The sequence below is a fragment of the Benincasa hispida genome, chromosome 10 (genome assembly GCF_027475165.1).
Source record: "Benincasa hispida cultivar pf3 chromosome 10, pf3_genome.v1.1, whole genome shotgun sequence".
NCBI classification, from domain to species: Eukaryota; Viridiplantae; Streptophyta; class Magnoliopsida; order Cucurbitales; family Cucurbitaceae; genus Benincasa; species Benincasa hispida.
In genome coordinates, this window is record NC_143487.1 from 15290799 (window position 1) to 15357630 (window position 66832).

Below are 66832 nucleotides of genomic sequence, written 5' to 3' on the forward strand. Positions count from 1 at the left end.
CATCCATTGAACCACACGAATATCGTAAACTTGAAAAAACCTAAACTTTGTCAGTATAGTTGCATTTTAGGAGGAATGTGTCGAGAAAGATTTATTTTTGAGGATGGAACCTAGCTCCAAACCCCTTGAACTCTACATCATCTTAGCTTTGATTGGTGGATTATAATGTGGTAATGATTAAACAAATATCTAACGTTAGAGATTAGAGTACACCATTACATACCTTAAGTTAAAAAATGGAAAATAATAATAATAATAATCCAACACTCAAAGTTAGAAACTTATTGCCATATTGATAACAATCCAAATCACGACCCTTGACACCATTAATCACTAGTGTTAGAAGCTTTTTTTTTTTGTTGTAAAAAAACCAACACTGTATTTTTAATAAAATTTTAAATCATTCCTGCTAATTAAAAACTAAATACCAACAACAAATCTCCTCTGAATAAGCTATGTGGATTTTGCTAAATTTGTGGGATATACATCAAGTGTAATTGTTGGGACCTCGGGAGTTGAAAGAGTAGAATTGGAACTTTACATAGAGAGATGTGCCCTCCACATCAAGTTTTGGTCACAAATCAATGAATTTAAAAGATGGTCATTATTTTAATAGAGGTCCCGTTTTGGCCATTAAATGCAATTTCCCCATTGTTTTTTACGCAAATGCAGTTACTGAACCATATAAAAGAAGAGAAATTGCATAGAATGGCCAAAATGGGCCACTCGATTTGAAAAATGGTTTTTTTTGGATTATTATATATTTAATCCCTTTCAAAATTTATTTTCATAAATTTTCACTCTTTTGATATTTTCATATATAAGATTTATTGGAGTTTTTGGACTAAAATACCCTTAAGTGTGGTGAGCGGCTGGAGAGAAAATGTGGAATTGGAAAAAAAATTTCTAAGATTTCATTCCGTGGAGAGAGAAAATGCATTTAATGAATTTTTTTTTTTCTATTTATGTTGATTTCATGCATAACTTATTGGTTTATCTAGATTCATGGTTATTTTAAATATACCGTAGAACATTTTGTTAGATATTTAAAAATATCATAACCAATATATGTAATATACTATAATATATAAACTAGAGCTTTATATCATGGTATATAAATCACATATTGGATTAATGCTCGACATAAATCACAGTACATATCGTAAATTTCATTTACATCACATTATATATATCACTGAAATAGTATAACATGAAATCTAAAACAAACTCCCATTTATATCAAATAAATGAATATGAGCTATAAAAAAAAAAAAAAAATACATATATCGAATATATATATATATATATACCTATATATGAGGATTTTGAGAGATAAGTTGAAAAATATGAAAAGTTGAAGATATTTGAAAAATATTATGATTTAATATATTTGGACTAAAAAAGTGTGCCTCATTTAAAACCCTTCTCTTTCCTATTTTAAAAAATGTATAATTAATTTACTGTTGGAGACTAAATGGTAATTTGACTCTAATTTCATTATAATTTTTTAAGGAAGTTAAAGACATTATTGTAAATAAGGAAAAATTTGAACATTATGAAATATAATTTCATGGGTAGAAAGCTCTTTTTTTCCCTATTTTAACCCCTCCCCCACAATCCAAGGCTTATAAGGAGAATCCAACCCTTGGGATATTTTGCTGCGATTTAGTTTTTAATTATTGATCCAAAAACCCATAAAGAAACTCGTTTTTCTAGGGATTCTCTACTTAATCTAAACTTTTAGTATCATCGAATTAGTATCTCATATTTAGATAAATATTCCTTTTGTAACCTTAAACTTTAAAACGGTAGTTCTCATACCAAATATCATTAAAACTCATTATAACATGAGTATAATATAAACTTTGATAAATTAGGGAGAAACTAAGTTTTTTTTTTTAATGTGTCTTTGGAAAGATTAGTACTTTTTAATTTGTGCATGGATGAAATTTATTAGGTGCAAGATTTAATTTTATTGCAATGAATTGAGTTTATGATTATTTTTTGGGTTAAAAATAGGATCAAATTTGATAAAGTTGAACGTCAATTTCAATTTGATATAGCATTAACAAACTTAGGGAACAAAAATCATTTTGGTTCATTTTCAAAATATCCATATAAAAATATACGTTTTTCGATGTTTAAAAAAAGCTTGGGTTCCTATAATTTATCATGGCTAATCAGCAACTTAATAATACAAAATTACTTAATATGACAAATTAATAATTTAAATTAGTCAAGGACAGCATATAGTCAAAGATAATATAATAAACAATAACAACTTTACTAATAATGAAGGTAGATCATAGAAATTTCCTAAAAAAAGGAAAAAAAAAATTAATCATAGATATTTCCCTAAAAAAGAAAAGATTAATCGTAGCACAAATTTGACGTAAATAGATCGACAATTTGGCCCCCTTCTTTTCTTTGGAAAAGGACAATTCAACAATTTACCATAGTTCCATATATACGACAATGCTTTCACTTACGTACTTGAGGAAAAAAGAAACAATACTTCAATTATTTCACTCACATAGCTATTCATTATCCAATTCATTTGGTCAAACACGTCAACTAGCATTCGATATATTTTTCTGTTCGAATTCCACTCAATAAACTTTTGTCAAGCGCATACCTACAACCATAGTATTAATTTTTTGTGTGGTATAACAATATTTTCATCAATATTTTCATGTTTTTATAAGTTCTACATCGACATGAAGAATAAATCAATATTTTCATTATATTATAGACAAATCCATAAAACATCCATAAAACATGATAATCAAGTAACAAAATACCACTAATGTAAGTTTAATATAAATACCATAACATTAAATTTTAATTGATATATTGATATTTTAATCGATATTTTTATTATATTGTAGAAAAATTCACAAAATATAATAATTAAGCAACAAAATATCACTAATGTAAATATAAATTATCGATCTTTTCATAAAATATTAAGACGTCAATATTTTCATCAACATCAACATTTTAAGATGTTAGTGTTGGCTCCGATTGAAGCAGGGAATCCCCTATTAAACCGGGGACGGAGAGGAACCCTCCCTACTCCGCCCAACTCCATTGTCAACCTTAATTGATGTTGAGTTTTTAAAAATTATAAATGTTTATAAATGTATTTATTCATTATTTTCTTATATATATATATTTTTTAGAAATATATGTCGAAATCAAAATTTTATTAATATTTCCTTTAAATTCGATATTGTCGTTGAACTCTACATTTTAACCATTATAACCCAAATGTGGAAAATAAAATACAAAAGAGAGGGAAAAAAAAACACGTAAATTTATATATTCATTATCTCATTATTTTCCTTTTTTTTTTTTTTTCTATTCATAAATTAACAATTTTGTAAAAAGAAGATTAAAAAAAAATAACAATTACAATTTGCCATCTGAAAATGGCGCCCACAGAGGGTAAGAATATACTTAAAGAGAGAGAGAAAAGAAAGAGGAAGCTTACAGTTCCAAGAGAGGCCATTGGAATTAGGATGAATATTCCCACACGTGCCAAACAAAAATCCCGTCATTCATCATCAGCCACGACGCCCGCCATTGCACTCCAATTGCCAAACTTGGCATTTTTATCTTTTCCGTTTATTTATTTATCTTTTTTTTTTCGGGGAGGGATTTTAAAAATTTTCTAAACACGTTTCGTCAGCACCACTGCTCCAGAGAAAATTGGCATATTTAGCAGCGTAAAATGGGTTACCAGACTCCGCAGAAATGGCTTCCAGAAATGACTCCTCGGCTGCCCACAAATCCTTTCTGACTTTCCACAAGAAAGTCGCGTATTTGTTAAACGCATCTGCATCCGCCGGTTTCACTGCCACTGCCTTCTTGAAGTATTCCTCCGCTCTGTTGATTTTTATTACACGTTAATAATTAATAGTAATGCCGCACATCCATAATATGAATAATTGGTTTTGTTTAAATTCACGCCATTTTCTATTCATATTAATTTTTTAATTACTAAATTTAAGATTCATTAAAAATGCATAACTAAAATTAAATAGTTCTAAAACTATATACGAAAATGACAAGTTAATAAAAAAAACTTTTTTCCCCTTGCTTTCTGACTTGTAGCAATGTAAATTTTCATCAATTAGTTTATATACCTGCACCGATTGGTTAATTATTTGGTTTTTTTATTTTTGAAAACTAAATTTAACATGCAGACATGCATAAGAAGAATTTACCGAGACAAATATTAAAAACTAAAAAATAGGAAAAAAAAGAAGAATTGATTAGGAGTTTAAGGCCCGATTAAAATTAATTATAAAATAGTTAAAATAGCTTCAAAATGTACTTGAAGGACATATTTGAGAGTAATAATAAAATTATTAAAATCATTTTTGCCATTATATATAACCAAACATGACAAAAATGCACTTAATTGTTAACCATTTATTATTATTATATATAAAATCGAACCCAAATATGCACTTAATTGATAAACAATAATATTTCTGGAACCCAACCCTTAATTGATTATTTTAGAATTCTATTGTTAAAATTGTTTGGGGATTTTGAATTCTAAAATTGAACCCAAACATGAACTTAATTGATAAATATTGATTTGAATGTGACAAAAGTGATTTTAATAATTTAAAAATCAATAAAAAACATGCATTTAGTATTTATTTAAATCTAAATGGGGAAAACTATAATAATAGTAATAATAATAGTAATAATAATAATAATAATAATAAAAGAGACTAAATTAAAAAACAACCTAACCTACCTAAATTTGTAAGTTTGGAGCTGAAAGTGTTTTCTACATATATATATATATATATTTCCAGATAGATAAGAAGGGAATTTAGAATTTTCACCTGTCGTAATCATGGGCCACGAGGCAGAGAAATTGAGCGTAATTGGTAAGGAGAAGTGGATTATTAGGGTCTTGGGATAATCCCGTTTGGTAAAGAAGCTCTGTTCTGAAATACTCCGTGTAGTTATCCGATTCAATATTTGCCATCACCGGCGAAACGAATCTCCTTATCGCGTCTTCATCGATTGCTTCGTTTCTCATTTCCGATTGCATTTGCAAAGCTTCTTTGAGAATTGAATTCCACAGAGAAAGCTCTTCTTCTCTGATGATTTCCCCTGATATCGACGATTCTTCTTCTGCTGAAGTTCCAATTGAGGATAATTGTGAAGTCCCGTCTGGCATGACGGTGGGATAATTGTTTGAACGATTGAATTCATCGCCGTCTGTTCCACTGGCAATCGGTCGGACCTTTCCGCCGCCGCCTCCATTACCGCCGATGGAATTTGTTTTCCCAGACACTGAAAACGTCTTGATTGCAGAAGAATCGAATCTCTGTGGCTTTTGGTTCTGGATTTGAACTGATTCCTCAACCGTCTGAGTTAGAGAAGGAGAAGGCGAGGAAGAAGCAGCAATGGCGGAGTTGTTTCCCATGGAATACACTGTGAAATTCGCTAAGAGAATCATCACATACACCATAAGAGTTGGAGTGTGTGAGAAAACTTGCTGGAATAACCATACAAACGAAGCGTGCATTTCCTTTTCAACTCGATTCAGAATGCTTTGTAAATCTTCGTAAAAGAGAATCTCTCTCAATTTTAAGGAATAGCTATGAAGCTCTCTAATCATGAAAACCATGGAGGAGAATGCCTTCTTAACTGAACAATAAGCGGATTCTCTTGCTTCTCTGATTCCGTCGTGCCATTGCATTTTCCTCTTCAAAATTCGAAGAGATAACGGAAGGTCAACACTATTTGCTTTCCGCTCTATATCGTCTGGCATTATCTCGGTTTCTTGTGTCCATTCCGGAGGTTCTTGGTAGAATTCTGGCCATGGAGATTCTGTTGAAACGAGTTGAGGCGGTGTGATTTGGATCTGGTTTTGTACAGAACATTCAACAGTATTGAATTCACGATCAACACTGGAATCGGAAACGGAATCCGAACTCTCGGCGTTGAAATGGCTGGTGTTTTCTCCGGAAATTTGAAACCTAAGCGCCAAATCCTGAATCTGCTTGGAGAATTCTTCATCTGAGAAACCGTCCTCCAGATTAGCACTACACGCTCTTCTGATCGTCCGAATTCTTGGCTTATAATCGCAGCAAGAGCGAGACCTTTGAAACTTCGCGAGCTGGATTCCGAATAGACCTGTTCGACCAAGCGTATAAACACACCGCCCGCCTCCATCGTCACGGTTTCGCCGCGTCGTCGACGAAGGAGATGAAACTATGGAAGCTAGGGTTTGCGAATAACAAGAAGAATGATGAACAATAGGCTGCGACCATTGTAAACACGTCGTAGCAACTTTCACTCCCATTTCGATTTCCAATTACGAACAAATACAACCAAACGTTCATAAAATGAATTCAAATCATCATCTGCATACAAAATCAACAAAACAGAGAGATTCTTCCGTGAAATCTCTCAAACCAAGCGAAAACACCGATTACAACTATATCGAACTCGCAGAATCTTCAACTTTACCTGAAACAACAAAAATCCAAAAGATCAGTACAAATTCAACTGAAAGATACTGCCTCCCCCAAATCGAAATATCTTCCAATAAAATCGAAAGGAAAAAAAAAAAACACATACACGACTACTCATTTATCTATAAAACCGATCGATTACTCAAGAAATTAGCAGAAAATCGTAGAAAGCTGAAATGAACGAACCAAAACAAAACAGCAGCGAAGATTTCCGGCGGATAATCTCGAAAGAATCAGGGCCGTAGCTTCTTCAACCTTTATCAGTTACGAAGAGGCGTCCGCAGAGATATCTTTATATATGAATGAACTCTATTATGCACTTTTTAAAATTGAAAAATTGGAAAAAACATAAAATAAAAAATAAAAAAATAAAAAAATCTCACGCTAGAAGCCGAGTAAAGAAGTTGACATCAGGATCACGCGGTGTGAATAGAGGGACTTTTAACGGTGGAGAGAGGGACGGGTAGTATCGGTAACCGGTCAGTTTCTACTGGAAAAAGGGCGTAATGAGAGGTTGGCTTATAAAATGTGGGCCCGTGTCTTTAGCCACTTTGAAAGGGTTCCAAGAAATGGCCTTACCATCACTATTTTTGTCAGCCCAAAGCGGCTAGTTTCACGGGTGATCTGGATCTGATGTGGCCGCTCCTAATGTGCCACGTGTGTCCTTCCATTAATATCGCCGGCCTGTAAAACCGTGACACCACCGACTTCTTTCTCGATTTCCTCACACGTGTCGGTCTATTATTATTTTCTCCTACTTTTTTTTTCTTTTTTGGGATTTTGTTTTCCAATCGAAACATTATCGCTCTATCGATTGCGATTTCTTGATTTCAAAATTAATTTCATGATTTATTGTCACATGTATTAAAAAAAATCTAGAACTCGAAAAACTCATCAAATCAAACCAATTAATACCATTTGAGTTCAGTTACTAATTCATTCAAGAGCTGTTTAGGACTGTATGACATCGGAAGTTTTGATATCTGGAGAATTCTGATGTCTGAAAATTCTGATCGAATACGAACAATCGAGTGTGTTCAAGCACCGGAAAGATATACGATACAGATACACGGAATAAAATGACGTTACGAAACACATTTCGAAAATTGGCCCACAAACAATTAAAATCGATGAGATAGAATAATAGATCTCCAAAAACTGAAATGATATAGGATGTGGTGATATATCATCTCATGTTGACTCCTAAACAGTCCCTTATATAAGCTAAACTTATTTAGTCAAATCAATCTTCAAAATCATTTAAAATAATTCAAATTAATTTAAACTTTTATCTTATGAATTTTTTTTAAATGATCTACTGTTTAGTGACTTCTAAAAATATTTTTTTTAGTATTTTAGAAAGAAACATTTTATAATATAAATTAAAATTTAATTGTTGATCTTAATTTGATATAGGAAGATAATTAAATAAATTTTTTACATATTATTTTACTTATTTTTATAACAAGATTTTAAACAAGTGATCTGATTAACTTTAACCAATGTTTCATGGTTGGATTAAGCCAGTTGAATTCATTATCTTATAAGAGTTATTTTAGTTAAATAAATTTACACTTTAAATAATTAGGTTAGGCCTATAAAATGCTTCAACCCAACTCATAAAAAATCCCTACTAGAGAGATTTAAAATGATGTTTTGATGTAAAAATGACTAAAAAAGTTAAAGAACAAAATTGAATCAAACTCAATTTAACATTTTAAAATATCAATAAATCTAGATCCAAAATCTAAGAACCAACATTGACATTAAGTTCAAAATTTAAAAATAAAAGTCTAACATTTTAAAATATCAATAAAACTAGATCCAAAATCTTAGGACAAAAAGTTGTTTTGGTTAAAATATCATTTTTGTCTAGGTATTTTGGGAATTGTTAAGTTTTACCCTATATACTTTTAAATGTTAAATTTGTAGTCCTCAACCTTAAATCACCGATTGAGTTACAAACTTAAACTCATGCGTGATGAAAAATTCAATATTATTCCAGCTAACACTCATACTCAAATATATATATATATATCAAATTTAGTATTTTTATTGAAATTAGTTAAATAATAAAAAAATATGATATATGAATATGCATTCAAAATTAATGAGAAAAATATTAAAAATGATAAGTTTTTTTTTATAAAAAAAATCTAAATTTAAGATTTATCGAAAATACATTCATTAAAATGAGATATTTAAAAATATTTTGCACCAAAATATAAATTAGATATTTAAAAGTATTTTGCACCAAGATGATATTTTTAACAGATTATTTATAACCAAACAATAGGGCGGTTTGGACTTCGCACGAGCTCGTGACCAGGTGCGGCCAAAATTGAGGATAAAAACGATTTGACTTTATTCACTTTATTATTATTTTTATATATTAAAAAAAAACTGTTTTCACGTAAAAGGTAGTCGTTGAGTAGTCCTTCAGCAGGGTATTAATTCTGTGGCCACATTTCAAAAAACAAAATAAATAAAAATAAAAATCTTATGTACGAGAATATTATTATTCGTGAGTTTTGACAATATTAGATGGTTCGTCTATTTATTAGTCGAGCTTAAATTCGTGCAAATTTTTATATTATGAAAATTAGTAGGTGAAATAACGAAAACCGAATAAGCAATTTGAACACTACACTTTTTTCTATATTTTCAGAATATTTTATTTTTTCGATGATGCTTTATGCAATTACTTCAGCTAGTTTAGTGATAAATGTGTCTCCCAACCCCATTAGACCCTAATATAAATCCCATACAATTTATTTTTCAGATTTTTCTTCCTTTAACAGACTTTCGATTTCCAAATGACTATTCTTCATTTTTACATTACCTTTAGTTTTTTGTTTTTTGTTTTTTTTTTTTCATTAATAAAGCTTCAACTTCAATAAATCTTCAATTTTTTAATTTCTCATTCAACTTTTTCTTTGACTTCTTCTTCGATTTCTTCTCCTAGTTTGTGAGATAAGTTTTTTAATTTATTTTTCTTTTTCTTTTTTTGTTTCTTATTTTATTTGTATATATTTGATTTCCATGTTTTAAACTATTATTGAATTGTAAAGTTTCTCCATCAATAAAATTTATGCATCCACTGCTAATCGTATAATAAGTTAGTTTATTATAGATTTAGTTGTCTTCTATTTTTTTTTCCAAGACTCTTTGTTCATCATTGAACAAGTTTTTTTATTTTTTTATTTTTTTATTTTTTTTTTAAAAAAAAGCATTTTATGAGCCGTTGTGTTTCCTATTCTCGTTGTGAATAATTTAAAAAGGAAAAAAACCATTTATTTGTAATATATTAGACAAGTGTAGGTTGTATGATCAGTGATGTAGAATATTATTTAAAAATAATTACAACTGAAAAGTAATTGTAATATTGATAATAATGACTGTGGAGACACTTATTTCCCCAATCAACTTATTCTGTTGGGTGGCACCTCATTCATTGAACATTACCATTTGAGTTGCATTCATTTCAAGATGGGATGCGATCAATGTTTTAGTAGCGATGACAATTTGTAATGGCTTTCATAATCTGCTCACCCCCGTCAATTTGTTCACATTTTCCTGGCTCGATATCGATATAAAAAGTGAAACGATATTTCTATTAAGTTGTTGAAAAATATACGAAACATAAAAACCAAGCATCAAAATGCCACACATGTTTACTTATTTAAAAATAATAAAATATTTATTTTATAATTTAAATTTATTATTTTATTTTTATAACTCTCTCATAAATATCCATCAAGATCGACATTTTATCGATATTTCTATCGAAATTTTCATAAAATTAAGACCTCGATACTTTCATTGATATAAATATTTTAAACTTTAGTTGACACCTTCTCTTGTGGATAAGGCTTTGGAAGAGCAAATTTATTATCTTATCTAAACTTTTTATTTTGAGTGGTTTCTTACATTTGTCTTGATATTATCATGTAATGGGTCGTTATAAGGTTTGTTTTTTTAAAATATTGTATAATTGAAAAGAACAATACTTAGGGGCATTTTAAGGTGTACCAATCTCTATGCAACTCATTCTCGTCACATACACAAATATTTCAAAAAAAAAAAAAAGAATAATTTATTATATGACAATTTATAATTGAACAATTTGATAGAATGCATAGAGGTAGATATTACATGAATGCGCACAAGTATTTTATGAGTTGAAATTAATTACATCATCGTTTCATTAATTCGTATAGGTGGCAATATCGTAAATATGAGGTGTACTCCTTCATATAGGAAAATGTCTCTTTCACAGTGATTTTGCCACCCTCAAAATGCGACTATATTTTAAGTGTTAAAGCTTTCTAGAGTCAAATTTTATTTATTTATTATCAAAAGAAATATCTTTTGAAATGCATAATTTAAAATTAAAACTATAATTATAACAATGAGAGTAAAAAGTTCTAAATATCCGACTTAATTAGCAGTCAATTATCATCGAATTATGTTTATTAAAGTGATTATGATTTTTCTAGTATAGTGGAGATAGAAAAATTACACAATTTGGGGGAAATTTTATTGAGTCTAATTTTAGTCATCTTTTAATTTATATATCAATTAATTTATAATTTCATTTAAAAATAACTTCAGAGTGAGCTAAATAGTTGGGTGTATGAGATATTTATTTTGTGGTGAGTGCTTCTCATCTTTTTAATATTAGCGGATTTTTTTTTTTTGCATAGTTCGAACTACGTAAAAATTTAATATTTTTCTTCTTTCCCTATTTATATTTGCTACCGTCATAATTTAGATATATAATTTATTTTTTCTGAAATTAGAGCAATATATATAATTACGAACTTTAAAATTGTTGAGTAATAAGTGGAACATGTGGGGAATATGTTATTTTATTTTCTCTTTTACTTTAAATTAAATCATTTTAAATAAAGAGCAAGAAAGAAAATCTTGCCAATGTCAAATCATACATGTTTTCCTTAAAAAAAAAAAAATACATATATCGGAGGTAAACGAATCGAACTACTTAAGCACGTCTTTTGGAGAAAATTTTCAGTACTACAGTAGTGAAAAATTTTCCTATCCTCCTCATTTATCGAGTGCAATATCAATGTGCTTTCAGAAATAAAATGGAATCGACCTATGTGAAATCTTCTAATATTTATTGTATAAATAAAAAGAGTATAATATTTTTACGGTATTAGAAAAGTTTTCCGTCTTTTACTATGTGTTATTTTGTAAGGACACGAACACGCGGCCACCATTGGCTCACCATACATATTACATATCCATGGCAAAGGCCACAACGTCAGTTAGTAATAACATTTTTTAAAAAAGTAATAATAAAATAAAATAAATCAGAAAAATGCAAAGGGAAAGATCCAAAATGTAGGCCTTTCTTTCATTCGTTTTAAGTGAGATTCCATTCGATTAAACGCCAAAAACCACTTTTATTTTACTAATATTCTTATTTTTAAGTGGAAAAAATGAAAATCACTTTATTGACCATACTCATACACGCTATATTAGCTTTCATTTTATTACGTTGATTGAGGCGATCCTTCAACTCCAATCAACCACTCTCACTATTCAATCAATCATTTTGCCAATTAATTTACTGACTAACTTTTAAAAGAAAAATATATAAAATTATAGGAAAATTATTTTAAATGATAAAAATACTAAAAATAGAAGGACACAAATAGTCTATCGATACTTATTGCGGTTTATCACAAATAGACGATGATATTTTGCTATTATTTGTAAATATTCTGGTTAATTTTCCTATGTCTGAAAACAACCTTATATTATAATATTTTGTAAATATTACAATTCTTTTGATAAAAGTAGGGTAGATAATTGAGTCTCCTACCGCGTGATTGATAGATAAGGTCTATGTCAGTCTTATTCTAACACTAATAAACTTTACTTGAATTTAAATTTGTCTCAGTATATATGAAACACGTGCCTTCAACCAAAATGATAAGAGTTTCAAATTTCTTCATCTCGAGTTATTGTTGAACTTAAAGGAAAATTTGTTTCTACATCCCTATTAGGTAAAGTTTATACTTAAGATTTCTTTAATTAAAAATGATAATTATGGGATTTTGTTGTTTGAAAATCATTGTATGATCCTCATATTTATTATCTTCTCCACCTTCCTAAAGTTAATTATATAACACAATACTTTAAAGAGACGGGTTTAGGACAATAAACAAAGTTGTTTAATGCGAGAATTGTTAAATTGTAGAGTTCATACTAAAAAGTTGATAAATCGTGATATTGATATTTTTAAAATCGTGGGACCCACAGACTTCATATGTCCATAGCATGGAGTTGATAACTCACTCCTCTAACTCCTATTCCCTTTAATGCTAAAGTTTTTTCCCTTAATTTGTAGTTGAAAAAAAAAATTCTCACTTCTATAATCTCCATCCTAGTTTAACCTTAGAAACAACGAAGAAATTATGTACATGATAGTTGAGAAAAAGGTAGAGACCCTAGTCTATAAATATATCCGCAAGCCTTGATCTGTAAATAAGTATCTAAAGTTTATCACGTGACAACCTAGCCATGCTATATATGAAGTTCATATTGCGTTTAAGGTCTATGTTGGAAATGTCTGGTTATATATATATACTTGTTTATTAGATTATGTAAAGGCAAAACGACAGGTTACATATATTATATCGACAGTGGATGTTATAAGAGGATTGACATTTACTGTTTTCACATCTCTTTCAAAATTAATAAAGTAGTTTAGGAAGGAGTGCGAGAATACTCTTCTTTCGAATTAGATTTGGCAATAGAGTAGATTTGAGATGAAGAGCAAGAGGGAAGGACAAAAGGGGAGACAAGGACATTAGAAAGAAAGCAAGAAGAAGAAAAAAAAAGGGAATCGATAGAATGGAAATGGTTGACACTCAATTGTTGGGATTAGGCATTCACAAGAAATAGACAAAGGGGAAGAAGAAGAGGAGAATGTGAAAGGCAAAATAAAAGCAATTATGAACATTGGCCACATGGCCCCTCTAATCCGACAGAGACTCTCGGACGCCTATGCCACGCCAATCTCCTTATCTCCTCATCCATTCCATTTCTCTTTCCACCTTTTCCTTCTCCATCTCTATTTTTTTTTCCTCCCAAATTTCTCCACACAAATCACTTTTTTTTCTTCATGATTTATTTGTTTAAAGGGTCATTTTAGTCTTTTAAATTTATACTTTCAACTCTTTATTCACATTGGTTTCGGTACTTAATAAATGTTAATTTTGATTGTTAGACTTTTAAAAAGTGTATTTTAGTTCGTTCATCTTCAAGGCACCAAAATTATCGTTTTTAAAAAGTTGAAAGTGGGAGAACTAAAACGAACATTTTGAAAATACATAAATCAAAATTAACTAAAGTCAAATTTACATGAATTTGAGTAATATTTAAACCTTAAAAAAATATAATTAAAGTGCGAGTTCTTCAAAATTGCTATAATATCAAACCGAGTATAATTTAATGTATAAGATACAAATTATCACTTTTAGTTTGATCCCTCGTCGTACAATGCTGAACTGAAAAAAACATAATGGAAGATACTTTAATTTGAGTAATAAGAGTCGGGTACACTAATTGCCTCTTTAATAAAGGACTTTAGGCAAATAGTATCTTTGAACGATGATAGCTCCAATTGTTGAATAAATGTCTTATAAATTATTCTCTTATAATAAAGTAGTTAGATTATCTCTTTAATGGATCGTATGAAGTAAGGGGTGGAGTTGTAAATTTCATAGAGTTACAAGGTTTGACAATTTGTGAACTTCTAACCTCACAGTGTAATGAGTTAATAGAATATAAAATTGATGTTTTTTAGTGTGGGATCCACAAATTTCTTGGGTGTTATGTGTACCCCAAATAAATGTCTTATAAATTATTCCTCTCTTGTGTAATCCATAAAACAACCAATAACGATGTGTCATGTAACAATTTCTTTTATAAAAAACAATAAATTATCTTTATTTTATTTTAAAGTTCATTAGGTGGATGTGTTGGGGATATTTTGGTCAAAAAAATATATAAGAAAAATATCTAAGCCAAGGGTTTGGGTCGTTTTCTAACAAATTGGAGGAGTTGCCATCATCGTGGAGAGTGGGGTGTGCCGTATGCCCACCCGAAGCGACAAGCTCTGTATCATCTCCCAACCGCTTTACGCCAATCGTTTGGTATGTGATAAAAGTAAAGAATTGAGTTGAGTTAATAATTATTATCTGGAGAGTTAAATTGCATGTGTTTGTTGTACAGAGTTAAGTTGAGTTGGAGAATCTAATGCAGTCTTTTGGTGAATGAGATTAGTTATATTTTTTTCTGTTTGTTATTGATTTTATTCTTTTATTTTTTTTAGTTTTATGCTTTGTTATTGTTGATTAATTTTCAAATATACACGTATTTTCTCAAATCATTTAGGACATAAACTGGACAATATCAATTTTTTTTCTCAATTTGTAGAACATAATAGATTATTTTTCATATATTCTTTTCAAAAACTGTAATAATTCTAATTCTCTTCAATCGGTAGAACATACCAACAAAATATATTTCATATTGCTGCTCAATTAATTGGTATATTGTATATTGTATGTATATATATTTAAGGTATATATATTTCATATTGAATGTTTGTATGTTTGTATGTATATATATAAAAAAAAAATCACAAAATATATGTTTTTTTCGATACTTATAATATTAGTTATATTTACAAACACAAAAAGTACATGTTTTCAAGTATGCAAACGTTATCATTCTTTTTGACATGACAGAACTATAAACAAAATATAGGGGTGTGGCCAGTCTACGTGTTTCTTCCTAGTAGACGGAGGCAGTACCTATTTCATGCGTGTTCTGGTATTGCAATTAAGCAATCTGTCTTCTGAATGTCTGTGACAACAAGGTCAATAAGAGTGACCTGATCATCCTCATCCAGGCCATCAATGTTGTATATGACATTTACTACTTCCTTCCGACGCCCAAACTCCAACTCATACTTCTCCTTTTGCCAAGATGCAAATTTCAACACGATCTCATGGATGTTAGTTGAAAGTAAGTAGCAGCCATGTTGGTAGTAAAAGTAGCAGCCACGTTGGTAGTAAAGTCAAGTAAATAAAAATAACATATTTTCATAAAAAAATAAAAATAAAAAAACAATGAGGATCTCGCTCATGAGGATTTTCATAAGCAAGATCCTCATTTCTAGCGAGATTTCCTTCTAGAGCGAGATCCTCATCACAAAATTAGCGAGATTCAGCCCACATTTCTAGCGAGATTTCCTTCTAGAGCGAGATCCTCATCACAAAATTAGCGAGATTCAACCCACATTTCTAGCGAGATTTCCTTCCAGGAGAGCGAGATCCTCATCACAAATTTAGTGAGATTCAGTCCACATTTCTAGCGAGATTTCCTTCCAGAGCGAGATCCTCATCACAAAATTAGCGAGATTCAACCCACATTTCTAGCGAAATTTCCTTATAGAGCGAGATCCTCTCATCACAAAATTAGCGAAATTTACTTCTAGAGCGAGATCCTCATAACAAAATTAGCGAGATATCACTTATCCAGGGTTGAGGTTTCGACTTATGTACAACTCTTATACATATTGTTTCAAAGTTTTTCTTTGTTTGTCGAGTTCTCAATGTTTGACCTCTACATTAATCCAATCCTCAACCTCGACTTCTAGCAAAACAACAATATTTCTCTAATATAAAAGGTCTAATATTTCTCTAATATAATAAGTTTTGAAAACAACCATATTAATATAAAAGGTCCTAGTTTTGAGGGGATAAGAAATGAGAGTTTTGAGTAGTAAAAAATGTACCATAGGTTTTCTTTACGGGTTTAACAAACATGGGTAATAAATACCCACTCAATTCAACTCATACCCATTTATCAAACACCCCCTTACTATTTTTTAAGAAAATATTAATTTACACTCTAAACTTTCGTTGTTATATGATTTACTTCTTAAATTAATAATTGTATCGATTTAAACCTTAAATTTTAAAAGTCATATCAATTTAAATCCAAACTAATAACTGTATCAATTTAAATATAGGATTTTTATAATTGTACCAATTTAAACTCTGAACTTTAATAATTGCATCAACTTAAAACCTTCATTATGTTTTATTTTGATATAAAAGAACTAGTGAAAGCGTATGTGAAAATGTGGATCGTTTCCAAAATTTATTTTAAATGAATCATTCAATTTATGGAAAAAAAAATATGCAATCAACATAAAATTTACAACATGCTTTAAAATAATAAAAAGAAACTTGGGGTTTGAGAAACCTTACCCTTGAAGAACCTTTATTCACGAAATTCTTTCTCCAAAACTTGTCACGTACAATCTCACGAATGTTACCTTTGTATTCTCTGGGATGAGAATCACATGAGTATTGTGAGCTTTATCTATTTTGGTAGAGAGGAAATATTTTGAGAGGAGTAGATAGTGTGTGAATTTTTCAGATAACTTTTTTTTTTTTTTTTTTTTTTTTTTTTTTTTTTTTTTGTGAAGTACAAAAGAGTATCCCAAAACCACTCATGTATCACGATAGAAAGATGAGCGGTTTTAGCAGGCGGGAGTTAGAAAATAACTCTCCCTATTTTAAATTTAAAAAATTTAAAATAAAATTAAATAAATTAAAACTAATTTCAATTTATTGAATATATATAATTATACATTAACCAACTTAAAATATAATATATACTTACTATATGTTATATCAAATATAACATATAACATATAGTTTAATATTGTATTATATACAATATAACATATGGTATTAATTCTCTCATCAATAGTATTTGATATAAATCATATTTATATTAAATCCAATTATATGAATCAAATTCATATAATAAATATTTGAATTATGTTCAGATATTTATTTCCTCTCGTATAAATTGTATATTATAGTATATCAAATATAATATAATAATTATATCATATATAATTAAGTTAAATTAATTATATCACATATAATTAATTATCTAAATTAATTTGAACAATCAAAATAATCCAAAATTGATTCTCATTAAATACCCCGTTGAGCTACAGAGAAGACCTCTTAGATCTATAGCTTGAAGTTCTAATAATACTTGAATAATTAATCAAACTCTTTAATTAATTTACTCAACATCCATTAGCTGTCGGACACTTCATTAAAGATCAACAACTATATTCTTCGCACTACATATATATTTATGTGTCTATTGTATATAACTAATCAACAGTGCTCCTTCACATATTGCTCGTAAGTACAACTAGGTCAAAAATATCGTTTTGCCCCTATAGTTACATTTAACTCGTGAAGTACCACTGGTCCCTCTAATGAACGATCAATTATAGTCCAACAATGACCAAACTCCTTTCATGCCAGGAAATGGTGTGACGCCACATTGGTCAAGCCCCATAATCAACTTTTAAGGGACCAATTTATCTACTTTCCCCTACCTAGTGAAAGAGTGAATTCCGCATTGTGTAGTTGTGTTCTCAGCTCCCCAATTAAACGAATCCCCAAAATGGTAGGCTTGTTGAGCCTGTGATGATCGTCGAGGTGACAGTTGGAGTTGAATGATGACGATCGTAGGAGGTGGCGATCAGAGTTGGTTGGTGACGGTCGGAGTTAGTCGGTGGAAGTTGCCGGAGGTGGTGCCAAAGTTGGTTGGTGGCGTTTTCGGAGGTGGTCAAAGTTGGCTGCGATGGTCATCGAAAGTGGTGTCTAGAAGTTGGTCGATGTACTTCTTAGATTAAACGAAAAAAAAAGGAGGGGTAATCCACAGGTTTGAATGGTAAGAAAAGATATAGGATGTCAAGGCTTCTTAAATCCATGACCCAAACACTTTAGGATGTCTAACCCATGTAATTCTAATCTTTGAAACACACATCCATAAATTATTTTTTATCAAAGTTCGATGACTAAATTATTATAAATTTGAAAGTATAAAAACTAAATTGTTAATGATTAAAGTTTAAAAATTAAATTATTATTTTAAAAGTTTAGACAGACTCAAAAGTAATTTTTAACTTAAAAAGAATAAGACTTAAACGGACCCAACCGACCGGAGACGCGCTTAATATGGGTCGAGAGAGCGAACAATTTGATGGGTCGGATATTTGGACTCTGGCCCAAGAATCACTAGGTCTGAAAAAGGCTATCCGGTATTGAGTCGCTCTGCAAAGCCGTTTAAAACTCTTCACCAGCGGGAAAATCACTGCACATCTCTCAGTTTCCCGCTAAAAACACAACTACTTTCTTCTCTCAAAGAATCTTCCCAATTCTACAATATACAAACCCTAGATCGATCTGCATACCGATCCATAACCGTGGAAGATCAAAACAATGCCAGCCATCACTCGAGCAAATCACTGTAAGATCGAGAGTGGAACGACTTTGAACGATGTTATGGTTGCGAGAGTGACCGATGGAGGTGCTGTAATGGAAACTACTCCGAAGCGAAAACTGAGATCCAGTGATGCGCACAGGCAACAAAGCCCTGTCTCTGCGCCGGTGAATTGGAAATCGCCTCGCTGGCGCCTTAATTCGAGTCCTAAAAGCCCTCCACAGGTAAATTTGATACGATCGTTTTAGAACAGTCTGCATTTTCTCACTGTCTTTAGGTTACTGCTATTCTTTGAGCGGATATGAGATGTAAAATTAATTGGAAGAATTTGAAGTTTCATAGTTTAGTTAGACATTAGAAATCAATTGAAGATCTTCTCGAAATGAATTCATAATTTCTTAGCCTCATATTTGATGAAATGATGTGCGAGTTTGAGACATCTTGTTAGTACAATAATATAGCTTTCTTCTAACCGTATGCAGAGCGATGGGAAAACGTTTAATGATGGCTTTTCTAATTTACATAGTTCACCGATAAGATGCTTGTTAAAGGACCTTATTGTCAAACCAGATTGGAATCCTAAAGGTGAGAATTAGTTTGCGATGGTAGCATGAAGTTGCAGTACACAATTGTTTTTGTCCTGCATTTCAAACAGGTTTTCATCCACTGTTTTTCCATTTTGTTAGACACTGAACATATAAAAACAGCAAAGGAAGCATTGCACGTATCGACAGCTCCAACTACAATCATGTGCCGTGAAGATGAACAAAGTAAAATCTTAAATTTCTGCAAGGCGTGTGTGGAGCAAGAAAAAGCTGGTAGTTTGTATGTTTGCGGGTGTCCAGGAACTGGCAAATCTTTGTCCATGGAAAAAGTCAAAGAGCGTTTGGCTGCTTGGGTGAAAGAGGTAGGCTTTCTCACCGGTCAAGTAAAGCCGTTTTCATTAGATATACTGTTCAAATCTGAGCTAAAAAGTTTGCTCGTTGAAGATTCAATTCATCACACATGCTTCTAATATTCTTCATGCTACCAGTCAGGTCTTCAGCTGCCAGACATTTTGTCCATAAACTGCACTTCGTTAGCCAATACATCCGATATTTTCATTAAGGTATGAATGTAAAAGCTTAAAATATTTCACCCTTAAGTGTCTCATATGCTTATCTTCTAATTTTGATGGTAGATGATGGGTGAAGCCCAACCACAAAAGAAAAGGAATGGCTCTTTAACACCCTTGCAACATCTTCAACGCCTGTACTCCCAGAAGGCAGAGTCATCTTGCATGAAGATGATGTAAAAACTCACTTGCTGCAATTTGAATTTCCTCTCATCATTAACTAACACCATTTTTCTTAAATCAGGTTGATAATAGCTGATGAATTGGATTATTTAATTACAAAAGATAAAGCAGTGCTACATGATCTGTTCATGCTCACAACTTTCCCATTTTCAAGATGTATTTTGATAGGTACTCCACAATGATGCTCAGGATCTCACATTGTTCTTCTTTCATGAATTATAAATTACCAAAGTAGGTTGATCTTCAACGTATTTTGTAGGAATTGCAAATGCTATTGACTTAGCAGATCGCTTTCTTCCGAGACTTCAGGCGTTGAATTGTGAGTTACAAATAGACGTTCAGTTTAGTTTTGGTCCTATTATATTGATCCGTATTTAACAAAAGTATAGTAATTAATTGGATTTCACATGATACTATTACTAATTGTTACTTTTGCCAATTGAATCTTCACAGGCAAACCTCAGCTTGTAACTTATAGGGCATATTCCAAGGAACAGATCCTCAAGATTCTTCAACAAAGGTTTATTGTAAGTTCTATCATTTTATTTTAAAACTCCAAAATTTTATTATCGTTTTTAGAAGTTCAATCAACATTTCTTTACACTTTATTAATATATGCTAAATAATATTCTGCGTAGGGGCTACCTTTCGTTGTCTTTCAGTCGCAAGCACTGGAGCTTTGTGCTAGAGTACGTTCGATAATAATTTTTTTTTTATTAATCGTCTTTTCTAAACCAGCAACTCAGGAAACAGGATCTTGATTTTATTTATTATTATTATTTTCCGTATTTCACTTCTAATTTGCACATCTTTTAAACCTCACATTCTCACATCTATAAAAATTATAATTACATCGATTTTTTGTTCTTAAGAATGATGCTTAAGTTTTTATTAATCGATCTTGCATGAAAAAGTGCCCTCCTGATAATCATGTTGTTTCTAAATTGATCATGCTTGTCTACCAATAATCTTATTTGATTTGCAGTCTACGTTTTACATACTAACTAAAATTTAAGAACAAAATTGTTAGGTGGGCCTGAATCTTGGATTTCATTTATCATTGATCGATGCCTCATCTAATGAAGATAAACTTTCGATTTTCTTACTAGTTCACAATTTGTTTCTTGCTTATTGATCTATATGGAATCTGGATGCAAGTTTGATCTTTCAACTGATGTAAAATACATTGCAGAAAGTTGCAGCCGTGTCTGGAGATATGAGAAAAGCTCTTTGTGTTTGCAGGTTAGTGTGCTTAAGTTTACTACCTTAACTTTGTGAAATACAAACTTCAAGAAAAGAATTTTCAGTGTTCGCAACATAGGTGACATGATATCATTGTACATGGGAATATTTACTTTTTTCATTAGTTGAACAATTGTAGGGGTGGAGGTCAAACCATATTCTCAAATCATTTTCTTTGAGAACGCTTTTTGTTATTGTATTCCCATATGTTTGAGCTTTCACTTTAACACACCTTATGTAGCACCAATATGTAATTAAAATCTTCTTTGAACAGGAATGCCATCGAATTGTTAGAGGGGGAACTCAAAGCATCCCCTAAGGAGCTGAACCATGATGATGCAAGTGATGCTTCAGCACCACCTGAGCTTGTCAAGATACAAGAGTCTCAGATTGTAAGTGCTCGTCATTGCCACGATAAATCTTCCATGTTTCATTTGTCCATTCTAAAATTCCATATTTTTTAAATTCTCGAAAGATTTTCTTACAAATGAAAAGGTGGTGGCATAACGTTTGAAGAAATTGCTTTTATTTAGTCTGATCTACTCGAAATTGAGTGATTCTGTTTTCAATCCATGTTTTTTCAATCTATCCTTTTTTTTTTTTTTTCCATTGGTTCCCATCATACACATAAAGTTGTGAAATTGTTGATCAACGGTTTGTGTGTGAAAATACTTCCTAAATGTTCTACAACTCTTTATTAATGATAATTCTCTTTTAGAATTTACTCTTTTCCCTTACCAAAAAAGCTTACCCTTTCCCCATTGCTTCTCTGCACTGCACGTATTTACTTCTATTATTATTATGTCTTGGGGTTTGAATTGTGGTAATGGTTGTATTATAGGTGAGGTTGGACCATATGGCTGTTGCCTTATCCAAGACTTTTAAATCACTAGCAGTGGAAACCATAAAATCTCTTCCTCAGCATCAACAGGTACAATTCAGAATCTCTAAACCAATAACTGGCCAAGTAATATTACATTAAAAGATTATAGATTTATCATTTTTATTCTTTTTAATATAGAAAAGATGTGATTGCAATGGTTGTTATTTATGAAAATAACCTACAAGGCACAAGTGACTTACAAACGACATGATTTCTCTGGTTCTAACACTAATTAATTGACGTTTCGACTTAAACTAAAGATTAAGTGAAACGTATAAGTCAAAGTAGTCCTCTTCAACTTAGTTTATGGCTTATATATCGTCAATACACGTGATTATTTCAATGTTCTGTAAATGCTATCCTTTTAGACTTATAAATATTGTATCCAGATCATCTTATGCTCTGTTGTGAAACTTGTTCGTGGAGGAAAGAAGGATACAACTATAGGAGAGGTGGGTTCTCCCAATTCTTCTTGAGATAACACTAATTAGTGACAAATAACAATTATTGAACATTGTTTGTTACTGTTACATTGAATGTAGCTAAACAAATCATACATAGACATATGTAAATCAACTCTAATCCCACCGGTGGGGAGTTTGGAACTTTCAAATATGTGCACAGTGCTAAACGACCAGGTAATGACGTATCGACCGTCATTGAATTTGACATTCTTATCTTTTGACGGATTCAATTTTTCAAACCTTTTGACATTGAACTTTGTAGGGGCTTCTCAAACTTGGGCAGTCTCGAGATGATAAAATGAGAAGAGTGTTGTTGAAAGTTGACGAAGCCGACGTCATGTTTGCATTACAGGTACATGCTTGACTCATTTATTTGGGTCTTATTCTTTTCAACTTTATGCTCTACATTAAGTGGTTAAGAGAGAAACTCTTCAATATTTGAATCAGGGAATACGCTTCTTTCGAAATTGCCTACAGTAAATTAGCCGTTCTCCATATTACCGAGTATAGATTGGTGGAGTAAACAGTACACACTACCTTCTTGCTTTTGTCCCACCACTCAAGGTAAATTGAACAATATTTCACTCCCCTGGTGAATTTTTAGACGTTAAAGCCTACTCTGCTAATTAGTCAAAAAGGGATTTAAATTTAAAAATATTTCATTTGACTATTATTATTAGGTTAACATACCCTTTTAATTCTCATTCTTTTTAAGTTTGTTTAATTTTAATCTCTATATACTTTCAATTATCCGTTATACTTTCAATAAATTTTAAATTTAATCCCTAAAGTTAACTTGAAATTGATGAAATAATAATAATATTTTTCATGCAAGAAAATAAAATATGTGAAAATGATTTCAAAATCTATAGTAAACATGTTATAGATAACATTTTTTTTAAAAAAAATTAATAATAAACTATCGGAGACTAAATTTAAGATTTATTAAAAGAATACGGACTAAAATTGGACAATTGAAAGTATATGTAGTAAAATTGAATAAACTTTAAAGTATAGGAACTAAAACAATATTTTAATCTTATTAATTTTTTTTTCAAAGGCTCACTGTATATATATATTTTAATGTCTATTTATCACCACGTTTTATTTTGTTTTAAAAATGAAAAACAACCACACATTTTTTTGAGATTTTAATTTCAACTCTCAATTTCACAAATTTTTTTAATAAAAAAAGAACCACTCCAAAGTCCTAATAGATTTTGTCTGGGTACATTTAGTTAAATTATAGTGTTGATTAAGAAAACACACGTTTCATTTGGAAAGAAAGTCGTTGAATTTGGTAGTCAATAAAATTATATTTTGAATCACTTTTAATTTTACTAGATATCATTTAGAATATTGGAATATAAAAAAAATTATTTTATATTTAATTATTAAATATCAAAAGCTTTCCAACCTCTCAATTTCATACATCTTACTACCGTATCAATGACCCTTTTGAAGTTTATCTTCTTTTTATATTTATATTTTTCTGTTGCAATTTTTAATTTTCTATTGCTATTAAAATGTCATCTTTCAATTTTTAACAACAATGTAAGGTTCTTTTTCTTTTCCCCCTCTAAATTTCCCTCCTGTTAAAATGACACCGTGCGTGCGTGTGGCTATCTATTTTATGTGGTTATCATCAACCAATATGCCTTTTTTTGGGGATATTTTTTAAATAAATTGATATATTTGAAAAGCTTGATCATAGCATCACAATCATTTATAAAATATATTTTTGGATTCATCCCTTATTATTTCTATGGTAGCACTTGTTTTTTCTTTTTTAATAATTTTTTTTAATTTTTTGAAATGCTTCTGTATTTTTTTTTTTCAGGAAAAAAAAGAGATACATTCCAACAGAACAATCTATTACTTTTCCAGCCGGCACAAGAAGTTCCTCACCGGAACTCATACAAAGCACTCAATTATAGCAAATGTTGTATGGTAAAGAATGAGGAAGTTTTCATTGTATTTTTCTTTTTTCATGTTTACGATTATTTTATAAAGTTTAATTTTATAAAGTATATTTTGTTTTATTTAATTTTATTTTTCATATTTACGAAAACCTTGATTTTAATTTGTTTGTTAACTTCTATCCCAAAAAAAAAAAAAAATGGAAATTCAAATGTCAAATATTAATTTTCAATGTAAATGTTGCAATAACGGAAACTAAACATTTAAATGTTAAATTTGAAACTAATTATTTAAATGTTAAATTTTTTTATAATAAATTTAAAGAATTAAATAAACATTTAAAATTTTATGAAAAAAGCAAAATAACAATAGTTAGTTATAAACTTTGTACCCTGAAATTTTCAAATATATATATATATATTTATAAACAACACTACTGCCTTTTAGGTTAAAAACTGTGAATACTTATTTAAACAACACTACTGGACTTTCAAAAATTAGATCAATACTATTTTCTGCCTTTTAGGTTGTTAGTATATGGAGTCATGGATGAATTCTTATTGTATTGATGATGAACTATAGATAAGAGTTGGTCACAATTTTTAACTTTTTTTTATCCCTTGAGAATCTTTTAATGGTTCAATTCAATTTTATTCTTTTTTTAATGCTCTTTTCTATAGTTAGTAAAGGGTGACGTTGTTAAGATACGTACTTGTCAATTTTAGTATAGTTCAATTGATAGTTAGATATATATGTTTGATCAAGAAGTCAAGTGATGAAATAAGTCCAAACCACATGTTAAACATTAATCACAACAACCAAAACAATAAATTCTTTGGTTGATTTTTGGTATTTAATCGAAGGGATGGTGGAGCAAACATGAAAAGATGTGAAATCCTATGTGCAACCAAATATTAAGAGTTTGTGATTAAGGAATGGTGTATCAAACAATTAAAAAATATTAGATGATATATAATTAAATTTGCTTTTATCTATTAGCTTAAATTTTTGAGTCAATTGATGATTTAAGATAGTATTAGAGTAGGTTGGAAGTTTTTGAGTCAATCGGTGATCTAAAAAACGAAGATGAAAGGTGATTTAAGAAAAAGATGAAAGATCAAATCCCATTTTCAAAGTATAATTACTATTAAGTTAGTTCAGTTTAACATATATTTCATATGTTTATACAAAATAAATTTGTTTTAGTTACATTTTTCATAAATAAATGAAAAGTTTGATACATTATGACAAAAGGTAGGAATAAAGATAAATATTTCAAAATTATTACAATGGGACAGATTTGTTAACCTTCTTGAGAAGAATGTATTTGATAAGATAAAATTTAACCTCAAAATTAATTGACAATAAGAAGAGTAATCTATGTAAATCTTATAAAGATTATAGAGTCTTTCCATCTTTTCAACGTATGATTCTCAACCAAAGGAATACGTTCAAATAAAGATAAGTTTACGGGTGGTTGTAGATAAATTCTACGTATGTATTGTCCACCATCATTAAAAGTATCGTGAAATTTAAATGATTTGAAGTCGTATAGATGTGAGAGCTCTATTTATACCAGAAATACCAAATACCAAAGTGAACAAATTTGGGTTTCCATGACACAAGAGTTCATCTTCCACTTCTTCAGTGATCTTCGTTTGCGTTATTGGGTCTCTGAGTTCGTCTTCCTCCAATCGTTAGCACCAACTTCAACTCCTTCAAAAAGTTTGCATCTTTAAGATCTTTTGTTTTAGTTCTTTTTTTCCTTTTTGTTTTTGTTAATTTTTTTAAGTTTAAGATTTTTCTTGATTATGAATTCTTTTTAAGATCTAACTTAAAATCTTTCTATCAACAGAAGTAATATTTTTGTTTTACTCATAAATATCATAGAAGAGAAGTTTTAAAACCCTTTTTTTTGCTCAAATTGAAGAAACTCATTGTGCTTCTTGCAAACAATCATCAAATGGATTGTGATAAAGCTTTAGATGCAAGTTGGGTTTTGATGGCATTTTATTATTATTATTACTTTTTTTTTAAATAATTTCTTTAATACTAATATTGCCTCTGTCTCATTGTCAAAAGCTATTGTTAGATTTTTTTTTAGGGACAAATAGTAATGTAATGTCAATTTTATTTTTTACCCACTTATAATCTCAATGCACATTTTTAGCCCAATGTTTCTTTATTCGTTCTTGTAATTTAGACATTTTGCGAGCTTAAATATACCGTGAGTCGTGAATGAAGGACTGTGAGGTTTAATGTAGACGTGATGATTGATCCAAAGTTTTTAATTTCACAGAATATTATTGACAATTCATAAATCAATGTTATGCATTTTAACAAAAAATTTACAGCATGCTTAATCACAATGCAAATAAGAGAAAATAAAATTTAGATTTATCAATCCTCGAAGTCACAAATCTTCCTGTATTCCCTACCAATTGATCACGAACACTTCAGTCTCATTGGATTACAAATAGAAACAGCAACACCAAAAATGACCACCACCACAAAAGAGCATTCTATATTCTCTAAGGTTGAAAATTACAAGAGAATTATGGGCTTCTCTGATAATTTTTGGAGAGAGGGAAAACTATTTTTGAGAGGAGGATCTTTTTATTCGTGAGAATGCATGACACATTTTTTCACACAGATGTTCTGTGTTTTGGGAGAAGAACTTTCTGAAACCAACTCCCACTCACTATCCTTATTGAAAGAACATAGGGAGGGAGTTATTTTCATAACCCTCTCCTTTAATTTAATTCAAAAATTATAATTGAATAAAATAAATTTAATATATATATATATATATGATAACCAACTTATCATATATTATACTTTAAACTATATGTTATAACGAATATAACACATAACCTATATGTTTATATTATATCAAATACAATATAATCTAGGTTAGAAATCTCTCAACAATATATGAAATTTAATATAAATCAAATTTATATTAATATATTAATCCAATTCATATAATTAATATTTGAATCATTTTCAAATATTTATACCATCTCAAATTAAAATTTATATTATAATATATCAAATACATTATATTAATTATATCACATATAATTAGTTTAAATTGATTATATCATATATAATTAATTGATCCCTCATTTAATTTGAACCATTCAAATTAATCCAAAAAATTAATTCTCAATAATCCCAGTTGAGCTACAGAGGGGACCTTATGGACCTGTAGATTGAAGCTTCAACGATACTTGTATAATTAATTAAATACTTGTATAATTAATTAAACTACTCTAGTTAAATTACTCAACTTCCATTAATTGCCGGTCATTCCACTAAAAATCGACAGTTGTGCTCTTCGTACTTCAGATATATTTATGCGTTCATTAGATATAACTAGTCAATGGTGCAATGAACCTTCACAAATTGCTCGTAAGTACACCTGAGACAAAATTATCGTTTTGTCCCTGTAGTTACATCTAACTCGTTAAGTACCACCGATTCCTCTAATGAACAATTCATAGTCCAACTATGACCAAATCTTTCTCGGGCCAAGAAAGGGTGTAACATCACATTGTTTAAGCCCTGAAATCAATCTTTTAGCAATTTATCTACTTATCGGGAAATAGTGAATTCTATAGCCATGTTCCCAACTCCTCAATCAGACGAATTCCCAAAATGATAGTCATATTGAGTCGGCGAACTAGCCACTCTCACCTATGCAAATCAAAAGATTGTTTTCATAGGCAGGAGTTCACAACTCACTCATGATTCATGTCATATCATTTGTAGTCATCTTGATGAAATGTAATTCTTACTATTAACGATGTTACATAATAAGACTATTCATTTCGTGATCCTGTCTTACACAAACCCTTTTGTATAGAACAACTTTACTCACATGTCTCTACATAAATTATTAGGATTAGATAATTTGTAGACTTTTACAATAATTGTAACATCTACAAAGCGAGCCATATTTGTAGTGTCACTAGGATAAGGTACCCAACCTTATCCATCTACTACAAACTGTTCATGTTATCACTTAAACACAATCCATACTTATGTCTCTACATACATGTTTAAGCTTCAAAAGATCACATTGGATGTTTGTTCTTTGGTTTTGTGGGTTAATGCTACTAAATGTCGAATAAAATACCTCAGATTTTATTAAATAAATAAATTGTTTGTACAGATTACAAACTATAGGACCCACGAGATTTAGGGCATCAACCCCCATTGTAAAGACATTGTTCTTATAATTTATCAATGTGAACTAATCTTAGTCATGTTGATTAGGTTCATATTATGGTTTGTTTAAATTAAATTAGTGTTTTCTATTGATATACATATATATATTAATTTATCTTACCTTCTTCTCTTAAAAAGCAAATCGATTGCCAACTTCCTTTCACTCTATCATTGGTTTTTGATATATCCCACTCTTCCCTTTAATCTCTCTCGTGGTCGCTAAATACACTTGTCTACAAGGGCTTGATATTTATTTTATGCAATATTTGTTTATTTAGTATAATAAGTTTTATTTGAACAATTTTGTTTTTCTCGACTTTGATTTGATTTCTCTACTCTATTTTGGTTTTGTGGCATTTATGGGTAGAGATGTCCACAGGCGAAACGGGGTCGGGGATGCCATTCCCCATCATCGTCTTTGCTCCCCATTTCATTCTCCATCTCCATGAAATTCCCCACAGCGATCGGGATGGGATTCCCCGCGGAGATTTTTTTCCGTTATTTTTTTTTTAAAAAAAAGTTAATTAATTTAAATCACTAATGTGAACAAATTTTAATTAAATAATTAATTTTATCACTAAATTGTTTATTATGGTTAGTTTTATATGATAATTTAAATTTAAAGATAAATTACTCAACTTTTGGTATAAAAAAGTTAATTATTTTTTTTAGTAAAAAGAAATAAATATAAATCAAATTATATACATATATAATCTAAATTTAAACATATTCATTATATTTCCCAATAAATAATCAAATTTGAAATTTAAATGTAATATATAACTATACTAAATAAATATATTAAAATTAATTGGGGTAGGGCGGGGATGGGGAATGCATTCCCCGTCCCCGTTTAGCTCACGAGAAATTTTTTTTCCCATCTCCCTCCCCGCCTAATCGAGGAATTCTACCCTGTTCGGAGCGGGATCCCATGAGACCCGTCCTCTAGAAAAATTGGACATCTCTATTCATGGAACAATAGGTTTTGTTTGTGATTCGAATTAAGAATATAATCATATCTTTGTGAATAGTTATCTACTCACAACCATTGTCTTTTTAGTTTCGAATTGTCCTTGTTCTTGGCTTTTCCACTAATTTTATTTTTGTTGAGATTAAATGTAATTGGATATAGATTTGTTAGAAAGCCGAAGCAAATTTCTTTCTCTTTTCGCTGCATCAAAGTTGTTAAAACAAAAAAGTTAGTTCAAAACAATGAGCTGACTTCTATATATAATTAAATATTTATATTTATGCTTGGGTCTTTTGACTTCTAGATCTAAATGCAAAAACAGAAACTTTGTGTTCTTCCTTCATCTTCATATTTGATGTAAATGCTTAATGGATTTTTCTAACAAGAGCTTAAATGATCTTTTTGCAAAGGGAAGTTCTTTTTTTTTTTTTTTGTAATCTTTTATTTATTTATTTTATTTTTTATTAAGAGAATCCAGATTTTGTTTTATGTATTCAGATTTACTAAGTACAACATATATGTGCTTGTCGGACTCTGTTTTTGAAAACTGTTTTTAGATTCTATATGATCTAAACAATTCAAATTTTGAAATCAACATTTCTTTTGTTTTCATTGTATCTAGATTTTTAATTTTAAATTTTAAAAGGCGGAATTATATTAAATAAAGATAAAACATTTAGAAATATAATATGATATTCTAAACTCAATTTATTTTTTAAGAAAATATAATATGTATTATGTAATGTATTATAAATTATATAATATTACAAAATAAGAATTATATTGATTTTTTTTTAACATAGTTCATATTCATAAATAAATTAATAATAGTTTATTGTAAATTAAATATTAACCGATAACTACAAGTAGTTTTATTATTTATAAATATATAATACCAAACACATTTTAAACAATTCTTTAAATTAGAATCCAGTTTTTTAATCTATTACCAAACTATATCTGAAAAAATGAAATACAACTATGTTTTCATTGAATCTCTTGCTTTTAAATTTATGTTTTCGAATTCTCTACGAAATAAGCCCTTAGTTTTAGGGAAATTTATCTCTCTCTCTCTTTTTTAATTTAATCATCAACTATGCAAACTTTTTTCTCAGGTGTATTTGTAGATTTAGTTTATTCAAACTTTTTTTTGTATTAACTTTAGTTTATTCTTAACCCCTTTCAAACTTTTTCTTTGGTGTTACAGAAGTTTCCCTACATGAGCTCTTATTTGTAGATTTAAACTAGTTTTGAACTCATTTGAATACATTTTGGCCAGAACTAAAGTCCTTTTTGGTAAAGTTTTTATCATCTTTTTAGAAGTTTCTTACCCATTATAATATCCATTGTTTCTACATTCATTTCAACCATAATTTAGAACCTACATTTAATTTTGCTAATGTCTTGCCATTTTTGCTTATTTTCAAGCAATTGTTGTTAGTTTTTGGAGTTTAAATTATTAAAAGAAATCTATTGTACACACTTGTTGAATTATATATTATGCTTAAATAGTTTAAATGACTTCAACATTGTACTTTTTTAGTTGGGAGACGGGAGGTTCAAGAAGTTAGAGTGAGTTATACTTATTACTTTGAGTTACATATTACTAAGGTCTATTGTTGGTGTTGGTTGTTACGAACATTTTACATGGTTTTCATTAATAAAGAGTGATTTAACTACCTTTTAAGAGCAATTTAGGTGATTTTCAGAGTCAAAAGTGAGGCTTAAGCACTTTTTTTCTTTGGAGTGTGAGTGTTACTTAGACACGTCTTAGAAATTACTGTTACAATGACTTTCTAATTTTAGTCATTCAAATTACTGCAACATGGTAAATTCTCTTCTTACATAGTAATAATATAATAGGATGATTATGGAGCATACTTAGGTTCTTAATAAAAGTATTCTTCATTATATCTTCAGGGTTAATGATCGTGAAAATTTCATTCACAATGCAAATGTAGTATGGCTATTCAACTCTTACTCTCTCCTTGTAGTCCGGGATTGATTTAGAGTGTTTGAATTAAAGTTGTAGATTGTTTTATTAGTTTTTGGTGCTCTAGTTTCACTTAGATCATTTCAAACTCTTTCTAAATGTTGAATCTAGTTTATAACTCTTGACGACCCTCTATTATAGTTTGAACTAATTAGTGTCGAATTAAGGTTTAATGTTATATTTTTACTAGGTCTTGCATGAACCCACTGAAGTGGTGAAACTATCAAGCAATTGATTGACGTTTGGTTAGTGATAAAAATTATTGTAATTTAGTTACTCATTGCAATACCTTGTTGTATTTAGTTTTTGGTAAAAACCTTTACCCTGTTTAGTTACTAGTTTGCTTGTATTTGTCCCTTTGAGGACATTCGATAGTTTCCTTGTATATAATTTTTTTTTTTAAAAAAATGTTATCAACTTTATTCCTATTTATGAAAGTTCTTATTCATGTTTGTACCGGTTTTGTGTTAAAACAGGATGATGAAAATCATTTGTGTAATGACAAGGTTCAAAAAAATAACAAACTATCATGACATGTATTTTATTGACAATATAAAAGTGTCATATTTAAGAAATTTTGTGACAATAAAAATGTGTCATTATAGAAACTTTGTTGACATAAAACACTTGTCATGGTTTAGATATTCTTGACAATAAAGTATCATGGTTCAATATTCTTGACAAGAAAAAAGTGTCACTATATATTCTTTTTTGACATTTTATATAATTATCATTAATACCTATAATACTACAAAAAATACTCAATTTTGAATCAATTGATGACAATAATAACATGTCATAGTATACTTGGCAACAAAATTTTATAATTGTCAGTAAATGTACATTGTTGACAATTATTTATAGTCCTTGGAAGATCAATTTTGACACTTTAAAAAAACAAGACCAATTATACATTTTTCAAAAATTATCATTGATGCCCATACCTTTACAGACTATACAATGACTGAAAATAATTGTCGCGAATTTTAAATTTGATAGTTTTTAAATGTCATAGAATCATAGTTTTGTTGTACTGAAAAATTTTAAACACGAAGACAAGAATGAACCAAGCTCCAAATTATACAAAGTCTCTTCGAAACAAACTTGCTATCATTCAATCTATCCCTCAAAACTCTTAAATAATAAGGTTAAATTGCAAGTTAGGTCCTAAATTTTAAAGTTTATGTCCATTTGATTCTAGATTTTAAAACTTAAAAGTATTTAGTAGGTTTTAAACTTTTAATTTTGTATCCCATACATCGTGAACTTTAGGAATTGTTTAATAAGTTCTTATACTTTAATTTCATGTCAAATAAATTTCTAATTTGATTTCATATATAATAAATTGTTGCCTTATATTCGATATAAATATTTTAAAAATTCATGAATCTCACGGACACAAAATTTGAAGTTTAGGATTTCACTAGACCTTAAATTTAATTTTATTTCTAGTAGATTAATAAATTCTTGATATTTTTAAGCAAGAACATGAGATATAAAATTAAATGTTCAAGGACTTGATAAATATTTTTAAATATATTTTTTTTAATGTTATAGATCATTTTCAGACCAAGAGTCACGAGTTTAGGAAGACAAGAAGAGTGTAAGAAACCAGTTATAGGCCAAGAGAGGAAGAAAAAAAGAGGCGTTGGATCAAAAGACCTAACTTGGCCTCCTCGGCCTCGGCAAGGTGAGCCATTTGGCCCAACTAACCTACCTCGACCTTAGCGGGTTGGGTCAAATGACCCAACCTACCTCGATTGAGGACGAGGCAAATTGGGCCATTTGACCCAATTTACCCACCTCAACCTCGACGACGAACTTTTTCCCATCCCAAAGGATTTACTTCTCAAAGGCCAGGGTTCAATTTCCCTTGACTATCCCGAATCGACGTCTCCTAATCCCTTTACCTTTCTTACTCCTCTTTGGATTAGGAATCTAAATCCACCGCACTATAAATAAAGGATCACGGACACACCTAAGTGCTTCTCCCCCATCTCTAGTTTGTTACGACCCTTTGCTAAATACCAACTTAAACATCGGAGGTTCTGTGGCAGGTACCACACCGGTGTTTTCTTTTCTTGTCTTGTCTTATAGGTCATCTTCCTTCTCCAAAATTATAATTTCACTATAAAAAATACGTGAAGGTCAGGTGGGTTTTTCTGTCTAAATTTATCATCAGCGACTATAAATTCATGAATTAAAATTTAATTTAAGTTATTTAACCCAATATTGAACACGTGTTAGGGGAAGAAGAAATTCACTAATCACTACCAAACTTCAACACGCCGTAAGTTGGAAAGAAAACACATGTATCTATTTTTTATGAAAAGGTTGGAAACGAAAACGCTATTTTGTCACTGTCCGTTGGAAACTTAGACGTGTGATATTAAAATTCTTTATTTATTTATTTAAATACTATTCTGGTATGTAATTTTGGCTTAAATTTATTTTGGTTTCGTTACTTTCAAGGTTCCATTAATTCTTTAATTTACAAAAGGTTGAATTTGGTCTTTATATTTTTAACTTTTATTAAATTCTTTCTTCAAATTTAGAGATGTTCAAATGACACGTCAACTCGAATAATCTTGACTATTTAATCTAAGTTATAGGGTTAATTTTATTTTTGGGTTAGATTGAGTTGAATTTTTTCTATTTTTGAATTGAGTTGGATAATAATCTTTTTTTATCTATATATTAAAAAATATTTATTTATTTATTTTAAAATTGATGAATTTGTGAATTTTTTATGTTTTTCTTTTAGTAACGTTTCATTGTTTAAAGTTTGCAATATAGATCATGCATATTTAATATTTGACATTTGAATATTATGAGATTTTTTTTTTTGTTATTAGACATGTATTGTAAATACATTTAAGTATTTTAAATTAATTAAAAAACAATAACCTGATAAGTGATAACTCAATTTGGGTTGGGTTGGAGATCCTGTTCAGGTCTATAGGGTTGTTAACCTAACCAACCTGAATTTTCGGGTTTGTCCAAAAAAAAATCCAACAACCCAACCCAACTTATGTATACCCTTACTTGAAGTTTTAAAAAATGTTCATTTTTATCCTTTAAAAATAAAATAAAAATGAAAATGGAAGGACCAAAATGATCTCTTTTAAAACTATAACAATCAAAATGAACCAAAGTTATAATGACTAAATGAACATATTTAAAGTACGAAGACAACTAAAGTTGAAAATATAAGAACTAAAATGAATCAAAGAAACAAAATAGTATTTATATTTTTATATATATGGTAAAAAGTGTATAAAATATAAAAAATAAATATAATGTAATGTAAATAATAACATGCTAGCTTGTTTAGGAAGATATTTTTTTTGATCGACAGCTTGATTGTAGGTTGGAATGAATTTGTATGTGCTTATTTTCACTCATCCATTATCGGTTCGATGAAGCTTCTCTGCCTTCCAATTCAATCGCCATTACAGTAAAGGTCAGTCTCCTCAGAATGCCTGAGCGATTAGCGTTGTCTGTATTTGCATTTTGATTCTTCTTTTGTAGGTTTTATCTGATAAACTCCATGAATGAATTGGTTCATCTTCATCATTCTGCAATTCATTGTTTTTTCTGATCCGTGTAAACTCAGATTCCTTTCATTTTAGTTGAATCAAAGAAAAAAAATGAAGAGAGAGTGAGGGCATTGTCAAATTCTTTATTCATCTTCAAATGAACTAGAAAATTCTCACTCTAAAACCTTTTCTCTCACTCGAATTCGTTCTCTGTATTCAATGAACTAGAAATTTCCATGTTTAAAGTAATATTATCTATCAATCAGGAAGCTGATTTGATTTCGAGCCACAAGATATGTCGACCACGAAGATATACATAGTGTAAGTCTCTTCCTTACGCTTTCCATTTCTTACTCTTCCTCTTGAATTTTCTGAATCCTCCTTGTTGTTTGTGTTAAATCACTTATCAACCCAAAAGCTTAACATCATAGTTTATGAAAAAATTTAATTATTTCTACACTTTCCCACTTCTCTCACTAGTGGGCTTAAAAGATTTGTAGAAGATGTAAATCAATATGAATTAGAATGAAAATAACGTTACTAGAGTTTGAACATAGAACCTCATGCTTTGATACCATGTTAAATCATCAATCAACCCAAAAACTTAAGCGGATGGGCTATGGTGAATGTTTAGCTATATCCAACACTGTAGCAGTTTGGGTTCCTACTTTTGCTTCCATGGATTCCCCTATTCTATGATTCAAATTTCACTTTGGTTTACTGCTGACATATCAAAGGGTTATAGGTACTATTCTTTACATGGCCATGTTGAGACCATGGCAAGGAAAATTCAACAGGGAGCCAATTCAGTTCTAGGGGTTGAAGCCACTCTATGGCAGGTACTATGACTCTTAGAGGATTAAGGAGTGAAGTTATTTAGTCTGAAGAATTATTTAGTCACGAGGCTCACGAACTCCATGGTTCAAATATGTCCTTCATGAAATAAGAAAAAGCAACATTGTTTTATATCACAAGTGAGTTTGGGATGAATTTTGAATGTAGTGTTCTTAAGTGAAACCAAATGCTTCTTCCATTGATTTTCCAAAATCACTTTCGAGTATATAACCAAATATTGACAATTAAGACTGCAATTTGTTTTGCCGAAATCTTTGGTTAGTTATAAGTTTTTGCCTGACTTGAGACTGACTGGTTTGGAGAAGGTGCCTGAGACATTGTCTGATGCAATAATGAAAAAGATCAAAGCTCCTCCAAAAGCAGATGATGTGCAAGAGATCAGGCCAGAACAACTGTTGGAAGCAGATGGTTTTCTCTTCGGGTTTCCATCACGATTTGGGGTCATGGCTGCTCAGTTCAAGGCGTTCTTTGATGCAACAAGTGAGATATGGCAGTCTCAAGCACTTGCTGGTAAACCTGCTGGAATTTTCTGGAGTACTGGCTTTCATGGTGGTGGTCAGGAGCTTACTGCGTAAGATCTCGTTTCCTGTTAGCTTTCTGTAGTTTTCTTTCATCAGCCTGTGCTTTGGAACAAAGAAATATTCTAATTGTTAAGACAAGTTTGAATCATAGTTTTACATAAGGGCCTCCTGCAGATTTTATTTTGCTAAATCAAGTTTTGGCTAGTTTTTAGTTCCTATACCTATTAGCTTGATTTACCTATAGGAAACCTTGTTTAGAACAGCTAGTAACAGAATGGCCTGTTTTATCAATTGCACTGAAAGATTGGGATAAACTTCTTCTTCTTCTTGGAAGGATAAACTCCATTTCATATCTATCACTGATTGTCTTTTTGCCCATTTCTGATCTGACTGACTTATCCACTTCATATACCTTCACATGGAATTTGATCTTTCTGAAGTCCTGTTGTCTCTATTCTCTTGATAACCAATGACACAAACCAAGAGACAATTGCCCTTTGGTTCTGTTCTACATTTTAAAAAATTAAAGCATCTCTTCTAAGATGTTATTCTTTGATTTGTGTTTGAGAGCTATCATGTATAAATCCTTTTAACCCTATTGGCACCTCTGCAATCTGTACTATCTAATATTTCTCTCTGATAATAAATTGTTCTCTCCCTCTACCCATTGACGTAGCTAATACGGTATTAGTGAACCACGTGAATTTGTGTTGATCTTTATTATTACGTTTTTTCTCGCTTTCTTTATTTGTCGATTTCATATCAGTATATATAATAGGCTAGAATGCTACCATTTCTTATAAAAGAATTTGGATCTTCCCTTGATAACCGTTACGGTTATTATTGTGCATAGATTGACGGCAATAACGCAGCTAGCACATCACGGAATGATATTTGTACCCCTTGGTTACACGTTTGGAAGCAAGATGATGGAGATGAATGAGGTGAAAGGTGGCTCTCCTTATGGTGCAGGAACTTTTGCAGCCGATGGAACTCGACACCCAACAGAGTTGGAGCTTGAACAGGCCTTTTACCAAGGTAAGTATGTTGCTGAATTAACCAAGAAGCTCAAAACTAATGCCACGTTGGAGACTTTCTAAGTGCTTAAAAATGTGTTGTTGAGCACTTAAAAAGTCAATTCAAACATACTCTGACCGTACTTTCTTTTCAACCTGTATTATTCCCCATCCCACATCTCAACTGTATAAATGTTAATGGAAGTGTAAAATTCTCAAAATAAAGATTAATGAAAGTTACTGGAAATGATGTAAATCTATCATATTGTTAATGCAAATGCCTCCTCTATCGTTACCAATTCATGTGATATTTGTAATTATATTGATTGATGAACAGAAATAAGTTGTCAATCGTCATCTTGATTTGGTTTTTTAAAATTAAACTTGTAATATCTGCATGTAAGTTTTAGCTTTATTGCCTTTGTTTATTGTTCCACTAATTTAAAGCACTCTTGAACTTTTAATCAAACTCAAAAATACTAAAATAGGCTTTCACATTTTTTTTTCTTAAAAAATCTGGCTATAATGTTGAAGATGATTTTGAAATTTTGATCAATCAAGAAAGTTTAAAAAATAATCACAAATTTTGTAAATAAATTTGTTATAAATCCCATCCCTCAATAATTTGATTGGATACACAAAAATACAAGTAATTAAAAAAAATGATTTAGTTAGAGTGCTATTTTTATTCAAGATTTTGGAGTTTGTTTAATTTTAGTCCATGCACTTTCAAATATCAAAATTTAGCTCATGTATTTATTGATTCAATAAATGCATGGACTAAAATTGAAAATTAAAAATACTATGTAATAATATTAAACAAAGTTCAAAACATAGAGACCATATTTAAAAACAACCTTTATTATTATTGTGTAAAGTTTCAAAGCGGATGTGTAACGACCCGATCTTTTAATACTCTGATAAGGGTCGTTACTCATAATTACACATTTACATTCAAAATATTTTGACCATTGAGGAAATAAATTTCATTAAAATAATAAACATAGTTTTCCAAAATAAATAACAAATAAGTAAAACCTTTGTTCGGGACCCTAAAATAATGAAGAAGAAAAAAAACTTAGACAAATAAAATTTTGACCAACATTGAGTTTCAAATCAAAACTTTTAAATAGCTTGAAAACGTAAATTAAGCAGAAGCGATTTATATGTCCCATACGGCACGATCACATATCCCTCTCGTCACTCGCCAGTCTGTTCCTGTCATTACCTGAAAAAACATAAATTAAGAAAGATTGAGTATAAAATACTCAGTAAGTGATCCCATTATCGGGATCAGGCTATGCATCAACGAGCAAAGAAAAATAGCTCGTGGCTCATACAGCTACATCGATTTTTGATGATGAAAGGAAAACCAAAAGACGTACTATCTTGTCTTGATACGCATGTCGTCAAACATGAAAATAACATGAATGTGAATCCGTCGACTCACGCATGTCTAGCGGCCCGTAGGCACATCGTCAAACATGAAAATAACATGAACGTAAACCTGTCGGCTCACGCATGTCTAGCGGCCCGTAGGCACACCGTCAAACATGAAACATGAAAAAAAGAAAAAAAGTAACATGAACGTTAATCTGTCGGCTTACGCATGTCTAACGGCCCGTAGGTCCTCCGAAATAAAACATGCGTCAAGACGAGACAGTAAACAGCTCTATTGGTCTATTCATGCATCATATACATAATATCAGTACTTATTAGAAATTCGAACATGCTCATAATACTAACTGTCATGCAACAAGTAAAACATAATGATAAAGTCATGCTTCAAGAGTCCATTAGTTGACTTTATAATTCTAGACTAGGTCGCACACCGATAATAGTACCACTTACCTCAACTTGGTAAAAAAACGCAAAACAAAATCTCCTTAGAACTTCTTTAGCACACTTAAATCAATCTAAAAGTGGTGGCTTGATCCAAGACAAATTCCAAAACTTGATTCAATTAGCCAATCTGATCAAGAATTAAATCCAAAATCAATAACTTAATTTTTCACTATTACTCTCAATCCAAAAGAATAACCATCCAACAACTTACAAAACTTACCGATCTTCACCACTGCAAAACAAAATGGTCTCTAGCTTGATGGTCAATGTCTCAACTTCCAAATCTTGAATCTAACTTTTCCCACACCAAAGAGAGGTTATTAATTTAACCCAAAATAAAATGGGTGAATTTCACCTCCCAAATTATAAGGAAAATAAGTATAACCCAAGTTTTTTCTCAAGATTCCGGCAAAGATCGGGCAATGGCGGTAGATGGCGCATCGACTCGTGGATACTATAGATAGGCAGCGGGTATTGCTATCGAACGACATAAATTATTTAGGCTAGCGGCTGGTAGCAAAGGTCTTGCATGAAGAGGGTTTGCAAGAGTGGGAGAGAAGAAAATCTCTAGTTTTATAGATTTTATTCAGCAGCAATTACGAACAAACCATAACTTCAAACAATGATCCAACCGTTCAAAATGAAACTCCATATGTCAAACACCAATGGTTTAAACTTCAGCAATCGATAATTTTGTGAGAGCTGTCGCTGAAAAACCGAATTGCTTTCTCTTTTTTTTTTTTGTTGCCTCTTTTCACTCCCATTTAATTTCGAAAAAATCTAACTTTTTTTTTTTCAAATTTTTAAAAGATAAATAAAATATTTTATCACAATATCTCCAAAATCTCCAAAGATTCTATTAAATTTATAAATCAATTAACTTTTCAAATTATCTTAATTTATGTTTCAAAAACCAAAATTAAAAGGCATAAAATGCATCAATTTGATACAAATTAAAACCTTCCAAATATTTAAATCAATTAAACCACATGAAATTAATTATTTCTTTAATTTTTTTTTAAGTTGGCCCTAAAATCCAAAATCAAAGGAAACAAAATTCAATATTTTTAAGATAATCAGTTCGAATATCTAATCAATCAAGTTCAATTTAATCAATAAAAGTTTTTCAATTATTTCAATTTAACCCAAATTTTCCAAATGAAAGGGAAATTTAAACTCAATAATTTTAAATAATTAACTTAAATTTTCTGAAATTCAGGATGTTACAGGATGGCCTCGATTGCTCAAATTTGATTTTATAGGATAAGCACTCATTATTATATTATTATTATTCTAATTACTTCCTTTTTCTAAAAATATTGGCCCCCAAGATTAAAAGGATATTGTCCTTTTATAAACTATTTAGGAAAATAGGGTTGTTTTTAAACTATTCGTAAAAATATTGTTGTTTTTTTTTTTTTAATAATTCGAGGGTTAAAAATTCAACCAATGTAGGTCAAATTTTGAACCCTCGACCTTGCCCTTTCTTTTTCTTTTTTTTTTCTTTTTTAATTATTACACATTCCACTTCTTCTTTCTTTCTTCCTTTTTTTTTTAATTTTTCATTTTATAAAAACAATTTCTAAAAATATTTTATTATTTTATTTAAACTCTAAAAAGAATAGATTAAAAAAATGTCTCATAAAAATAAAAAAAAATGTAAATTAAATATCTCATTTATATAAGAATAATTACAAAAAACAATCTGTCCCACAAGGCAGACGTTGTCGATTTCGAGTTAGTTGTCGTCGTTGACTTCGAACTTGAGGTTGCTCGGGTTCTTCTTGATGTTGCTCTGGTACCTCTGCAGGCGCTTCATAATATAAATCTTCATTATGCTCTCCACGACCCCGACCATGTCCATGCACGTATGAAGACGAAGGACCAGCCTCTGAGTCAGAACCAAATGTTGGCATCATCATCATCAGACTAACATAATCAGTTTGACTCTGCGTCTACATCATAAGGGACAACTCTTCCACATTATGTGCAACCTCATCAAACTCATCCTCTTCCCGAACAGGTCCTCTACGTCTAGGAGCTAGTGGAGGAACAATAGGTATATCGTACATATAATGAATTTCTTCCATATAGCTTTGGTTGCTACTACATATAGCAAGAACTTGGCTTGGATCATTCGCAACCTCACAGAGTCTACTGTTATTCGATCTCTATGAATTATAAAACAATTAGACAATATTTAAAATAAATTTAAATTAAAATAATTAGATAATATTCATTCATTTATCAGATGATCCACAACTGCTCTTGGACGAGTGACGTAGCGCCTTATGATATTATTATATCCATGAATATATTATGGAGTGACATTTGTGTCAAACTGTTCAAAAGAAACCCCACTGCAATAAACCTTGCATAATAGTGTCATCGCACTACCAAATGTGCAACTTTTTCAGACCAATCTCCAGTCCTTAGATCAATATCATGCAGTAGGGGTTCAGTATTACAAGGCGATGAGACATCCTGCTGAAAACCAAATTGTCTCATCAGCCTGTCAAAAAGATGTCATTCACCAATGTGAAAACATATGAGAGGACTCATCGTCCGCCATATGTTTTGACCATTCGTACAAAATTATTATGCATATTCGTACAAAAATTAGGCAAATTATGCATAATAATTGTGTACGGCTCCCAAATAACCTGAAACACAAAATATTATATTAGAGAATATTAAAGACAAATACAATAAAAATGTGTATAAAATAATCAATTAGGTTCAGTGTAATGTACCTGTTCAAGTTGAAGCAGATCAAACATGTATCTATACTGGCTGACTACATGTGTGGTTGTCCTAGTCACACAAAATTTGTCTCTCCACCTATTTTTAAATCGATAATTTAGAATTTAAATTAACTAGATCAGTGATATAAAAATTAAATTGAATTAAAACAACATACCGAGAACCATAGGCTCGTCTAACTAACTGAGCGTCATTAACATGTTGTAGCTGTGGAGCCATTGTTGGAAATTGTTCCCAAGCCTATAGTTGCAAAAGTATGAGAGGTCCAACTATGTCTCGAACCTCAGGTCTTGTTTCTTTGCATAGTTGTCTATACAACCATGCCAAGCATGTTCCACCCCACGAATACCGCCCAACATCATGAAGGTTAGCTAACAGTGGCAGGAACATCAAGTGAACAAAATGACTGATTTATCTGAAAACGGACTTCCACCCATCATTTGTAGTATATATGCTCGCGCATATCTTATGACGGTTTCCTCGTCTGCATCATTTGAAATTGTGTTCCTAACCATATTAAACTTAATCTCGATCCTTTAATCTTGTCGGCAGGTGGGGGTCGCACCGAAGTACAATTGACAAACTTCTGACCAGTCATCGTACATCATTCCGGTGACCGGCTCACCGTCAACAGGTAACCCCAACAACACTTCTATGTCTTGTAGAGTGATAGTACATTCTCCAACAGACATATGAAATGTATGCGTCTCGGGCCCTCATCTCTCGACCAAGGTTGTGATCAGACGCCAGTCCAACTGAATAAATCATAATCTGGCAACCCCATAGAATCCAGATGTGCGCAATAGTGGTAGTATTCGAGGGTAGAGCGGGATAGTGCGCTGGAGAACTGCCTCTCGACGTCTGCAAGATATTTCTCCAATAATACGATCTCGCCATACAACAGATGATCGATGAATAGACTGGTCGTACAAAACATCGGGATCAACAGGTCCTGGGTTTAAAGCTATGATCTGAAAGAAAAAAAAAATATTTATTTCTCAATTAAAAAATATTTGTTTCTCAATTAGAAGAATAATGTACAACTTAATTAAAAGAATTATGTACAACTTAATTAAAAGAATAATATACAGCTTTATAATAAAAAAAATTGAATATACAATAAAAGTATTTACACTTAATTAAATAAACATGATAAAATAAGTATTTATTTCTCAATTAAAAGAATAATGTAAAACTTTATTGATTACAATAAAAAAAAAATGAATATACAATAAATTATAATAAAAAAATTGAATATACAATAAAATGAATATATAATAAAAAAAAATACGTCCTAACTGATTACAAAATCCACATCGTTGTGATGAGAATCTCGCTCTAGAAGGAAATCTCGCTAATTTTGTGACGAGAATCTCGCTCTAGATGGAAATCTCGCTAGAAATGTGGATTGAATCTTGTTACTAAGGTGAGCATCGCTAGGAAGACAGTTTGTTAAAGAAATGTTTGATGAGCAAGGATCTCGCTCATAAGGGTAAATTCACTCATGATGAGTATCTCGCTAGCAATGCTAGTAAATGAACTATTTGAGGTATTTTGCTAAGAATCTAAGTAGTTTAACCGGGAATTATGTCCTTTCAGGCTAAGAATAATGTACAACTTAATTAAAAAAATAATGTACAACTTAACTAAAAGAATAATGTACAACTTTATAATAAAAAAATTGAATATACAATAAAAATATCTACACTTAATTAAATAAACATGATAAAAGAAAATTTTATTTTTCAATTAAAAGAATAATGTAAAACTTTATTGATTACAATAAAAAAAATTGAATATACAATAAATTATAATAAAAAAAATTGAATATACAATAAATTATTATAAAAATTTTGAATATATAATAAAAAAATTATGTCCTAACTGATTACAATATCCACATTGTTGTGATGAGGATCTCGCTTTAAAAGTAAGTCTCGCTAATTTTGTGATAAGTGAGATCCTCCTCATGAGCGAGATAAACATTTTTTTAACAAACTGTCTTTCTAGCGATGTTCATCTTACCAGCGAGATTTAGCCCACATGTCCTTCTAGAGCGAGATCCTCATCACAAAATTAGCGAGATTCCACTTGTCGAGGGTTAAAGTTTCGAATTATGTATGTCGAAACTTCAACCTTCGACAACCCTTTATACATATTGTTTCCAAGTTTTTCTTTATTTTTCGAGTTCTCAACATTCGACCTCTACAATAATCGAATCCTCAATCCTCGATCTCTCAAAACAACAATATTTCTCTAATAAATTTCAAAACAACCTTATTTCTCTAATAAGTTTTGAAAACAACCGTATTAATATAAAAGGTTCAACTTCATTTATCTTTATTTTTGAGAACTCCTACTGATTATTATTTTCTTAAAATAAAAGAAATTCACTCTTTAGACAATTCAGAAAAACAAAACGATACAATGCTACAATACAATACAGCCTGGTTTTTGGCTTGAGAGTCGAGTTCGCCTTAAAACGACTCCGTTTAAATTAGTCAACAAGTCAACACTGACAGCTAATTTCCCCAATAAATACATAAAAATGAAAAAAAAATAAATAATAAAAATACATATATAAATACAAAGCAAGAGCCTCCGCTGACAAGATCCCATCCGCAACCACAATCGGGCCTTAGGCTTAACATCCTCTCTTATCTCTCCGATACCGTTGTGGCCGATGAGCTCCGGTAGAATGGAGAGCCTGTGGCGAGCGGCAACCGGCCAAGATCCGAGTCCGGAGGATTACAAGGGCGTCGAATTCTGGACCAGCCCCGAGCGCGCCGGCTGGCTCAACAAGCAGGGTGAATACCTAAGAACCTGGCGTCGCCGTTGGTTCGTTCTGAAACGAGGTAAACTCTTCTGGTTTAAGGACTCTATTGTTACTCGCGCTTCCATTCCACGCGGCGTTATCCCTGTCAATACCTGCCTCACCGTCAAAGGAGCCGAGGATATCCTCCACAAGCCTTGCGCCTTCGAGCTCTCTACCACCGGTTCAGACACTATGTACTTCATCGCTGAGTCGGAGCGCGAAAAGGAGGAGTGGATCAATTCGATCGGCCGCTCGATAGTTCAGAATTCGCGATCGGTTACCGAATCTGAAGTCGTTGATTACGATAACAGGCGATGATTCCGATGTTGAAGACCTTTTCTTCATCTTTCACTTTCTCTATGTACAGAAACGAGGCGAGAATTAGTCTCGGATGGTTGCGAGATGGCTCCGTTTTGTCGAATTGGTACTATCGATCTCTGTTTCCTTCTTTCTGGTTGTTAAAATTATGGCGGTGATGTGAATCGAGCTGAATCTCCTCTACTTCGTTTTCTCCTTGGTTCCAAATCTCTTTCTATCAGGCATATAAACGTCTTTCTTTCTCGGTTTTTCTTCTGTATTTGATCTCCAATGTTGATTAGTAAATTTCGTGCCCTACCGTAGCGTTGAAACTCCGGTTTAGTATACTGATTGATGGCGTTTTTCTCTGTTCCTCACGATTGTAATTTCTCAACTTTTTTTTTCTGAACTGTTTCTCGCAATTCAACCGATATCAGTCTGAAGAAAGCTGTAAATTGATTCGATCTTCCTTACAGTTAGAGGGTACGCTCGCATGGAATTCGAGGATCAATCAAGAAATCATTTGGTATCCTCAGCAGTACTTTTACACTTAGGACACTGTAATTTACGAATTTCTTCTTAACATAATGAATTCTGCTGCTATGGCTTCATCAAATCCTGGGCAGCAGGTCAAGAACTCCGTCGGGCAAGTCGTGATGAAGATGATGAATCGCATTCCACTAGAAATCGATTGTTGTAAATATATAAAATGTGAAAGATGCAATTCGAGAGACCAGATTTGGCCTTGAATTTTGCTCAATTGATCGTGAAAACTGGACTAAATGAATCGACTGCAGAATCTGCAGGCTAAAAGCAAGGTATCAAAAGCCCTAATCTAGCATTAATCTTTTTCTGTTTTTTCCTTTTGTTTTGAAAAAAAACAAGACAAGAACGAAGCAATATCAATTTGGGCGAATGTTAGCTTGAAAATTTACCCTTTTGTTTCAAAAATTCTACTGACCTTTCATAATTTCCTTAGAACTTTTTAAAACTACGTAGAAATTCTTTAGAATTTGACGCGTTGGCTGAGAATGGTGTGGTTCAATCCGTGATGAAGAGGCTAAAAGAATTATTTCAACACTATCTACCACTGAAATTGTCAAATATCGAATCACTAATCTTGGTATCCAGTACCCACTGAATTATTCAATGTCAAATTATAGGCATTAACAGCTTTCAATAGAATTATCTGTTTATGGGTGATTTGCCCCTTACAAACATATGAAATCTAACTTTTTACTTTTACGATTGTAAATAAATGGTCACAAATCATAAAGGTGCTTATAAAAAGATCATTTGTACCAAAAACAAAAAACAAAAAAAAACTTCTCCAATATCCCATCTAGGATCGGTTTTCAATAGCTCATCTCTGATTGTTCTTCAATAATTCGTCATTGAGTGTTGTATTGATTGTTAATTTTTTAGGTAGTATCCAGTTTAAGTGTGGTTTTGAAATCCATATAAAAGATGGGATAATATTAACGTTTCCTTTAAAAGAAATATTGTAACTTATAAAGGAATGTAAATACCTTTTAAACATATGGTGAAATTTTAGGAACCTATCAATTTTACTTAGGTCCCACTTGGGAATCACTTGAACTTGTTTGTTGTAGAAATCGTATCCGTATTCATACTTTTTACATTCATCAAAATTGCATATTATCATAGTAATTATCTGAACACTTCCTCCGTATTCAGTCAGCAATGAATTTTGATTCAACAATTTAAATTAGAAGTTAACAATTAAAAGTTTAATAGCAGATATAGACAATACTATTCATTATTAAATTTTGAGATGGAAGATTTTTTCTAAAAGGAATAAAACGATCAGAAAATAGATTGGGAATCGAAAAATGATTGAGATGGAAGAATAAAATTCTCTCGTTTGTTAGTGAATGGATTCTCAATCTTTTGGCAGACCTTGAAACTATACCTAAAGGATTACCACAAACATTGCATTTGCACCCTCAATGGTTATTATCAATAACATAAAAGAAGAATGTTCTTTCAACTGAAATAATCTATATTCTTAAGCCAAAGATAATACATGATCCTTTACAACCACTCACATGTCACAGCAAGAACTTAACTTTTCTACTCAAAGAGAATTCCAAATCAAAGAGTTATTGCCCATTTTGATGGTACAAACAGTGAGGGGCCAAAAAAGTTCCTATTACAATACAAGGAAACAGACCAGGCCATCAGAAAACCAAAATATGTTCCAAAATAATGTTGAAAACTTGTTCTAGAAAATTAACATGACAGGACTAACCGAGTAACCGTGATGAGCTGCTGTGTCTTCTTTCATTTTATCTACGACGGTCTTCGTTTCTTTCTCTATGGGAATGTGATGAAGAATCTCTACCATGAGAGGATCGGTAGTCTCTTTTCTCATCAGGATTTTCCCTCCTATGTGATTCTGAGTGATGTCTTACCGATATATCTTTTTCCCTTCTACTATCATCATCCCTCCGCTTTGGCCAATACTCGTCATCACCATGCCTTTTTGATCTGTCCTCTTCCCTATTGTAGTCCCTTTTTGAATGCTGTGGCAGTTCATAGTCTTGGTTCCTTCTATATCTATTTTCTTCCTTCATATAGCGGTTGTCTTCTAATTTCGTCTCGTCGTCGTCGTCACGTTTTCTCAACCTCTTCTCTTCTTTCCCATTATCATCATGGTTCCTTTTAAATCTCTTCTCTTCCCTATTATAATAATCATCTCCGGACTTCAGCTCACGACTTCCATCAAGATCATGACGTCTCGATCTCTTTTCATCTTTCCAGTCATGATCCTCTCTCGACTTGAGTTCTAATTCTTTACTATCATCCCAGCCTTTCAGTTTATTTTCCTGTCTCAGCCTCCCACTAGCTTCCCTTGGATGTCTTTCTAAGTCATCACTATTTTTCCTTCCCTTTGCACGCAATTCTCTGTCATGATCTTTTCGATCGTCGAACTTGTCATGCCCCCATTTCGAACTTGCATCTTCTGCCGCCCCCCAGCCTGTGTTCGCAGCTCTCTGAATTTAAAAAAAATAAATAAATAAAAACACTCGTACATCAAATCTCTAAAGTGAAGCTAAAACTCTAATCCAAGCATACTCAAGAAAATATTCGTCTTCATTCTTTTAGTCAGGCATAGGGTAGCTAGGAACATTAAATATAAAAGTTAAACTAGAATCCCGTGAAATGAACGATTTCCCCTGAAAAAATCAACACACTTGATTCCCCTTTCTACTATTTCTGGAGTAAGTTTACACAATAGGAGGTCTCACACATACCTGCTCATCATGGGAGAATTTGCATCCAGCTCCACGGGTACATTCACCCCTTTGAAATGCACGACAAACACCCCGAGCTTCCCTCTTCTTTTGTTCTTCTTCTTCATCTTCCTCTTCCTTCTTTTTATAATTATGCACATGATCAACCCTAATGATTCGACCTAGAATCTGTGCTCCATTCAAATTATCTGAAAGAGACAAATACTATTACTTAGAGATCTGCATTCAGCCCCATAAAATGATAAACAGTTTAGAACGAGGAGATGGAGACAACCTACAGCGAGATTTGTACTTCTCTGATCTTCATATGCAACAAAGGCATAGCCTTTTGATTTTCCTGTACCCTTGTCTCTGATAAGATTAACATCTACGATCTCTCCATACCTGTACATCCAAGTACATTTCATTACTCAGAATGGCAAATGACCCACAAAATAATATGTAACCTTAAAAATGTATTTACATATAAATAAAGAGTGAAAGGGCAATGAAAAATGAGATTATCGATTGGAACGAATGTGATTATACATACATATATATACACACACACCAAGATATCGAAGAGCTCTTCTTGCATTATGCTTAGACCCTGCCCCACTAATCACCCAGAGGCTTTCCCCACTCCATGGCTAGCTCTGGAGAAAAAAAAAAAAACAAGGTTTTGACTCTTGAGTAACTAAGGCCCCGCTCGGTAACCATTTGGTTTTTTATTTTTAATTTTTTAAAATTAAGCCTAAAACATCCCATCCACCTCTAAATCTCTTGCTTTGCTATCGACTTTCTACCAATGTTTTCAAGAAACCATGCCAACTTTTAAGTAATTTTAAAAACTTGTTTTTATTTTGGAATTTAGCTACCAATTCAACTCTTTTACTCAATAAATATGAAAACCTGAGAGAAAATAAATTTAATTTTCAAAAACAAAAGTATAAAAACCAAATGGTTACCAAACTGCCTGAGTTTTTCACTTGAGATTTAAACCTATGACCTCAAGTGGTATCCCCAAACATCCCAATCCCTTCTCATTTGGTTGCCCCCCTTCGAGGTCTCGAGGAAGATGATTTCCAAAAGGAAGTTAGACTGAAAAAACGTGTATGATTCTCTAGAGAAAAGGGAGGAGAGGGAGTGAGAAGCTTTTTCCCAAACTGACCATACAAGAAACAACAAAATCTATTGAACTAGCAAATACGAGCTCAATTAGTCTATTTGGTTAAGCATAAGTTGCATAAATTGAAGCATCAACTCCATCTCTTACCAATCTAATACACTTAAAAACTGTCGACTAAAAACGATTCACAATGACCTACAAACAAATTCTTCTAGTTATGCAGAACTCCGAAATTTTCCATCACTACCAGCACAGTCCAATTCAGAAGCTACTCGAACAACAAGACCACAACCAAGGGAGAAAATAATTCATTTCAATGTCGAAAATAGATAGACTTATGAACTTACTGGGCGAATACAGCGAGGAGATCTCCCTCAGTGAGATCATAAGGAATGCCTCCAGCGAAGACGTAGGCGGAATCTTTGTATTTGGCGTGCCATGAAGCTTCCTCAGAAATCCCAAGCGAGGCCTCTTGAGCGTTGATTTTCTGGATGCGTTTGACTAGGGTTAGAGGATTCATAGTTCACTTCAAAATCGAAATCGAAATTATTTGTTTCCCTTGGGCAAAAAATACTTTGATCACCACGATAGACCTCGAGATGGAAGCATCGTGCAAACGGCAGCTTGCGGAGTGAGGTTGCGAGAGATAGTGAAAAAGAAAGAAAAATGATACAAAGGTATGCCGACGACCGACAATGGCAACGGCTGAGATGAAGAGAAAAGAAAGAAAGGGTTGGCGTGGCGGTGTGTGGCCGCTGGAGGGAGTGACGGAGAAGAAAGAAACCTCGGTGGGTGACCGATCTGCGGTCGATGGGAGACGAGAAACAGTGAAACATAGAAAGAGGTGCAGAAAGAAGAAGATGATGGACCTAGGGTTTATATATTATTTACTTTTTATGTTTATGTGAAAAATATTTTTCGCCTCTGAATTTCAATTTCTTGGTTTGATTTTAGGCTACCTTTTTATTTCAATGAAAATTGATCTAATGAAATTTCTTATTCATCCATTTGTCAAATTTACGATTAACGTTCGTTATCGACTTAGGATTGGCAATGGGGTCGGATCGGGCCGGGGGCATCCCCCGTCCCCGATCCCGTGGGGAAATTCTCCCACATCCCCCCTCGTCCCTGTCATTTGAAGGCGGGGACGGGGATGGGGATTCCCTACAGACTTGCCTTTTCAATTATATATTTTTTTAGTTTTTTAAGTTTGGGTTTGGCTTATTGGGCTTAGAATTAGAATTTTGATATTTAATATTGGGCTTCAATCCAACCTTATATATTATAAACATATATATAAATAAATTATTTTATATATTATAAATATATATTTATAAAAATATAAATATATCAAGTCGGGGGCGGGCATACCGTTCTCGTCCCCGGACAGGGTCTCGAAAATTTTTCTCGGTTTGACCCCATCCCCGGTCAAACCGGGGATTCCCCGCCCCGATCGGGATGGGTCTCTGTGGGGAGCGGACTCCGTGGGGAATTTTGCCAACCCTAGTTATTGTTGCCTCTACCCCTAAGGAAGAAGGAATTAGGGTTATAAAGACTGGGGACCTTGGGCTGTGTGCAAAGAAAAAAAAAATCTCTCTTTTTTCTTTTTTTTTTTCCTTCTTCTTCCTCCTCCAACCGCACGCCCCCCTTCACTGTGCATCTCCTCGTCGCCACTCGACTGTGGGTCTCCAGCCGCGTGCCTCTTCGTCGATCATTGTTTTCCTTCTTCTCCGTCATCGGTCGCGCGCCGCCTAGCCGAAGCCTTGGTTCGCGCCGCTGCGAAGCTCGACCTCCGACGACCTGCACCTCCTCGTAGTTGTCAACCAAGTCGCCGCTCGATCGTGGGTCTTCCAGTCGCGTCGGGTTCTTCTCTTCCAAACGTCATTCTCTATCTGCCTGTTGTCGTTGGTGTTGGTAGCAGTCGATTCGCGGTTGTCCGGCCGAGCGGTCTGTTGGGGTAAGTTCGGTATTTTATTGGCAGTCCATTGTCATTTGGGGATTCTTGTGCCTGAGCTAACGTTCACCTATGGATTTTGCCATTAGTTTTAGGAACGTGTGGCGGTGAAGGGAGTTTTCGAGCAGAGTAAGGTCTCGTTTGGGACAGTTTGTTATCCTGAGGTAAGTGGTTTACTATCGATTGCCTTAAGATCTTATGAAATTAAGCCTGTTGAAAATTTTTATGTCATTTACGAGTAAACTGTGATGGATTTTGATATGGGTAATTGTAGTTGACGTATGAGAATATTGTGTAAAGTTGGATGTAAGAGTATACTGAATACTATGATAAGGATTGATGCATGAGTAGGCTGGGGATAGGGTGCTAACATTGATATATGAATAGACTATGATAAGGTTTAATGTGTGAGGAAACTGTGATACAGTTGACGTATGGGTCGGTGTTAAAGTTTGATGCTGACTCATGGCCTTGATTGCATGCTTATGTCTGAGATTGTACTAAATGTTTATATTCTTATGTCCATATGAGATTTTTAGTGGTTGTTAGTGTACTATTGGGCTATGCACATCGAATATGTGAGCCTTCGGGCCCACACCCTATGCTTATGTACGGTGTCCTTTTTGGGATCACCATTTGTATTTATGTCTGTGACCTTTGTGTCACTACTTATGAAAGCGTGCCTTCGGGTTTGCCCCTTATGCCTATGTCTATGATGCCCTTGTGCATTTTGGTCCAATGGTTAGACTAACAGATCACTGAGTGGGTCCAGTAGTGGGCTGCTTACTGAGTATATCTTTATACTCACCCTTTTCTTTCCCTATTTTTTAGGTAAAGGTAATGACAGACTGGCGCATGACAAGAGAGATCGTGACCTGGCCATTAGGATGATTTATTGCTTCCGCACCTAGTATCATGTTTTGAAATCTGGTTTAGGAGTTAGGCGTCTTACACTTTCATGCAAAATACATCAATTTTATTATTTGACTATTTAATTTCCTTCATTTTTAAAGTAGGGTTTAGGGGTACCCCGAATGGTAAATTATTTTATTTTGTTTTAGTTTATTTATTATTATTTAATTATATTTTCATATCTTTGCTCATTTGAGCATTATTAAATAAAATTTGGCTATTTTATTTGATGGTTTAAAAGAAATTGTACGGTTAAGCCTATGCATGCATGAAGTAGCGTCCTAGAATGTAGTAGGAAACTATGATCGTTACAGTTGGTATCAGAGCCTAAGTTTTAGGTTATGTAGACTGACTTACATCATGAGTCTAATTTGTTCATTATGGCCACAAATGGATCTTTCGTCATCGCCAGGTATGTTGTTTTAAAACCTTTAGGGAAATATATATATATGAAATCCTACTTGTGTGTTGTCGTTTGATGGTTTACCCTGCTAGCGTGTATTAAAGTGTTACGTGTGGTCACCAGGTATGGCACCACGAATTAGAGGAAGGGGCAGTCGAGGTAGGAAAGTAGTTGGGTAGCGGGACCCCAACTTGCAAGAACCCGAGGTGCAGAGCCAAGAGGTGCGGGACCGCCACCTCGTGACCCCTATGGGTTAACTTGGCAGAGGGTTAGACCAAGAAGTGGGCCTCGAGCTTCAACTGTGCCCCCACTTGAATCGTCGTCCTTAGAAATTCCAGTAGAATATATGTCTATGGCTGCAGCTATTGCGAACGTCGTCACGCATGCCGTGGTGGGACAGCTAAGGGGCATAGTGGCCAAGCAGATCGCCCAGCACGTACAGTCACAGCAGGCGCCATCCTTGTCAGTCCCATTACCACCCAGAATCAGGATAGAGCCACGAGTCGGACCGCGGCAGGCCCTTCGTTGGAAGTTGGATACCTGCGAGATTTCAAGAAGTATGATCCCCCGACGTTTAACGAGTCCTTAAAAGACCCTACAAATGCAGAATTGTGGTTGTCCACTGTTAAGGGGATCTTTCAGTACATAAGGTGTCCAGAGGAGCAGAAGCTGCAGTGTGCTGCTTTCATTCTCATCGATAATACCAAGTGCTGGTGGCGCTCGGCTGAAAGAATGATAGAAGCCGATGGAGGCCAAGCCACGTGGGATCAGTTCAAGGAGTGATTTTATGAGAAGTACTTCTCTGCTCATGTGAGGTACAACAAGCAGGCTGAGTTCATGAACTTGAAGTAGGAGACCATGACAGTACAAGAAGTTTGACAAATTGTCTTGTTTTGCCCCTAACCTGGTGTCTACCGAAGCAAAGAGGGTTGAAAGGTTTGTGCAAGGACTCAGAGACGGGGTGCAAGGCATTGTGCAAGCCCTGGAGCCACCCACCTACGTCGCAGCCTTCCGAGCGGCAGCACGCGTGGTTTGTCCTTCAGGGATAGAGTTCCTGAAGTCTCTAACGAAGGAACCGGCCCCCAGCTAGAAGAGGAAAGTTGAGCAGAAGGCTCCGAAACCTCCGCAGAGGGTTCAGGGTATAAGCAGGTTAGTAGGAAGCGTCATTGAGGACGGTCTGTCTGGTTGGCACAGGGACATGCTTCAGATGTAAACAGATAGGGCATACAGCAGACCAATGCCCTAGTAGTGGTTCCGGAAGTGCGGGGGGTCAGCCCCCGAGTTCGCATCAGGGTAGTTCAAACTGACAGTAGCAAGAGTCTATGCCACCAGTCGTTGGAAAGCTGAGCACTCGAAAACAGTGGTGACAGGTACGCTCCCAATCTTGGGACACTATGCCTTGACGTTGTTTGACTCTACCTCATCCCATTCTTTCATTTCTTCATTGTTCGTAAAGCATGCCATGTTAGTTTTGGAACCTTTGGGTTATGTTTTGTCAGTGTCTACACCGTTAGGAGAAATTATGATAGCAAATGAAAAGATAAAAGCATGTCAGTTAGAAATAACAAACTGCATCCTTGATGTGACTGATAGTATTAGACATGCGTGATTTCAATGTAATTATGGGCATGGATTGGTTGGCTGCCAACCATGCTAATATAGACTATTCTCGTAAGGAGGTGAATTTTAACCCCCCTAAAGAAGCCAGTTTTAAGTTCGAAGGGGCCGGGCAATAGTTTTGCCCAAGGTGATTTCAGCGGTTAAGGCCAAGAGATTAATTAACCAAGGTGTCTGGAGTATCTTGGCTAGCGTAGTTGGCACAAGGGAAACCGAGGTTACACTAACCTCTGAACCAGTTGTGAGAGATTATCCTGATGTATTTCTGGAAGAACTTCCAGGATTGCCTCCACCAAGGGAGATCGATTTTTTGATTGAACTAGAGCCAGACACTATTCCTATATCCAAAGCGCCGTACAGGATGGCTCTGGCAGAATTGAAAGAATTGAAGGTTCAATTGCAGGAATTGCTTGATAAAGGGTTCATACGACCCAGTGTTTCTCCGTGGGGTGCACCAGTATTGGTTGTGAAGAAAAAGGATGGGTCGTTACGTTTATGCATAGACTACATGGAGTTGAATAAGGTGACCATTAAGAATAAGTACCCGCTTCCTAGAATCGATGACTTGTTTGACCAGCTACAAGGTGCTACCGTATTTTCCAAGATTGACCTATGGTCAGGTTACCATCAACTGAGGATCAAGGACAGTGATATTCCGAATATTGCATTCCGATCCAGATACGGGCATTACAAGTTCATTGTAATGTCTTTTTGTCTGACCAATGCTCCAACGATATTCATTGATTTGAGGAAGCGGGTGTTCAAGGACTTCCTAGATGCCTTTGTAATCGTTTTTATTGATGACATTTTGGTATACTTCAAGACAGAGGCAGAACACGAGGAACATCTTGGGAAGGTTCTAGGCACACTGAGGGAAAACAAATTGTATGCAAAGTTTTCTAAGTGCGAGTTATGGCTACGGAAGGTGTCCTTCCTTGGGCACGTGGTGTCGAAGGACGGGGTTTCAGTGGATCCAGCTAAGATTGAGGCCGTCACTAAATGGCCCCACCCTACAATGGTCAGTGAGGTGCGTAGCTTCCTGGGATTGGCTAGATACTATCGTAGGTTTGTAGATAATTTCTCTAGTATGGCCTCGCCGTTGACCCAGCTAACCAGGAAGGGAGCTTCGTTTGTTTTGAGCAAAGCTTGTGGGGACAATTTGCAGGACCTCAAGCAGAAGTTGGTTTCAGCCCCGGTTCTCACCGTACCAGACGGCTCTGGGAACTTCGTGATCTACAGTGACGTTTCTAAGAAGGGTTTGGGTTGTGTGCTTACGCAACACGGTAGGGTGGTTGCCTATGCTTCCCGTCAGTTGAAGAACCATGAGTGCAACTATCCTACCCATGACTTGGAATTGGCAGAGGTAGTGTTTGCCCTGAAGATTTAGAGACACTACTTGTATGGGAAAAGATCTAAGTGTTCATCGATCACAAGAGTCTGAAATACTTCTTCACCCAGAAAGAGTTAAACATGAGGCAACATAGGTGGCTCGAGTTAGTAAAGGATTATGACTGCGAGATCCTCTACTACCCAGGTAAGGCGAATGTGTAACCGATGCTCTCAGTCGAAAGGTAGCTCATTCGGCCGCCTTGATCACTAAGCAGGTTCAGTTGTGTAAAGATCTGGAACGAGTAGAGATTGCGGTGGCAGTGGAGGAAGTCACTTCGCAGCTAACCCCGTTGACAGTGCAACCAACCTTGAGGCAGCGGATTATTGTTGCACAGCAGGGTGATCCCGACCTGGTTTAGAAGTGTTGTCAGGTAGAGTCGGGTCAAGCAAGTGAATTTTTTATGTTAGTGGACAGAGGTCTTTTGTATCAGGGACAGTTATGCGTCCCAGCAGATGATGGCCTCAAAGGGGAACTATTGGTAGAAACTCATAACTCTCAATTATCAATGCACCCAGGTAGTACCAAAATGTACCAAGACATGAAACGGTATTACTAGTGGCCTGATATGAAAAGGAAGATAGCTGAATATGTTAGTAGACGTTTAGTCTGTCAGCTGGTGAAGGCCCCGAGGCAGAAGATAGCAGGCTTGCTATAACCATTGGATGTGCTAGAATGGAAATGGGAGAGCGTAGCTATGGATTTTATTACGGGGTTGCCCAGGACAGCGAAGGGTTTCTCGATGATTTGGGTTGTGATAGACAGACTCACAAAGGTGGCACATTTTATTCCAGGAAAGCCCACGTACGCTGTGAGTAAGTGGGTTTAGTTGTACATGAAGGAGATAGTAAGGTTGCATGGTGTGCCAATGTCAATTGTGTCCGACAGGGACCCTCGTTTCACCTCAGTTTTTGGAATAGCCTTCAGGAAGCTTTAGGTTCGTGATTGAACTTCAGTACAACGTTTCACCCCCAAACTGATGGGTAAACATAACATCTAAATCAGACGTTGGAGGACATGTTGCGCGCTTGTGCATTGGAATTCTCTGGGGGTTGGGACTCCCACTTGCATTTGGTAGAGTTTGCTTATAATAATAGTTATCAGGCTACCATTGGCATCTCGCCGTTTGAAGCTCTTTATGGCAGAGGTTGCAAGTCTCCTATTTGATGGGGTGAGATTGGGGAGAGGAAACTGGTGGGAACTGAGTTGGTGGAGTTGACGAATGAAGCCATGTACAAGATCAGGGCTAGAATGCTAGCGTAAAGTAGATAGAAAAGTTACACGGATGTTAGGCGTAAAGATCTGAAGTTCGAAGCAGGTGACAAAGTGTTCCTGAAAGTGGCACCGATGAAGGGTGTCCTGAGATTCGGGAAGAAATGTAAGCTAAGTCTGCGTTTTGTAGGGCCATTCGAGATCTTGGAGCGGGTCGACTCTGTGGCTTATCGTTTGGCCTTGCCATCGTCTCTCTCCGCGGTCCACAATGTATTTCATGTCTCTATGCTGAGGAAGTATTTAACTGACCTGTCTCATGTGATGGACTTTGAGCCCTTGCAACTGAATGAAAACTTGAGTTACGAGGAGAAACCTGCACAAGTTGTGGCCAAGGAGGTGAAAGTTTTGCGCAGCAAGGAGGTGCCACTGGTGAAGGTTTTGTGGCAGAACCATCAGTTTGAGGAAGCAACTTAGGAGTGAGAGGATGAAATGAGGGCACTACATCTATAGCTCTTATAGGATTAGAACTTTCGAAGACGAAAGTTTATTAAAGGGGGGGAATAGTGTGACGCCCCAAAGTTTTTTTTTTTAAAAAAAGAAAAATAAAAAAAGGGAAGAAAAAAGGAAATCGTTGGTTAAATTAGGAAAATGAAGAAGAAATTAGGGTTATAAAGATTGGGGACCTCGGGCTGCGTGCAAAGAAAAAAGGGATTTCTCTTTTCTCTTTTTCCTCTTATTCTTCCCCCTCTAGCCGCACGCCCCTCTTCATTATGCATCTCCGCGCCGCCGCTCGACTGTGGATCTCCAGCCGCACGCCTCTTCGCCGATCATTGTTTTCCTTCTTCTCCGTCTTCGATCGCGTGCTGCCTGGCCGAAGCCTTGGTTTGCACCGCTGCGAAGCTCGACCTCCGACGACTCGTGCCTTTTCGTTATTGTCAACCAAGCCGCCGCTTGATCGTGGGTCTTCCAGCCGCGCCGGGTTCTTCTCTTCCAAGCGTCGTTCTCTATCCGCCTTTGTCGTCGGTGCTGGTAGCAGTCGATTTACGGCAGTCCAGCCGAACGGTCTGTTGGGGTAAGTTCGGTTTTTTGTTGGTAGCCCATTTTCATTTAGGGATTCTTGGGCCTAAGCTAACATTCACCTATGGATTTTGCGATTGGTTTCAGGAACGTGTGACGATAAAGGAAGTTTTCGAGCAGAGTAAGGTCTCATTTGGGACAGTTCATTATCCTGAGGTAAGTGGTTTACTGCCGGTTGCCTTAAGATCTTTTTAAGCCTGCTGAAAATTTTTATGTCATTTATGAGTAAACTATGATGGATTTTGATATGGGTAATTGTAGTCGACGTATGAGAATACTGTGTAAAGTTGGATGTAAGAGTAGACTGAATACTGTGATAAGGATTGATGCATGAATAGGGTAGGGATAGGGTGCTAATGTTGATGTATGAATGATAAGGTTTAATGTGTGAGTAAACTGTGATACAATTGACGTATGGGTAGCGTGTTAAAGTTTGATGCTGATGCATGGTCTTGATTGCATGCTTATGTCTGAGATTGTACTGAATGTTTATATGCTTATGTCCATATGAGATTTTTAGTGGCTGTTAGTGTACCATTGGGCTATGCACATCGCATGTGTGAGCCTTCGGGCCCACACCCTATGCTTATATACGGTGTCCTTTTTGGGATCACCACTTGTATTTATGTCTGTGACCTTTGTGTCACTACTTATGAAAGCGTGTCTTCGGGTTCGCCCCTTATGCCTATGTCTATGATGCCCTTGTGCATTTTGGTCCAATGGTTAGACTAACAGATCACTTAGTGGGCCCAGTAGTGGGCTGCTTACTAGTATATCTTTATACCCACCATTTTCTTTCCCTATTTTTTAGGTAAGGGTAATGACAGATTGGCGCATGACAAGAAAGATCCGTGACCTGGCCATTAGGATGATTTACTACTTCCGCACCTAGTATCATGTTTTGAAATCTGGTTTAGGAGTTAAGGGTCTTACACTTTCATGCAAAATACATCAATTTTATTATTTGACTATTTAATTTCCTTCATTTTTAAAGTAGGGTTTAGGGGTACCCCGAATGGTAAATTATTTTGTTTTGTTTTAGTTTATTTATTATTATTTAATTATGTTTTCATATCTTTGCTCATTTGAGAATTATTAAATAAAAATTGGCTCTTTTATTTGATGGTTCAAAAGAAATTGTACGGTTAAGCCCATGCATGCATGAAGTAGCATCATAAAATGTAGTAGGAAACTAGGGTCATTACAGTCAAACAATAAAAATGTCAAAATTGATAATATTTTGGCTGTAAAAATAACCATAATGGTAGTCAACGATAACGATAATGTAGAACACAAGTAAACAACACCAAGGTAATCAAATAGGGTCTACTTTTTTATTTCCATTGATATATTATATTTTCAGCCAGGTAAAAGTGATGGACCTTTAATATTAATATTGTTGTTTTAAAACTTATTAGAGAAATATTGTTGTTTTGGGAGTTCGAGGCTAGAGGTCGAACGTTGAGAACTCGACTAATGTGGAGGTCGAACATTGAGAACTCGACGAACAAAGAAAAACTTGGAAACAATACATAGGCCGAAACTTCAACCTTCGACAAGGGAAATCTCGCGAATCTCGCTTAGGTTGTCGAAGGTTGAAGTTTCGACACACATCCACCCTCGAGATTGCAGGTTTATTACTTTTCTTTTTCCCTCGTAGAGGAAATAAAGTAATGAGATGGTATACTATATGTATCTGTGTACTCGAGCTACTTCTAACAACCTATGCATTTTGTTATCATTTCGAATTAGATGGAGGCTTGTGGGATTGATGTGAGGGGGTGGGGATAGCTATATTTATGGGAGCGAACTCCAGGTGAATATGAAGCGCATGGATACAAGTTATGCCTTGGAATGAAAGACAATTCCGAATTAGCTTTGTCTACAAACAAAATTTTGTATATTAGGTTGTCGAAGGTTACACACATGTTGAAACTTCAAAGCGATTAAGGAGATAAGTGGGCTAAAGCAGGTTAAGGAGAGAGCGAGATTCAAAGTGAGATAGTAGGAGAGAGCGAGATGTTGAACGAGATTTTAAGAGAGAGCGAGATTTTAGGAGAGAGTGAGATTCAAAGCGAGAATGTTGGAGAGAGCGAGATTTAGTTTATATTGACTCATTTGACTAACATTGAACTTGGTAAAATGAAATGGTTGAATAATTGAAAAATGAGATATTCAGGAATACACATTGAATGTTAAGATTACGCATTGAGTTTATGGTAGTAGATTCATAATAAGAAAAGTGTTTGTGATTGTTCCAGAAGAAATGAAAGCTAGTAATCATTAATTGAAAAATAACAACAATATTAGAGAGAGCGAGATCTTAGGAGAGAGCGATACTGAGAGAGCGAGATCTTAGGAGAGAGCGAGAGTGAGAGAGCGAGATCTTAAGAGAGCGAGAGTCTTCACTTTATTTGAACTTTCCATAGAAATATATATAAAAAAAGAGAAAAAAGAGCTAATAATCATACTATAATTGAATAATCATTAGACTATAATTGAATATATTAGATTATTATATTATAATTGAATAATCATGAGACAATAAATTGAATATATTAGATTATTATACTATAATTGAATAATCATTAGACAACAAATTGAATATATTAGATTATTATACTATAATTGAATAATCATTAGACAATAAATTGAATATATTAGATTATTATACTATAAATTGAATATATTAGATTATTATAATGTAAAACTTTATTGATTACAAAAAAAAAAAAAAAAATTGAATATACAGTAGATTATTATAAAAAAATTGAATATACAATAAATTATAATAAAAAAAATTGAATATACAATAAAATGAATATATAATAAAAAAAATTATTTATTATTCAATCCCTAACTATCTGGAGCCCCTCTTAGTAACGAAGGACACTTCCTTCGATTATGTAACTGGTTACAAAATCCACATCGTTGTCGAGTGGCTGGTTCTGTCCAATCCATCTCGTTGTGATAACGTGAACTTTTCGGTCTACCAGGTCTTCTCAACAACGATGGATCAGGATGTAAGACGGGCATATTAGGTGCGTGATCCAGTAATCTTCATGCGGTATAGGTTGAAATTGAGGAGAGTAACATTCAGCATACGTTGACAATTTGTAGTAGTCCTCAATAAAATCTTCGTAGTTCATGTTAAAATGTGAGCAAACGGCCATAAAATGCGAGCATGGAATGCCGAATGCTTGCCACTTGTTACATGAACAGTACCGCTCGGTATGATGGCTTGTTCGAGATCACTAAGTATGAAACACCTGAGAGAAATTGTAACACACGAAGAGGTGTGTTTAATTTCAGATCGACATGCTGGTATAATTGCAGCAGTAAACAACCCAGCAAATGGTTGGACGGGATCGAAATGTTACCATCGTTTCTGCTTACGACATATCGTCAGCAACTTCAATAAAAAGTATAAATTTAATTCATTGAAAAATTATGTTTATCGTGCCGGGTGTCAATTTCAAATTCGAAAGTTCAACAAAGCAATTGAAGATATCAAAGGAATAAATCAAAGTTGTCTGAGTTTTTTTGACAACATTAGTTTAGAGCAATGGACTCAAGCATATGACGGAGGATTCAGATATGGGTGGATGACGAAAAATCTATCAAAGTGCATAAATGGAGTCCTCAGAGGAGCTCAAATGTTGCCTATAAATGCTCTTACTCAAATAACATTCTTCAAATGCGTGAACTATTTCGAGAAAAGAAGAGAAGAAATAAGGGATGCATTGGAGCGTGAGTTTTTCGAGAAAAGAAGATAACATTCTTCAAATGCGTGAGTTTTTTACATTATTCTTTACCCTCATACCTTTCTCTACTATTCAATTATAGTCAATTTTAATATATATTTTTTTTCAGATCATGGCTTTAAACCCAAGACCTGTTGATCCCGATGTTTTGTACGACCAGTCCATTCATCGATCATATGTTGTATGGCGAGATCGTACTGCTGGAGAAATATCTTGCAGACGTCGAGAGGCAGTTCTCCAGCGCACTATTCCGCTCCACCCTCGAATACTACCACTACTACGCACATCTGGATTCTATGGGGTTGCCATATTGGGATTTATTCAATTGGACTGACATCTGATCATAGCCTTGGTCGAGAGATGGAGGCCTGAGACGCTTACATTCCCATAGAGTGCACTATCACTCTACAAGACATAGAAGTGTTGTTGGGGTTATTTGTTGACGGTGAGCCGGTCACCGGATTGATATACGATGACTGGTTAGAAGTTTGTCAACTGTACCTCGGTGCGACCCCACCTGCCGACAAGATTAAAGGATCGAGGTTAAGTTTAATATGGTTAGGAACACAATTTCGTGAGCTCACAGATGATGCAGACGAGGAAACCGTCATAAGATATGCGCGAGCATATATACTACAAATGATGGGTGGAAGTCTGTTTTCAGATAAATCAAGTCATTTTGTTCACTTGATGTTCCTGCCACTGTTAGCTAACCTCCATGATGTGGGGCGGTATTCGTGGGGTGGAGCATGCTTGGCATGGTTGTATAGACAACTATGCAAAGCAACAAGACCTGAGGTTCGAGAGATAGTTGGGCCTCTCATACTTTTGCAACTATGGGCTTGGGAGCGATTTCCAACAATGGCTCCACAGCTACATCATGTTAATGACGCTCAGTTAGTTGGACGAGCCTACGGTTCTCGGTATGTTGTTTTAATTCAATTTAATTTTTATATCACTGATCTAGTTAATTTAAATTCTAAATTATCAATTTAAAAATTTAGGTGGAGAGACAAATTTTGTGTGACTAGGACAGCCACACATGTAGTCAACCAGTATAGATACATGTTTGATCTGCTTCAACCTGAACAGGTACATTACACTAAACCTAATTGATTATTTTATTCACATTTTTATTGTATTTGTCTTTAATATTCTCTAATATAATATTTTGTGTTTCAGGTTATTTGGGAGCCGTACAAAATTATTATGCATACTTTGCCTAATTTTTGTACGAATGGTCAAAACATATGGTGGACGATGAGTCCTCTCATATTTTTTCACAGTGGTGAGTGGCATCTTCCTGACAGGGTGATGAGACAATTCAGTTTTCAGCAGGATGTCTCATCGCCTTGTAATACTAAACCCGTACTGCATGATATTGACCTAAGGACTGGAGATTGGTCCGAAAAAGTTGCACATTTGGTAGCGTGATGGCACTATCGTGCAAGATTTGTTGCAGTAGGGGTTTCTCTTGAACAGTTTGACACAGATGTCACTCCAGAATATATTCATTGGTATAATAATATCATAAGGCACTACGTCACTCGTTCGGAAGCAGTTGTGGGTCATCTGGTAAATGAATGAATATTATCTAATTATTTTTAATTTAAATTTATTTTAAATATCGTCTAATTATTTTATAATTCACAGAGATCGAACAACAGTAGACTCCGTGAGGTTGTGAATGATCCGAACCGGATTCTTGCTATATGTAGTGACAACCAAAACTATATGGAGGAAATTCATTATATGTACGATATACCTATTGTTCCTCCACCAGCTCCTAGATGTAGAGGACCTGTTAAGGAAGAGGATGAGTTTGATGAGGTTGCACATAATGTGGAAGAGTTGCCCCCTATGATGTAGACGTAGAGTTAAACTGATTAGGTTAGTCCGATGATGATGCCAGCATTTGGTTCAGGACATTATGACTCAGAGGCTGGTCCTTCGTCTTCATACGTGCATGGACATGGTCGGGATCGTGGAGAACATAATGAATATTTATATTATGAAGCGCCTGCAGAGGTACCAGAGCAACATCAAGAAGAACCCGAGCAACCTCAAGTTCGAAGTCGACGACGACAACCAGCTCGAAATCGACGACGTCCGCCTTGTGGGACACATTGATTTTTATAATTATTTCTATATAAATGAGATATTTAATTTACATTTTTTTTTAATTTTTATGATATATTATTTTTTTAAAATTTATTCTTTTTAGAGTTTAAATAAAATAATAAAATATTTTTAGAAATTGTTTTTATAAAATAGATTTTTTTTAAAAAAAAAAAGAAAGGAAAGGAAAGAAAGAAAGAAAGAAGAAGATGGAATGTGTAATAATTAAAAAAGAAAAAAAAATGAAAATTTGTACGGTATTCTCGCTCTCGCTCTCTCTCATAATCTCGCTCTCGAATTTGATTGGGAAGTTCAGTGGCAAAAAGAAGGAGATTCATTAGCTCGTTATTTAGTCAGACTTGTTGAGGTGACAAAATCCGTAAAAATTATTCAACAAGCTTTGGAAGGAATTCCAGGGGACCTTATGAAAATTTAGAAATACGATCTTTTGATAGAGGAAGATCTCCGGAATGATAATTAAACATATTCAATAATAATGTTATGAAGGGCAAAGTCGAGGGTTCAAAGTTCGACGTACAAATGAAAGGAAGGTCGAAGGTTCAAAATTCGACCTATCTAGGTCAAATTTTCAACCCTCGACTTATTTTTTTTTTAAAAAAAAAACAACAATATTTTTACAAATAGTTTGAAAACAACAATATTTTCCTAAATAGTTTCTAAAAGAACAATATCCTTTTAATTTTCCCTAAAAGTGACCTTAATTTGTTATCTTTATCTCAAAATATTATAATTTTATTGTTGAATTTTGAGTTTCCCTTTTAATTTACCACGTTTGAAAATAATATTTTCAATCTTGATTTTTTGCTAAATATTTATCATTTTTTTGTGTTAATGTAACTTGATTCGTTTTAAAAAAGTATGATTATTTGAGTTTTAATTCAACGCTATTTATATTATTTTCAAATTTCATTTCATCAATTTCGTTTTCTTCTTAAGAAAGAAACTTTTAATTTTATGTTTAATAAATTCTTGAATTTTAAAAAATGTCTAACATTTACGAACTTTTAATTTTAGGTAGGTCTAGCAAATATTTTACATATTCAAAAATTTTAAATATCATAGAAAATTATCTTTTTGGTCACAAACTTTTCAGTGACGGACAATGTTTCTAGTGTAATAATAAACGTTCTCTATATTCAACCATCTTCAATTAATTGATATCTTTTATGCAAATATAAGAATGAGTAGGTGAATTGTCAATATAATAATAATTATAAATAGTAGGTGAAATGGCACTTGGGATAGAACACAAAATAGTGGAGAAGCGGTTGAAGAGTAAATATTACTCGATCAGCCTTTCAACTTTCCATTATTGGGTGAGACCCCTAAATGATGCTAAGATAGTAAATTATTATATCCATTATTTGCAAGAAGGGAGGATGAGAGGGTGAATTATTGAGGGTAAGATTTTGTTGATTATATATAATGTGTTGAACTTACATAGTCAAAATGAACATAGTTTAATTGGTATATATTATGTTTGGTTTGAATCTTCTATCTTCATTATATTAAAAGAAAAATGTTAAACTAGTGTAGAATATAGATTTCTCACCCCTTAGTCGGGCAACAACACTATTTCTCTTTGAAATATCGAAAGTGGCGAGGAGGAAAAATCTGAAGTGGCAAGAAGAAGGTTATGATGGTGTAGTTCGTAGATTGAAGCTGCGAAGTATATCAACTGTCCTGAATAGGCTTTAACAACAATCTTTTTTAGTGTCGTTTTATTCCAAAAAAGGATTGCAAATCAAACAAAATTTATAAAGTATCAAAACTATACTCCTATTATTAGGATTACGTAGCAACAGCGGTAAGTTTATATCAAACCACCGGGAAGATTGCTATTAATGCTTTGTTAAGCCAATTATCTAGTTAGAGCGGTAGATGAGGGAATTGGTGTGGATATGAATAAGCATGAATTTAAATGGGGAAAAAAATATAAAGCAAGTAAATTTGATTAAGAATTATAAAATCTAGTATTGGGATTAAATTGGATTTCTACGTATTTGTCTATCATTGAATTATTTCAATCAAACTCATATTTGATCATGCTTTGCACAATGACATATATAACCTAACCAAATTCGCCTCTACAGTGGCAGACAACTCATTCGATCAAGCTAATTATACGCCCTAATTATTAATTGAAGCATAGACAATAATTAAACTACGAGCCCTAAATTAAATGTAGTAAGTTATAAACCTATTGTTTACAAACCACAAGTTTTAGAACATAAAACCTAACAATTTGTACCACACATCTCTCATAAACTCGTGGTTTGTAAACAATAAGTTTATAACTTGTGGTATGGCGTGTCTCATACTCATTAGTGACAACTTACTATATTTAATGAAGCATTTACAGTTGATATATGTGATATGGTCACTTTTTTTATCATGCATATGGTAACTAATCTGCTATATTTGCAAAATTATTTTATGAACTTCAGCTTCAC

General features: G+C 33.3%; 6 protein-coding genes across 6 annotated transcripts; 4 read left to right on the forward strand and 2 right to left on the reverse strand.

Annotated features, from left to right (window-relative positions):
• Positions 1-3316: 3316 nt before the first annotated feature.
• LOC120088671 (uncharacterized) lies at positions 3317-6927 on the reverse strand. The gene is made up of 3 exons (XM_039046088.2): positions 6696-6927; positions 4866-6504; positions 3317-3888 (listed from the first exon to the last, which is right to left on the reverse strand). Exons 2-3 carry the CDS (start codon positions 6335-6337, stop codon positions 3663-3665), a joined length of 1698 nt encoding a protein of 565 aa, XP_038902016.1. The 5' UTR covers positions 6338-6504; positions 6696-6927; the 3' UTR covers positions 3317-3662.
• An 11710-nt stretch (positions 6928-18637) lies between these two features.
• LOC120088685 (DNA replication factor CDC6B) lies at positions 18638-24808 on the forward strand. Its single transcript, XM_039046105.2, has 17 exons — positions 18638-19099; positions 19358-19460; positions 19562-19782; positions 19909-19983; positions 20056-20165; positions 20234-20340; positions 20432-20491; positions 20626-20699; positions 20811-20861; positions 21365-21414; positions 21689-21806; positions 22256-22345; positions 22687-22749; positions 22840-22935; positions 23024-23113; positions 23209-23325; positions 24602-24808. Exons 1-16 carry the CDS (start codon positions 18875-18877, stop codon positions 23239-23241), a joined length of 1566 nt encoding a protein of 521 aa, XP_038902033.1. The 5' UTR covers positions 18638-18874; the 3' UTR covers positions 23242-23325; positions 24602-24808.
• A 10361-nt stretch (positions 24809-35169) lies between these two features.
• On the forward strand, positions 35170-38107 carry LOC120087786 (Quinone reductase family protein). Its single transcript, XM_039044685.2, has 5 exons — positions 35170-35340; positions 35683-35737; positions 36162-36255; positions 36577-36842; positions 37646-38107. Exons 2-5 carry the CDS (start codon positions 35712-35714, stop codon positions 37890-37892), a joined length of 633 nt encoding a protein of 210 aa, XP_038900613.1. The 5' UTR covers positions 35170-35340; positions 35683-35711; the 3' UTR covers positions 37893-38107.
• Positions 38108-44785: 6678 nt separating this feature from the next.
• PH1 (pleckstrin homolog 1) lies at positions 44786-45860 on the forward strand. Its single transcript, XM_039046982.2, has one exon. It carries the CDS (start codon positions 45100-45102, stop codon positions 45547-45549), a length of 450 nt encoding a protein of 149 aa, XP_038902910.1. The 5' UTR covers positions 44786-45099; the 3' UTR covers positions 45550-45860.
• A 1673-nt stretch (positions 45861-47533) lies between these two features.
• LOC120089342 (RNA recognition motif (RRM)-containing protein) lies at positions 47534-50850 on the reverse strand. Its single transcript, XM_039046776.2, has 4 exons — positions 50262-50850; positions 49081-49190; positions 48807-48994; positions 47534-48545 (listed from the first exon to the last, which is right to left on the reverse strand). Exons 1-4 carry the CDS (start codon positions 50432-50434, stop codon positions 47838-47840), a joined length of 1179 nt encoding a protein of 392 aa, XP_038902704.2. The 5' UTR covers positions 50435-50850; the 3' UTR covers positions 47534-47837.
• A 5420-nt stretch (positions 50851-56270) lies between these two features.
• LOC150033133 (uncharacterized) lies at positions 56271-57873 on the forward strand. The gene is made up of 6 exons (XM_090306291.1): positions 56271-56334; positions 56436-56542; positions 56621-56705; positions 56804-56991; positions 57193-57334; positions 57506-57873. The coding sequence occupies exons 1-6, from the start codon at positions 56271-56273 to the stop codon at positions 57871-57873; spliced, it is 954 nt and encodes a 317-aa protein (XP_090162417.1).
• The last annotated feature ends 8959 nt before the right edge of the window (positions 57874-66832 follow it).

Excerpts from the sequence above, each read along its gene's own strand:
- LOC150033133 (XM_090306291.1), top strand. The coding sequence starts at position 56,271 with ATGAGGCAACATAGGTGGCTCGAGTTAGTAAAGGATTATGACTGCGAG. Across the intron at positions 56,706-56,803 it reads TCAATTATCAATGCACCCAG|CTGGTGAAGGCCCCGAGGCA; the intron begins GTAGTACCAAAA and ends TTAGTCTGTCAG. Across the intron at positions 56,992-57,192 it reads TTTATTCCAGGAAAGCCCAC|ACGTTGGAGGACATGTTGCG; the intron begins GTACGCTGTGAG and ends CATCTAAATCAG.
- LOC120088671 (XM_039046088.2), bottom strand. The coding sequence starts at position 6,337 with ATGGGAGTGAAAGTTGCTACGACGTGTTTACAATGGTCGCAGCCTATT. Across the intron at positions 3,889-4,865 it reads GTGGCCCATGATTACGACAG|AGCGGAGGAATACTTCAAGA; the intron begins GTGAAAATTCTA and ends AAAAATCAACAG.
- PH1 (XM_039046982.2), top strand. The coding sequence starts at position 45,100 with ATGAGCTCCGGTAGAATGGAGAGCCTGTGGCGAGCGGCAACCGGCCAA.
- LOC120087786 (XM_039044685.2), top strand. The coding sequence starts at position 35,712 with ATGTCGACCACGAAGATATACATAGT. Across the intron at positions 36,256-36,576 it reads TTGAAGCCACTCTATGGCAG|GTGCCTGAGACATTGTCTGA; the intron begins GTACTATGACTC and ends GGTTTGGAGAAG. Across the intron at positions 36,843-37,645 it reads GGTGGTCAGGAGCTTACTGC|ATTGACGGCAATAACGCAGC; the intron begins GTAAGATCTCGT and ends TATTGTGCATAG.
- LOC120088685 (XM_039046105.2), top strand. The coding sequence starts at position 18,875 with ATGCCAGCCATCACTCGAGCAAATCACTGTAAGATCGAGAGTGGAACG. Across the intron at positions 20,492-20,625 it reads GAGACTTCAGGCGTTGAATT|GCAAACCTCAGCTTGTAACT; the intron begins GTGAGTTACAAA and ends GAATCTTCACAG. Across the intron at positions 22,346-22,686 it reads CTCTTCCTCAGCATCAACAG|ATCATCTTATGCTCTGTTGT; the intron begins GTACAATTCAGA and ends TATTGTATCCAG.
- LOC120089342 (XM_039046776.2), bottom strand. The coding sequence starts at position 50,434 with ATGAATCCTCTAACCCTAGTCAAACGCATCCAGAAAATCAACGCTCAA. Across the intron at positions 48,995-49,080 it reads AAGTACAAATCTCGCTGTAG|ATAATTTGAATGGAGCACAG; the intron begins GTTGTCTCCATC and ends TGTCTCTTTCAG. Across the intron at positions 48,546-48,806 it reads AATTCTCCCATGATGAGCAG|AGAGCTGCGAACACAGGCTG; the intron begins GTATGTGTGAGA and ends TTTTAAATTCAG.